Source organism: Panthera uncia (genome assembly GCF_023721935.1).
Source record: "Panthera uncia isolate 11264 chromosome A1 unlocalized genomic scaffold, Puncia_PCG_1.0 HiC_scaffold_17, whole genome shotgun sequence".
NCBI lineage: Eukaryota > Metazoa > Chordata > Mammalia > Carnivora > Felidae > Panthera > Panthera uncia.
This window is the reverse complement of record NW_026057577.1, coordinates 115,343,839-115,415,927: the sequence shown is the minus strand read 5'-3', so window position 1 is coordinate 115,415,927 and position 72,089 is coordinate 115,343,839. Positions and strand designations below refer to the sequence as shown.

Genomic DNA, 72,089 nt, shown 5'->3' with positions numbered 1-72,089 from the left:
AAAGACCAATGGTGAGCACCTAATGACACTATCCCTTGAAGAAAAAAATTAGTCATTTGGTGGCAAGTCTATTATATTTGATCCTTTCTACCACGGTAATGGGCATTGATATGCCTTGTCAGTAACTGGCGTGTATTCCAAGTGTGAGTGTGGCTTTATTGTCCGTGAGTTTTAACTAGCACCGTCCTTCAAGGGCTTAAAGAATGTCTGATACACTAACACACCATCCCCTATAACTTTTCATCAGATGTATGGGTCCACTTAACAACATAGGAGGTATGATAGTACATGATCATGAAGTCCCCTGGTCCTGTCACAAATTACACATACAGTGGCTTATGGCCTCATAGAGTATGTAATTACTTATCAAAAGCATAGCTAAGGCGACAGCTTGGAGATGCTACCCTACAAGGATGATGGTATTATCCTCCAGGACACAGTATACACAGTAAACAAATGACTATTATAGAATACAACGACCCCAATAGATAGAATACATAGGTCTGAGAACCAAATGATGAAGTAGCAGAGGCCCTGCTTGCCACTGCTTTCAGTGACCCGCTCGGAGAATGTGTGCTTCCTAAAATCTGCAACTCTGTCACCAAGGAACACAAAAAAGTCACAATGAATTTTCAACTACAGCTGTTGCCTAGACACTCCAGGTTCCTCATTCCAAGGTACCAGCAGGCAAGAAGAGAAACTGTCATCCGGGCAGGAATAATTAACTCACCTCATCAAGAACGGGTAGGGCTGCTATTACACAATATGGACTAGAGGGAATGAATATGTGTGGCACTCAGGCTGTTGTGTGGAATGCCTCATGGATATGGATAGCAGCCTCAAAAGAGCATGATAACCAGAAGCTTGGACCTCTTAGGGATGAGGGCTTGATCATCCCCACCAGATAGGCCATCCAAACCAGCAGAGTTGCTCACTAAGGATAAGGCAATCTAGAATAGACAGTAAAGGGGGGAGATGCTAAGTATCCGTTGGAGCCTCAGACCTGCTGCAGCTGCAGATCAACTTTCTCTTATCTGTTCTCGTAAGGAAGAGAGCCCCACCAGAGTCCTGAATGAGTTTCTGTGGAAACAAGTAGCTCAAGGGTTGGACTGTCATGGATGCTGTGATGTCCTTCTTAAATCCATTTTCAAAATGGAAGAAATGATTTTTCAGCTGCTATGAAGTTGACTGAAGGCTCTCGGATCTGTTCTCATCTTAGAATTACCACCAGCTTAAGAGAGCCGTGTTGCCTCTCAGAGCAGTCCATATCTAATGACTGGTAAATACAGAGTTATAAGGGCTAGGCCTCCTCACCTTAACTTGAGACAGCCGAGAAGAGCCCAGCTCCAAAGCAGCTCACGAGGTTGGCTGAGACCTTTGTTACATTTGCATCACCGCCCAACTTTCCCCTCTTCCAAACCCTGCTTCCATTCTTTTCTAAGAACAAACTTCCTGCATACTAATCTTCCACTTTAAAGTTTGCTTCCTTGGGCACGCAATCAGTGGCCTCTACTAACAGTAAGTGGATCAGATACTTTTTGTGGATTATATAAACTTCTGTTAATGTCTAGAACAAACATAACCTTCATGGTCTGTATAAAAGAAATTCCAATTCTCTCATGAGTATTTAGTAATATCATCAATGTGTTCAGTTGATGGAAAAGTATAAGCTCTCTGGACTGATTCTCATTTCTACCCAATAGGAATATAGATATATATATATATTTTTTTTTTTTAAACACCCTTAATTGTTGGGAAAATAACACTGAAGAGAACTGAAGTTGTAAAGCCTTAATGTCTATAATCCATAATCATAGACAAAGATTACATGATATATAAAGTTTAATTTTTAACAAATGTATCCCAGGTTTTAGTTTCAGGAAGACCATTCCTCAAGGAGAGCAAACTCTCTATTATCTGTCTGATCAGGAAAAGGAATGTGTTGATTAATCATATTCTCCTTAATAGAGATTCCATATGTACTATGTTTGAGCAATTTTCAAATGATTCAAATATATCAATATACATTTAATATCCAGATGACTATGAAAATAATCTAATAATACCTTTTTTAAATGAGTCAAAAGTCATTTTAGGATCCTCTTACATTACAGGTTTATGAATATAGATATTGTAATTTAGACTTGCAGGAACAATTGTTAAGAAAGACTTCCAGGGGCGCCTGGGTGGCTCAGTCGGTTAAGCGTCCGACTTCGGCTCAGGTCATGATCTCACGGTCTGTGGGTTCGAGCCCCGCGTCAGGCTCTGTGCTGACAGCTCAGAGCCTGCAGCCTGTTTCGGATTCTGTGTCTCCATCTCTCTCTGCCCCTCCCCTGTTCACCCTCTGTCTCTCTCTGTCTCAAAAATAAATAAACGTTAAAAAAATAAAATAAAATAAAAAGAAAGACTTCCAATCGATCTACTGGTGGACCCCAGAATGACTATTATACTGTCATAACGCATTTTGAACCACACATTGTAGGTGCAAAGACCACCAGAGACCAGAATGCTATCCCCTAACTGTAGCCCACAGTCGTAAAAAACATAGATGAGGGGTCTGTTTAGCTTTCAAGTTATAGTTGGTCAGTATGTGTGACTTAAGAATAAATGGGGAAAAGTGAACAGTACAAGTAAACAAATACAAAAATGTGATAGGTGGGTGTTGAGTATCATGTGTGCCTATCCCTCTGCTACATGGAAATCACTGTCAATGAGAAGCTCCTTCATTAGCATCTTTGCTCACAAAAGAATACAAGGTTGTTCTGATATATTTCCTCTGAACAACTACAACTCACTTTATGAATACATCTGACATGCACTCAGTATCATTGCAGCACTCACCCTACCTAGTTGTCAAGGAAACAGACATCACCATCACTTAGGAAGTAGTGAAAAGAAATCTGTAAAAGAACAGAAATGTATTGTATATTGAAAGGGTAAGAGTTCCTTTCTCTGAAGGAGAATTTGATGAGTTTCCCATTTTAATGAATTGAACTCAAACTCACTGCAAAGCATAAAATCTGAGCATGACAAATAAGATGCTATAAACAATGCTTACTGATGGCAGAATAATAACGAAGGTGAACTGGCTTTATATTTACAGGGAGATTTATTACAGAGTATATTCATTATACCCAACATAAGGTATGCTATGTCCATATCTGAAAATTACTAAACTGGCTTAATTTAGTGAATTCGTCATTTTTTAAAAAATATTAGCAATTACAAACCAGTATATAAATAGTTGACTAAATGCAATGAATTCACCTCAAGTTGTAAATCCATTTGCTTGGGAGATGTGTTTTTGTTAAAGTCAATATAGTGAAATGATTAAGAACTTAGCTTCTAACTCAAATATCCTTGTAATCAAACTGCAGTTAATTTACAAAAGGAGAGAAAAAGATGGCACATTCAGAGGGGTTTAAATGAAAATAATGAAGGGATTATTTACAGAGGTGTGGGAAAGTTGAAAGAAACCATAAGGGATGGTGACAAACCCCAGGACCAGCAAAAATGCAAGTCATTACTACTCCCAAGAAGTCAAGAAATGGTATTCCCAGAATTTGGTTAAGAATGAAAAGAATACCCAATAGAAACTATAGCTACATAGGAAAGCAAACCCTCTATGCAGCAAGGCAGGAGGGGAGAGGGAATGTAGAGTAATGAAAAGTAACACCATTTCTCTCTTCTTTCACTATCAAGCTTGCTGAGCTGTCCCTTTCATTGAAGCCAATCAGAAGCCAGGGGCAAAGACAGCCTGGATGATGCCCCAAAACAGAGCAGAGTGGAAAATTGATCTAGGGAAGCAAATGGAAAATGATATCCAACATATCCACTTATTAGTTCTATTACCAGAGACATATTACTTAATCTACGTATCTGTTTCATCATCTCTAAAATATAGTTAATAATAGTATCTTTCTTACAGGGATGTTGTGAAAGTAATATATGAAAATAGCTAGAAAATCATAACCCAATAAACCTTACTGATTATTATTTTTCCAAGTCAGTTTCTTTTGAATAAAAAATGTGAAAGTATTCATGCCATGAGAGATGGAGAAGGTAACTTGAGAAGTTGAAATTTAGAAGATATTCAAAACATAAAGCCCTAAATATATACAACCATGTTAACATTAAACAGAATAGTAGTTCGACATTTTCTGCATTCGTCAAAAAAGAAATACATTTCAAATTTTAAAAAGTAATTCATTATTAGTTATAAAATGTTAAATACATTTTCTAGTTTTAACCTGCCTATAGCAGAGACATCAATTTCTTTCACATTAATAGCTTGTGGGGGTCTGTGGTCTGCAGACAGAAAAAGGGCTCCTTAAAGATGTCCATGTCCGTGTCCTATCCTGTGAGTACCTTACCTTCTTTTGCAAAAGGGATTTAGCTGATAGGATTAAGTTAAGGATTTTGAAATGAAGAGATTATCCTGGATTACTCTGGTGGGCTCAATGTAACCACAAGGATCCTTAGGAGAGGGAGGCAAGAGGGTCAGAGGGAAAGAAACTGTTGAGATGATGGGAGCAGAGGCTGGAGTGATTAGAGGAAGGGATCGGGAGTCTCTAGGAATGCCCACAGACTCTAGAACTGGAAAAGGCAAGGAAACTAACTTTCCCCTAGAGCCTCCGGAAGGAATGCAGCCCTGTAGACACCTTTAGTTTAGGACTTTTGACTTTCGGAACTGTAAGATAATATATTTGTGTTATAGTAAGCCACTAAATTTGTGGTAATTTGTTACAACAGAAATTTTTAAAAAATACTAATATAGGGTCTGTACTAATTGTTTCTCTCTGGCTCCCTAGATCCATTTTCTGTCTTCTCCATCTTGATCTGTGCCACAAAAGGCTAACTTTTGCTTCTAGCTGAGATCAATGAATGGGAAGTAGTGGCTGGCAATGGGAAGCCTGGAAGAGAGAGGCCAGAGTATTTATCCCTACCTGACCAGCCAATCACTGCTGTTTTGGCCACAGGCATCCTACCTTTCAAAGCTTCCAGGATCCAAGGCTCAGGGATGATAACAACTCCCCATGTTGCTACTCCTAAATGTTTTATTACCCTGTTGGTTTCCTTAACCCTGACCACACTTCCCTAAATAGTCCCTTCATTAATAACTCTCGTTAAACCTTTTGAGTACACCATCTTTTTGCTGCCAGATGCACTGTCCGATTCAGCACAAAGTATCTGTTTCATAACTATTCATTTAAAGTTCAATTAATGGAGTATTAAATTGTCCTTGAGGTGCTCTGAAGGAATCCCAAGCATAAGAGAGTTTGGCAGGCCAATAGTCTATCAGTAATTACAATTTTAATTTGTTCATCTTTCTTTTTGAATTATAACATCTGTCTCCACTACAGAGAAACAAAATCCTCACCCATTAAAACAACAACAACAACACACATTTATAGCAGCTATTCATATTTGCATATAAAAAATAACATTTGCAAAAAATGTTACAAAAATACCTTCAAAGAGAGAAAAATGTGTTCTAGGCACTTTTAAAACTAATTAGCAAAGGCAGACAGAAGAATATAGACATTTTTCATAAGATAATACAATTCACTGCAGCATTGAAGGTCAATTAGATATAACAGATCATTACAGGAATAAATAAATGGTAAGTAGAATTTAATTTTAAAAGTGTGTGTGCCCATTAGGAGCACATTTGTTTTATTTATAGTCTATCAAACCTATTACCATGGTTGTTTTTACAAACTATATCAAGGAAATGCCAAATATCTGGACTGATCAAAAATAGTTAGTCAATCTTCTGGAGATTTGCTATAATATGGAAAATAAATATCCAAATGACTGATAACGAAAATGTACTTATCACTTTACAGCTGGCTCTTTTATACTGTGTGTATAGATAGATCAACTTAATTATGACCAAGTAAGAGCTGGGTTAAAGTTGCTAATAGAAGGAACTTTCCTCTGTATGTAAATCACATACATTCACACTTCACTGAATTAGATAAATAAGGTAAAGCAATAAAATGGAATAATTTTTAAAACCCTCCACCAGTGCCCTCAAATTGGTTAAATAACTGTACTTCATGCAAATCTTGAAGTTCTTTCTCCATCTTGCAAACAATCAAACCCTACAGAATAATTTCTGCTACAGGCAGATGATGAAAGTTTGTGGGAAATAAAGCTAAAGTTCCCCACCAAGTGGGCTTGAGATTTTTCACATCAATTAAAATTGGTTTTGGTTACCATTTTGCTATAGGTTCTACCTCTTCTCACTTTACTCATGAGTAAATGTCACAAAGCACAGAGGACTAGGGATGGCTCAATACACATTACTGCTCCTGGAAATACCACAAAGAGTCTTAGATACAGAGACACAATAGTGTCAGTTCTATATTCTCACTGAAACAAAGATACAAGAACAGGCTTCACTCTCTAGATAATGCATATTTTAAAAATGCCTCAAATCAAAGGATTATAAAAATACAAAACTAATTAAATATGCACATTAAGATTATAATTTTAGCACTTGCTTTTAGCTATAAAATAGGTTCCTTTCTCTAAAGCATATTAAGAACAGAAAAGATTTATGCTCATGTTGTATGAGTTAAACACTTGTGTGAACTACACTGAGCTGCCTTCATTAGACTTAAGGCTGCTTGTTAGTAAAATCTAATGTGCTTAAAGTACATACGTAGGTGTGAACACTTGCATTTCCAAGGTCAATTTAACATTTTTATACAGTATTGTAATAAATAATTTATACTTTGTAACAGAACTAAGATGGGACTCTAATCAAGATACATGATAATTGGTCTGTCTTTGGTATGAGGTATTAGCTTCTCTTTAAGTTGATACGTACTATATTATAATGTGTGTGCAGTCTAAGTTATAATGTTGGATTGTTATATAACACATTACATCATGGATAGTACTTACAAAATCTATGCACAGCATTAATGAATATGTGCTCATATTAGTATCTATTGGCATATTACATACATACACTTAGACAGACACATATATGTGATGTGTACATATATGCACATATATACATACATACATATATATGTACATATACATATGTATGTCTATATATCTAAAACTTGCCTGGCATTGCTAAGAAAAAATAAAGCTATATATTTCTATGTGGCTAGAAAAAATATAACTATCATCAAATTCTTAACTAGCAACTAAATTCTAAGTGTACTTCCCATTCTGAAGTTTTTTGCCATTTGAACAGAAACAGATCTACTATATCCTTCCTAATGCGACTACAATCACTACCACCATTGATAATAACTATAGTAATGATGATGATGATGATAATGCTATCACTACTGCTGTCACTATGATGCCTATAAAATCATTCTGCTTGGTATTTATGAGTTATTTTCATATCAATTATCTTATTTTATTCACATCAACCTTGTCATGTGAAAATATAGTCTTTAATGTTAGAGGCCTAGACGTATGCATTGAAGGTAGTGGAATAGGAAAATTAGATTTGCCTCATATATCTCTCGCAACTTAGACTTCCACTTTACTTTTTCTGTGAGTAGGCCTTTCATGCATGACTTTAGGAAATCTGAAGCAGGTATCTTCAAAACACTTATTCTGGGTTGGTGTTTGAAAACCAACCAAACTTCAGCTGATGTGGGGCTGCCACAACCCACCAGAGGCATCAACTGAGAGCAATGAGGGTACCTTAATGGCCAGACAGGAATAGGGAACAAACCTAGAATGGACAAACCAAGGCTAAGAGAATGTGCCTTACTGTGTGATAGTCCAGATCACCTGGTTGGGCATGTGAACTCAGAACCGGCATGGGCATCCCAATGACTCTCACAGAGTTCAGAGTTTGGCAGGATATCTTCTCAAGCATCCTGGCAACAATACCATAAGATGTGGAAGGTGCTAAGAATCACTTGCTTCATCATGGTGCCTTCTCAAGAGACAGCAATGTCCATTCCCATTCCCTCTGATTCACCAGGTGACCTGGATATGAAGCAACATTTCAGTTTACAGATTGCAGGAGGCAAGTGTATAAAATGCCTGGCAAGAACAAGGACCAAGAGGGGCACCTGGGTGGCTCAATTGGTTGAGCGTCAGCTTTGGCTCAGGTCATGATCTCACAGTTTGTGGGTTCGAGCCCCGCATCGGGCTCTGTGCTGACAGCTTAGAGCCTGGAGCCTGCTTCTGATTCTGTGTCTCCCTCTCTCTCTGCTCCTCCCCCACTCATGCTCTGTCTCTCTCTCTCTCCTTCAAAAATAAAAACATTGAAGTAAAGTAAAATAAAATAAAATAAAATAAAATAAAAAAGAACAAGGACCAAGAAACTGAGTAATGAATTTGGTGCCCTTTTGGCTGCTAGGCTGATCGATGGTAATTGCTTACTCACCTCAAGCAAGGACTTGATGTAAATGCATGTTCTATGGCGCCTTTCCAGGAGTTATGGAGAGGAAAGAGGTACCGTATTGTGCTTACATTACACCTTTTTCAACAACACTAAATGGAAAGATTTGTGAAAGATTTCATGCTTTGAATACTGAAATTCAATCCAAACACTCAGAGATAACTTTCATTTTCTGACTTTTCTCCCAAGAAACTACAAGTTATCCTAACTAATTTAGACAAGCAGCCCACATTCCCTTTCAGATAACTCTGTAATTATTTTGTAGACAAGGCTTATAACACTTACTTGAAAGACTAGAAATGTGAGAAATGCACAATTCTCCATCTGGAACTTCAGAATGAATTTGGAAAGGGCCTCTTTCTCTAATAAAAGATGAGAGACCACAGTGGTTATTCGACCAATGAGTAGAATCTCGCTTCCTCTAACTTTAGGGAGAAAATCGCCACAGACTAAATCTATTCTGGGCCAAGGACATTTTGATGAGCAGATAATAAGGGAATTTCTGTAAATGCTAGAAGAGTTCTTCATTTTGTCTCAGTTGGAAGTATTTATTTGCCCACCCAAAAAGCTTCCCAAAATATAGCTTATTGAGATTATTAAAAAAGATAAATATTTAGAAGGACACAACATACACAACATATTTTTAGAAAATGTTGTTGATATTAGCAGCAGCAGCTAGTTGTTTATTTTATGCAATTTTGAAACAAAGACCAATCATGATAAATCCTACAAGTTCTCACTAATATACTCATTCAGGATATGATAGTTAATAATGCTTTCTTTTAACAAAGTAGATATTATATATTATATACTATGTATTGTAAACATATCTATGGATATCTTTAGAATAATGCTTTCTCTTAAAAATTATATATATATAAATATATATTTATATTTATATTTACATTTATATTTATATGATACACATATAAAACATGTATCTCATATATGTAGGTATGTGTGGTATGTGTATGCATCCCACCAACATAGGCCATTTCAAACAACATTGAAATGTCTTGAAATAAAGTCTAGAATTATTAACTACACTATGTTCCTACATATATAATTATATGTGTAATGGATAGATTATGGGTGTTCTATCCCCAATTCAATGCAATACGACACAAGATTGTGTGTTAGAAAGAATGTAGACTATTTGCGCCTTGGTTTGGTGATTTGAGGGGAGGAGTCGAGGAAATGGAGGTTTGCTTACTTCGGATTCGGTGCTATCAGGAAATAGGGATAATTCTATGATTGGGTATCTTAATAAATCTTGTCCAGAAGGAGGTAATACTAGAAGGAAAATAAAGCTGTAAGGAAGCAGCAATCATTTAAATTAGCCAGGAGATGTTTGATATTTCTGTGGTTTGCACAGTGCCTTGTGCTTGGACAAAATTATCAAGCGGTCTTTCCCTTTATAGTCACAGAGAACCCTCACTTCATGATGATAATCTGTGAGATTGTTTTGGTGGGTCAAACAGGAGAAAACTGAGTCTTAGCTGGGAGGATCAGGTCAGCTCCTAACAACTAGCAAAACTGAGGCCCATCTGTAAGTGTCAGACCAAGTTCCTTAATGTCAGAGGCTACTTTTCTCTAGAGAGAAATCTCTAGAGAGATTCTATTTTTCCTTCTAGTATTCCCTCCTTCTAGACAAGATTTACTTCTAACACCATTTTACTAACACAGTCCACAGTTCTCCATGGTGTGCAGTCTCCCTTGTTGCAATGAACAATAAACCCAGCTTGTTCAACTACAGGTAAATTCCTAGTGGTCTATTGGCTGGAAGGCATTAACATACTTGAACATATTATGAAAATATCATGTAATGTGTGATTCAATTTTTATTTTACCTTTTTATGTTTATTCGTTTTTGAAAAAGGGAGAGAGAGAGAGAGAGAGAGAGAGAGAGAGAGAGAGACAAAGAATGAGCAGGGGAGGGGCAGAGAGAAAGGGAGACACAGAATCTGAAGCAGGCTCCAGGCTCTGAGCTGTCAGCACAGAGTCCGAGGTGGGGCTCGAACCCACAAACCATGAGATCATGACCTGAGCCGAAGTCAGATGCTTAACCTGACTGAGCCAACCAGGTGCCCCTGTGTGCTTCAACTTTTAAAAAAATGTTTATTTATTTATTTTGAGAGAGAGAGAGAGAGAGAGAGAGTGTGCATGCCTGCATGCCCAAGCTGGGAAGGGGCTGAGAGAAGGAGAGAGAGAGTGTGAAAGAGAGAGAATCCCAAGCAGGCTTCACTCTCAGCGCAGAGTCCGACTCGGGGCTCAATCCCATAACCATGAGATCATGACCTGAACTGAAATCAAGAGTGAGATGCTTAACTGACTGAGTCACTCAGGCTCAATTTTTAACAATTATGTATATATATATATATATATATATATATATATATACACACACACACACACACACACATATATAATCTCTCTCTATATAATTACATGTTTTATTTTATGTATATATAGAAGAGGGCTTTCACTTTTTACTCTTTTTTAACTTACATATTTATTTAACATGTTTTAGTATTATTTTGAAATTACTTATTTTTTAAGTTTATTTATTTTGAAAGAGAGAGAGAGAGAGTGGCACTAACAGTGCAGAGCTTGTGGATTCTCTCTCTCCCTCTCTCTCCCCACACTTCTCAAAATAAATAAACATTTTTTTTAAGGGGGGGATTATCCTGGGTCACCTGACTTCATCAAGCAAAGCCGTTAAAAGCGGGAATGGGCCCTTTCTGAAGAGAGAGATTCTTCTGCTGGCCTTGAAGAAGCTAACTGCCATATTGTGAACTGTGGAGATGGCCACATGGAAAAATCCTGAACTAGATGCTGAGAGTATTCCCTGAACAATAGCTAGCATGAAAATGGGGACCTCAGCCCTACAACTACAATGAAATAAACTATGCTAATATCCTGAGTGATCTTGGAAGCAGATTCTTTCTCCAGTGAATGCTCTTGATGAAAATGCTGGCTGGCTGACACCTTGATTGGAACATTGTGAGACCTTGAACAAAGGACTCAGACCCAGATTCATGACCCAAGGAAACTGAGAGATAGTAGATGGGTGTTGTTTTAAGCTGATAAACATGTGGTAATTCGTCATGCAGTGATAGACAATACAATAGTTCAGAAATGATACGATGGCTCTAGAAAATAATCAGAGATCCAGACAACTCTTCCATCTATTATTGTGCATAGCTTCCTCCTCAAGTTTATCCCAAAGACACAAGATGGCTGCTGGAGCTCTGGCCACAATGCCCAGTTTCTAATCAAGAAGAAGAGGAAAAAAATGGGTGCCTGGGTGACTCAGTCAGTCGGGCTTCTGACTCTTGACTTCAGCTCAGATCATGATCTCATGGTCACGGGATCAAGCCCCACATTGGGCTCTGTGCTGACAGTGTGTGGCCTGCTTGGAATTCTCTCTCACCCTTTCCTCTGCCTCTCCCTGGCTTATTCTCTCTCTCTCTGTCTCAGAGACAGAAAAGCTGGGAAGCCTTGAAGAAGAAGAAGAAGAAGAAGAAGAAGAAGAAGAAGGAGGAGGAGGAGGAGGAGGAGGAGGAGGAGGAGGAGGAAAAGGGGAAGGAGAAAAACTAGGAGCAAAGGAGGTACATGCTAGTTGTCTGTTACCCTTTTAAGTAGTTTTCCCAGAAGACTCACACAGAAACCTCCACTTATGTCTTACTGGCCACTCTTATCTACAAGAGAGGCTAAGAAATAGAGTGTTTTAGCTGGAAATACCTAATAAGCAGCAAACAGAAATAGAATTCTATTAGCAAGAAAGACGATGGGTGGAAGGGGCATGGAAATTTGGTGAACAAATGGCAGTCTCTTCGACAAAGAGAAAAACAAATTTCCTAACATCAGTCTTTCAGTGTCCTTTTATTCTACTTTAGAAGTTTTCTGGCAGGAGATAATTTTCCAAGCAGAATGCCTATAGAAGTACAGAAGCATATTAAAAAGTAAGCTTCTGACCAGAGCAAAAGAAAGGTTTCTAATAAACACTAATATTCTTGATCTTGCTCCATTTCTTCTGCCCCCAAATGCCTCATATCCTCTCCTGTCTTTAACAGCTATTTGTTCACCCACTGGATTCATGCCCTGTCCTGTGGAAAGACCCACAAATATGAGCCACAGGCAGAGAAACTGCCTGATCCTTTCCTTGATCAGTGATGTATAACCCCCAAATCCAAAACATGAAGAGAAATAAATCTTCTATTTAAGCACCATCACGTTTAAATCATTTCCCTTTACCTTCTCTCTGCCTCACAACAAAGCCTATGTGTTGCTGAATGATTAAAGACAGCAACAACATGACTACTTGAAGATCAGATATGAAGGTCAGCTCACGGCAATTTAAGTTTACAAGGAAGAAGGGATGAGCTGGGAACATGCTGGAGACCCATCCACAAAGGAAAGAAAGAGGAAGGTAGCTAACCTGTCTGGGAAGCCGCAGGCTGCAGCCAGGTATTGGAGGCAACGCCCAAAGGGTATGAAGAGCTCAGACATAAATAAGGCTGCCTCTAGGACCCACTGGACAACAGAACAGAGTGTTCAGGAATTTTGTTCTGGTGAACCAGCCAGCTACTGACATCTGAGGAAATTCAGCCAAAGGCAGCAGGACTCCAACAATCTGGCTGGGAGATCATTTGATAGTTCATCAAAGATTTGCAGAAAGCCAATGGTTTATAATAATGGCATAGAAATGGACTCTCTCCTTAAAAACTTAAGAGTTTTGGGGAATGGTAGAAAGCCTATACTTAAAAAAAAAAAAAACAAAAAAGACCTGCACCTAAACAAAATAGAAAGTGATATCATAAAAAATTACCCCCAAAGTGCTGGAAATTATAGAATTAATTTGACTTTGGGGAAGGCAGCATATTTGAGAAGCTTTCTTCAAAGTGTATGCTAGCATCCCTAACCCTGAAACTCCAAGAGGACAGAAAAGTGCTTAAGAATACACAAGTAGGTCACAGAAAATTCAGATTGGTGTTCTTGAGCAATTACTGACAAAACACCAGGCAGGCTAATGGTTGAGGTACGTTTCTTCTTCTTTCCCTTCAAACACCTGATTTCATCGCATACACTGCTGTGCATGTGCCCTCTGCCCTATAACCTCACTGTAAAAAGTACATAACAATGATAATAATCATAACAATAATAATAAAGATCAAGGCAATGTAATACTCAGTTTCTCCCTTTCTTGAGATCTATTTTTAATAGCGTTATTGAAGTATAATTAACATATGATAAACTGTATATATTGAAAATGTATGATTTGGTAGGTAGATAGATAATAGTTAGATATCTGTGACACTATCACTTCAGTCAAGATAATGAAACTCCAAAAGATGTATCACTTCCAAAATTTTCCTGAAGCCCCTTGGCAATCCCTCCCTGCTGCCTCTCCCTGTCACTAAACCCCCATCCGCAGGCCCCAGTGGATCTGTCACTCTATGTTAATCTGTATTTCCTAGAATTTTATATAAATGGAATAACACAGTGTTCACTTATCGGTCTTCCTTCTTTCGCTCAGCATATTTATTTTGAGTTTCAACCAGGTGATAGCACATTTCAATAGTTCATTTCTTTTCCCTGTTGAGTGGTATTTCAATGTGTGCCACTTGTTTTTAGGTCTATCATTTTTGTTTCCTTTTCAACGTCTTTCTTTTTTCCTTCTTATTGTCAGCATGCTTATTATAAAAGCTTTCATAATAGTACAAAAAGATAAAGAAACGGTAAAAAAAAATCACCTACAGAAAGCTTCAGTATTTAAGTTAAAAACCAACAAACAAAACTAAACAAAAATACCTGAAGACTAAAGAGGCTTTATGAGTGTCAAGGAAGTAAATACCAGGTAGTCGGCGAGCCTTGATGGAGCAAGGGATGCTATTTCGGTCGTGGCCCCTTGCTTAGAGCCCTGTAAACTGCACTGCTTAGGGCTACCTATTCAGTCTTCCAAAGGCTGTCATGTAGCATATTTTGCTTGCACAAAAGGTGTCGTGATGAGGACAGATTATGAAATAAGGCAAGATGCTAAATCTAGAAACACAAGGGGAATCTTTAAAAAGAAAACTCCTGGAGACCCACAGGTTAATGACAACCAATAATCCTTATAAGTGGGTAATACCCCAAAGTTCACGGCATGAGCACACAGAGAGAATGCAATTTTGGTTACCATGTGTTATCAGGAGTTTTTCTACTGTTGAACTGCAAATAATTTTTTTAACATTAAAAATCCTTAGGTGGGGCGCCTGGGTGGCGCAGTCGGTTAAGCGTCCGACTTCAGCCAGGTCACGATCTCACCGTCCGTGAGTTCGAGCCCCGCGTCAGGCTCTGGGCTGATGGCTCAGAGCCTGGAGCCTGTTTCCGATTCTGTGTCTCCCTCTCTCTCTGTCCCTCCCCCGTTCATGCTCTGTCTCTCTCTGTCCCAAAAATAAATAAAACGTTGAAAAAAAAAAAAATTAAAAAAAAAAAATCCTTAGGTGTTCCCCATTGGCCCGGATATACACTCAGCAGCTGCTTCTTTTAGCCTAGCAAAGATCAACCTGACCTTGGCCAATCGGCTCATACTTTGAAGAGTGTGCTTTGTGAAACATGTGAGTGGAGTATTCATGCTTGGCAGAATTTGCTGTCTCTTTTGCTCAGTATTTTACCATGATTAATCCCCATCCATCTCTCTCTGCTGCTGCCCCTACCAACGCTGTCAGTCTCATATTTCTTCTCTATAGCAGACGCCTTTCAAATGTTGTTGGATTCTGGCTGGGTGTGACCTTTTATGGGGCACTGCTGCCTCCTATCAGGCTTTTATGGGCCTGTTGGTTTGTGCACATGTGCAGACATTCTGACCCTGTGACCTCCAGAATAGATTCTATGAGAACAACTGTATCTGACCTTTTCAACATTTTGGACACCCAAACTCTCTCAAGTGCATGGGCGTGAAGAATGCTCCCTGGTGGTTTGGGCTTACATTCTTCTCACATCAGAAGAAACAGTCTAGGAGAACGTGAAGCCAGGTCAGAAACGCTAACCTAACAGCAAAGTTGCAGGCAGCCCTTCAAGTTGCTGGCATGAACTGGAACATAAGGCAGCTTTTATTGTGGTTTAAGCGAGCAGTTCCAAATATATGAATTACACTTTGTATATAATCCAATCTGTAGAAAAAGCAATGGCTAACAAAACTCCAGAAACCTTTGAAGCCATTTTTTTTTAATTCCTTCTTAGATCTAGTCTTTTTTCTGAGTCCTGAATCCTGTTGTTAAATAAGCCTGCCTATCTATCTATCTATCTATCTATCTATCTATCTATCTACCTATCATCTATAGATGATCTATCTATCAATCATCTATCTATCTAGGTAGGAATCAATTTTACGATATTTCTGGCACATATGGTCTGCCTTTTCTATGCTGTTAGTTTACCAACAGTGAGCTTATTTTTGTAAGCATTTTAGTATATATTTAAAGATGCAATGCAACTTAGAAAAACTGCCAATCTACTTTTCACAAAAAAAAAAAAAGAAAGAAAAAGAAAAAGAAATCTCTTAAATCAGAGTTGTGAAGCTTTAAATGCCAGATTAAAGTAACTATATGAAGTCCACTTTTTCCCAGTCTTCACCTACTCTCCCAACCTCCATCTACTACTAATAAAGATCTGGATTTTGCCCTTCAGTGCGTGCACAGTCTAGCAGGACGAACTGGGTCACCAAAGCCTGTTCCTTTCCTTTGTTTCTCTTGACATTTACCTCACTCTTCTCTTTCCTCAATAAGCTTTCTCTTTACTTTCTCAAAACTGAATACTTTTCTCATCTTGGCCTAACGCCTATTTTCATCCTCTCTTTTGATGGCTGACAATGTCATATACACTCCATTCGTTCTCTACCACCTTATTCGGAAAGAGTGATTTTCCATCCACTCACCTTTTCTTCCACTCTGAGAGCTATACTCATGTGTCTTCCTCACTGCTGGCACAATTCAAAATAATATATTTGCCCTGGCACAGCACACCAAAGTCACGTCAGCAATTCTGCAATGGCTTGGGTACAGGATTATGGAGAGGCACATCATGTGACATTCAGGACAACTAAATCAACATCTCAAGATTGGAAGGCATACACCATCAAGACCTATAAGATATGATTTTTATTTTTTCATACACCATACAAGAATCCAAAGCCAGTGAAACTATATACAGTGCTTCTCGTCACTACCACCAATGGTTTGTGTGGTTCATAAAAAGGAGAGTGTATAATAAATTCTAAGACTAGGCCAAGAAGATTAAATAGCACGTTGTACCACATTTCTGAAGTGAGATGTAAAATAATTTGGGTCCTGATATTTAAGTGAAAGTCAGCGGGATGCTAGTTATGAGTAATAATATAATTTCTGATTTAGCATTACAGTTCAATATGCAGTGATCTTTCTAGGCTGTTACATGTATCTAGGGAGTAGGGAAAGGGTTCTTAAAATATGGCAAAACATCAATTTAGCTACCTTCAAGTGAGAGCATACATCATATAATAATAGTTCAGTGTTTTTATAACTAGATTGAACTCTCTGATAGGAGAGTGGATAGCAACCTATTTATCACACATATGAATCTTATTACTATATTTTGATAACAGACCCTAAATAGCCATTATGAAAAGAAGTTTATACTCGCTCTTTTACTTTATATTAATTTCTTGTAAATTATGACATGGTGATATTATCTAGTTATACAGTTATATTACCTGTAATATATTAATATTTACACTTAAATAAAGGTGAGCACAATATTGTCAAATCAAAAAAGTTAATTATAGTAATTCCTTAAGCATTATGCAGACTTGCAGATTTTTATTTCTGGCCGATATGATGTGATCAGAGACTTTGGAACAGTTAAATGGTAAAGAAATTTTATGTGCACAAGTAAAATAAAATGAGATTGTGCAAAACAGGAAACTTATTTTCTTATATTATTAATCTGTAGCAACCTTGTTATGTACCATCATATTTGATGGGATTTCGGTTCTCGGAGTTTCAGATTTTGTTCTCTATAGAAACACCTCCAAATATCAGTTTTAAGCCTGCTAATTATTTCCTTGGACAGAGGGTGTTATGTGTATTAGAAATAGCATTTCAAACTTTCTTTTATGGTATTAACTTATGATATAAAAATGATGTTGCATTAGCATATAATTATATGTATTATACATAAAGGATGTGCTACATACACTTTTGATATATTTCATAGATGTGTATGAGGTATATATAAATGATAAACAAAGCCATTTAAAGTAGTCTGTTACCATTACTATACTTTTACTTATGTTTTTAATAGTTTTTTGGATAGAATTTTGTACAGCGGATGGAACTGCAGAAATAAGTCAACAATAGACAATTGAGAAAAGGCATCAAGGTAATTGTTATATCTTGGCTGGTGAACTCTGAAATCAACAAAGGAGCCTGTCTCTCTGCTAATCAGCCCCTGTGGGTCCCCCGCCCAACAGTTGAGCACAGAAGTGAATCTCGCTGCCGCAGGGGTTTCTCTCGTTTTCCAATTCAACGTTTCCAACACAGAGTGAATGGAATAAACTTGGGGAAAAAATGGCAACTAATACTTTGAGGTGTGTGTATTCTGGGGACGATATTAAGAATTAAGTTATTCTCTCAAATGTTGTGCACTAATAACTATACTGTCCTTTCCGGACGCTGCCATCAAAACGAATGCAGAGGGAATGTTGTCCTTACAATTTTCTGGAATGTAGGCACTCAGAGAAAGTTGAACTTCTGGCAGATGGCATGAAGAGGTGATTTGACAGAGTTTGAAGCAATTAAAATAGTACCTTGATTCTTTGATTTCCACGAGTGTATTCATTTTGGGGAAACCCGGGGTGTTGCACCAGCGGAGGAGGAAACAACCTAAAACGGAAAGTTTAACCTTCAGAGGGTTGCATCTCTGAGGCCACAGCCCGAGGTTGAACTTTTTTCCTCCACCTCGTATTTAGGAGGTTGGAAGGTCCCCCCAGCAGACAGCTCCAGGTGGTAGGCAGGCAGGGACCCCTCTTTTTTAGTGATCAGAGCTACCGGTGACCGGATTCACCTTTGCTTTCTCGTCCCCAGCTGGGCCCACCAAAGCGCGACCCAGGGCAACCCGGGCTCTGGTCCCAAACGTGGGTGGCAAGGAGATTCACACTAAGGAACCGAGTGGCCTCTCCAGGAGCTGCTCTTGCCAACCTAGCAAGGAGAGAGGTCTTCGTGACTTTGATTTTCTCCTCAAGTCTAGCATGAGTGAGGGCAGGGGATGTAGATTCAGTTCGATTTTTCCTCTTTTGTCAATGGGAAGATGGAATCGGAAAATGCCCTTGAGTGCAGAACCCTGTGGGGGTGGGGGCCCAGCTAGAAGGTTGGCAAATTGGAAATCCTGGAGGCATAAGGCCCAGGGGATCCGGAGGTGCGGTGGTGGGTGGTGGGGGTGAGGGTGGGGGGTGTCTCTTTGTTTCACGCTCTTTGATTCCGGGCCCAGGCTAGGCTAAATTTCTAGAGACAATGTGCTGGAACATGGAAGCATGGAGGTTTTTGGAAATATCAGAAACTTGATCGCAGGACTCTGAGCCCGAAAAGAACCCTAGGACAGGAGCTCCTGGGCCCTTGTTGAGAGGCCACCTGGGGTAGAGAGGTTGACCAGGGCGTCCCCGCAGCTGCGCGGGTGGGAAGGAAAGGCGTTCTTGACCCTTTCCGGAGCAAGTCATTAACTCAGTTGAGTTGATCAAATGACATTCTTTCTGTAAGAGGTCGTCTCCAGAGCCCCTTTTCTCGATATTTAGCAGGTAGAGGAGCAGGACAAATCCGCCTCTCAACGTGAAGTCTCAAAGAATTGATGAGTTTTCTTAACAATGTGGATCCGGAGGCGCAGATAATTCTAAACGCACACAAGACCCGAGCTCTATCCTCTCATTCACCTCCGCGATGTTGAAGCAGACAGCAACCTTGAAAATTGTCCCTAAAATCTCTCTCGAACTGATCTTTTTCCAAGATTTGAAGATTTTTTTTTTCTCCAGCCCCGAACCCACCTTCTCTTCCACTCACAGAATCTACTTGTGGGTGCCACCGATGATTGCCTCTCCCCTTAAAAACAGCCCCGACCCACGCAACTCTCAGCTACACTAAACAGCCCCGACACACTTTAGCCACCAGTTAAATTCATCGGAAGTAGCTATAACTGACATCACCTCCGCAACCCACCCGAGGACTCCGGTCCAGGACACCTTGCAATGAGGCTGATTTTTGAGCGCTGAATTCTGAGAGTAAGGGAAGGTTATTTGAGGCATCCTGATAGATTTCCGGGCTTCCAATTCCCTCCCCCGCTTGGCTGGTAATTTTCTGCTGCTCCTCCTTCTCCTCCTCCTCCTCCTCTTGACCTCCTCCAAGGTACCTTGGCCTCCCCTCCTCCACTCGTTCCCAGTAAACCTCCAGCGGGCGGTGGAAATCAATCCGTTGGCGCTAAATTCAGAGCTGCCCGTTGGACAAAATTGCAGTGGGGGAAAGGGTGTTATTTCTTTCAGAAAGAATGTCATTTGATCAACTAGACTGAGTTAACTTGCTCCCGGTTTCCTGAAAGCTCGGGTGGGCCCGTGGGTGTTTTGCTAGATCTAGTGCAGATATGGCAGCTTTGAGAGAATCGTCCAGGACTTGGGAGATAAAGCTTGTTCTCCTCTCCAGACTCCCAACTACCCCGGCGAGAATCCGATACATTTAATGAAAGCTTTGCAAGATGTAGGTTTCAGTGAGTCCTTGGGCCAGAACCTCTCAGCACATTGCACTCACTGGCTCCAACCTGGGCTCTAAGCCGAACTCTAGTCCAGTTAAAAATTACCTGTTCCTAGCCACTGAACAGTTCCAAAAACAAAAACACCCTCTCCCCAGGAAAGGGAAGAAAAAGATTTCACCTCACACTGCCAGCCACTTTTGTGCGATCATAGTATTTCCAGAGGCACAATTTTAAATGGTGTAAATTTCTGTCCTCGATTGGTCGAACTCCTCCTTGCAATGAACAGCGGAACCTGGCATTCTCAAGACTGATCTGAGGTTTGTGGCTTCCCCGCTGCCCGGAGCGTGGAATTCTATCCAGGCTGGGAATCGAGCAGCAGACCGCACAAGAACGCTGCCTCCTGCGCTGCCGCCTACGAACATCGGGAACACTGGTGACATAAACAGCTACCTGAACCCAGCCAGAAGCGCAGGCTAGGAAGTTCAGCCTGCAGAAGATTCTTGCTCATTCACCCAGATTGTTTCAACTGGTTAATAAAGCAATTGACACCAACAAAACCACTTTCGCAGCAGGAGTCCTCGTCAATAAAATGAGAATCACAACTGAAGGTTTGTTGTTGTTGTTAACAACTGCCTTTATTATTATCATTGCTTGTTTTTTTTGTTGTTGTTGTTGTTGTTTTAAGGAACAATTAAAGGAAAGAGAGACAATCATTTCAAACCCATGGTACAGAAAGAAGATCTCTTCCCTTTTCCTCTGAAATTAGAGTGCAGATTCTTTTGATTTCATCCTTGGTAAACCACCACCTAAAACAACTGGAAGAGGGTCAAATTGGCTCTAAGCATCCACACCCTAATTCCAGCATGGAATATAAATGGTTAACCATTATTCCCTTTAAATGCACATTTTTCTATCTGACCCTTGGATATAATTTAAGATACTGATGGTTTATATACCCTTACTCTACATGATTAAGACTACACAGAAAAAGTAAAAATGAGAAGAGGAATGGAGTGTATACATACATTCCATACCTATTTTCTAAGGTGAATAAAATGTGTTCATGTTTCATCTTGACGCTCAAATTGCAGGTTTTTTGGATATCACAAAAGATAAATCCTTCTGTCATTTATATATATATATTTATTTTTTTTCTATCTGAATACCTTACTCATAAAAACTGGCAGTCCAATTGTTATTTTACTCTTTCAAACCTGATTCTGATGTGGGCTAAAGAGAGCTTCACCTTCCTGGGAATAAGTTTCCAAACAAACCCATAGTTCAGAGAAAGCTGATCAACAATCCCTTTCCTTCCCAATCTTAGTGGAAAAGGAAAAAGCTGTTTTCCCCTTTCTGTACATAATTTCCCAAAGAACTGACTTAAAATTCACTTATATCTGTCAGAGCTTCTTGGGAAATAAATACATTCTAAATGTGTAATGCCACTTTTCAAATGCAATTAAAACCTATTTCGATTTTTGAAAAGTAGCCTGAGAACATATTTGTTCAGGACTCTGTATCTGGCACTAAGTTTGATGTGGAATGCTTAAATTTTAAACCACAGAAAGAAAGCAACAGCACACAAGACACATGGGCTTAAGATCCCACGTGTAATAGCTGTATTATGGAAAGTGCATACAAGTGCACACGGGCGGATGTCACAGACTCAAGAGAAACTTACTAAATCTCAGGATATTTTTTATATTCAAAGACACTGTGAAGTATATTGGGGTGATGGGGAAGTAATTGGGACTATACTTTGTCACTACCAATATGCTGCTGCTTCTCTCATCAGTAGAGGAGCTCACAGCAGGGGATTCACACAACTGCTGTTCTGAAAGATACATTTTTGACCTAACAGAATATGCAAAGGTCAAAATAAGTCCGTTTTTGTCAGGAGAGGGTCTAATCTCCCCTTTGAACACAAGAGGTCGCTCCTGTGATCAAGTACTGGGGGGAAAATATTGCTAATCATAGTTTGTTATATTCTATAAAAACATTACAAATATTTTTTTACAGATATATTTGATATATTAAATGCACAGTTAGCAATCAGCTAAGGAAACAGGAGAATGATCACTGGTCACGTATGAACTTTAAAGTGAAGTGAAAAAAAATAATGGCTGCTCTCCTAACTTCTGTTTTAACAAAAATACATTAGCAATAAACATAGAACTCGAGAGCACGTCCATCAGGGAACAACCTATTAGTGGGTTTCTTCAAATTTCTCCCTTTAACAAGGAGTATCTTCTGCAAGGTTTTTACCTCTATCAGCTTTGGAACTTATTAAGAAAATACTTGTTTATAATAACAGCGTGGGCTGAAAAAAAAGAAAAAAGAAAACGTGTTTTCACCATTATGATGAAATTTCCCATTTGTAAAGGCTTTCCTCCAAGCCTTGGAATTGCTATCATCATCAGTAATAATTCTTTGGAATAGGTTATTAGTTTAGGGAGCTAAAATATCACACTGTGTGTGTGACTGGTTTGAAGAGGGATGGATAGTGAAGGCGCTTTGTGGATCTCAAATATGTCATCAGGCTTCTGGTAGCTTCTGCTGTTTCATTCCATGTTATAAAGGCAGCATGATGGAATACGATTGGTTAAAATCCCCTATTTACTTTCTGGCATTATAGTGGTATCTTTTTTTCTCTCTCTCTCTCTCTCTTTTTTTTTGTAACTAGAGTCAGCTTGGTTATCTATAAGGGAAACATGCCCTTATATCGGGAAGACTTGCTGGTGTTTTGATTACCAGCATCAGTTTTGCAAAAGCGGCCTGACAAAAGGCTCCATGCACATAATACCAGAGATTAGAAACTTTAAACAAAACAGATTTTTAAACAAAAACCTGATAAATTTATCAACCTATGTCTATTCCAACTTTCAATTTCACACACATGCTCTGATAGAACTTTAAAACTTACAATAAAAATAGAAGGCATGAGATCCAGTTAAAACTCTTCCTTGAGAGAAAACAAAACGAAACAGATTATGTGTTCTTGGTAAAACCCAGCTAGGTCAGGAGAAAACTCAAACATGTTAGCTTCCATCTGTGCCCTGGAAACGCATAACCGTGCAAACCAAGCCATCGAGGCCAGTTGAGAGCTCACAGCTCTTATCAAGGGTTAAATCTGGCGAAAAGTACAAAGAAAGGAGTTTCCTCACAAACTGGGTTTTCTCCCACCAGCAAGACACTGAAATTAAGCCTTTTACTGTTTGGATTTGTGGACCTTTTAAGAGAAAACTGGCGGTCACATTAGATAAGGAATCGCTATTTAGAAGCTTTGGGAGACTTGTGGGTGTGGGGGTGTTCTTCGTGGCCTTTCCTGTGACTTTGCTTTTGGAAGACTGTAAAGGGTGATGAGAACATGTCAGAAATTATTGAAAAAGGTTACCGGCGAGCCAACATTCTTCTCTCTCCAGGTTGTTTCCCCGAGAGAAAAGTATTAGATAAACAAACCCGGTGAAGTGAAATAGGTATTTCACCGCTCTTCAGTATTCGATCCCTCCCTATTCACGCCCTTAGACTGACACATTTTTTTTTTTTAATCTCTAAAGACATGGAGACCTGTCCTTATAATTACCGAAACACCACCAACAAAACTGCACACGTCTGCTTAAAAACAAAGGGCAGGAGACCAGCAGGGAGAGGACCTGGACAGAATATATATAACCGCTTTACAAACTTCCAACTACTGGAAGATCATTTCACTCTTTGACTTCGGGTTAGTGCGCTTCCAAATGTTAGAGTTAAACTGCAAAAGTAGATAGACCTCCAGGGTCGGAAGAAGAGAGAGGAGTCCGCGGAGTCAACTTGGTTTTACCTGCGTACTCCCAACCTGATTCTCCGCTAAGGCAACAAACGCTCTTTTCCTCCCACCCCAGCTCTTTGGAGATCTGAGGTCGGTGGTTAACGGGGTTTGGGGTAGCAGTAGAAAACAATTCCGGTGTGTCTAGTCATCCGATTCCCGGTTCTTCTCCCACTAGGCAGCTCCCAGCGCGCCAGGCGCAGCGGGTCCGGGAACTCACCCTCCCCAGCAGCAAAGCCGGGCCGGGCCCGGAGCTGCGCGCCACAGCGCCAGACGAAACCGAGCCAAACGGCCTATTCCAAGACGCCCCTTTTCCTAGAGTTCTGGAAGGACCTCGTCATCAGGAAGACCTACCCACCAGCCACTCGCCACCGGCGGCAGAAAAGTGCCCCGCGCGCAGCACGGCCAGCCGGATTGCGGGGACCCCAGGAGCGCAGGGCGGAGGAGCAGCGCGACAGGAGGCGAGGGCGCTGGCGGCACGGCCGGGAAGGAGCGAGGGAGGGGGACAGGAGGAGGAGCAGGAGAAGGAGAGGCAGGCCAGAAGCCAGAGCAGCCGGGCAGCCCGAGCTTCGGGGGAGAGAGCGGCCTGAGCCCGGAGCAAGTTGCCTCGGGAGCCCTAATCCTCTCCCGCGGGCTCGCCGAGCGGTCAGTGGCGCACGGCGGCGGCGAGGCTGAAATATGATAATCAGAACAGCTGCGCCGCGCGCCCCGCAGCCAATGGGCGCGGCGCTCGCCTGACGTCCCCGCGCGCTGCGTCAGACCAATGGCGATGGAGCTGAGTTGGAGCAGAGAAGTTTGAGTAAGAGATAAGGAAGAGAGGTGCCCGAGCCGCGTCGAGTCCGCCGCCGCCGCAGCGCCTCTGCTCCGCCAACTCCGCCGGCTTAAACTGGACTCCCAGCTCCGCGAGGGCGCGGCGCAGCCGGGCAGCGGCTCTCTCAGCCTTGGCAACCCCAGGGGCCACTATTTCCCACTTAGCCACAGCTCCAGCATCCTCTCTGAGGGCTGTTCACCAACTGTACAACCACCATTTCACTGTGGACATTACTCCCTCTTACAGATATGGGAGACATGGGCGATCCACCAAAAAGTAAGAGGCTATTTTACCTTGTGGGGCTCGGTGTGCTGTTCTTGTGCGCGGGTCTCTCTCAGGCACGGGTGCCAAGAGCTCTTCAGAGTTGGAGTCATTGCCTGGAGAGAGAGAAAAGGTGGCGCATTTTATTTTTTTTTTTTTTTTTTTTCCTTGTTGCCGCCACGCCTGCATGCTTGCTGTCGGTTCTGATCTTCGGGAGACTGATCGTACCTTGTGTCTGAATTCGCCTGTATGCCCTCCAAAACCCTAGCCTTCTGGTGCTAAGCGGTGGTTTCCTCCTCGGGAGTCTTGAGCTCCCCGAGAAGGTTATTCTGTTGCAAAGGTCTGCCTGTGCATACAATACCCGGAGATGTGAATTAGCATTAGACTTGCAAAAGAGAACGAGTGACAACTGTATTGATGCCTGCTCTTGCTAACAATATCCAGTCCTATGTGCTATTTAAGAGCGTGCTTCATGAAAAATATAAGCGTTCACTTAACGCTTCTAGTCAAAACCTTTTCTTTGACTTGACTTATCCATAATCTTTCCCGATGATTATGGCAGAGAGGGAGGAGGGAGGAAAAAGAAATACAAAATGAACGGGTTTGATTGCGTGCTAGGCTTACAAATGTAGACTATTCAAATCTGCATTTTACATATATTCCACCTCCTTTTTAAAAATGAGTCAAGGTTTTGATGGCACACTTCAATTACCATCCCAAAGTGCAATACTCTTGAAAAGAAAAAAAAAGAGAAGAAGAAGAAGAAGAAAGAAAGGGGGGGGGGAAACTCCCAGAGTACGCCCTATAAGAGAACGACACTAAAAGTGTGTTTATCTCTGTAGGAAGTAAACGGTTAGTCAATCATGTATTTATTTTCATTTCAGAAAAACGTCTGATTTCCCTATGTGTTGGTTGCGGCAATCAAATTCACGATCAGTATATTCTGAGGGTTTCTCCGGATTTGGAATGGCATGCGGCATGTTTGAAATGTGCAGAGTGTAATCAGTATTTGGACGAGAGCTGTACCTGCTTTGTTAGAGATGGGAAAACCTACTGTAAAAGGGATTATATCAGGTACGCCATTTATATTGCTTCCTTAATTTTGTGAGATTTCCCTGTCTCTCTCTGCTCCTTTTTTATTATTGGACGTGGCTTTGTCTTTTTGCGAAGTTTGCCTTAGTGGGAGCCAGTGTGGAAAAGTTACCCTTTAAATGTGTTACATAAATTGCACTATTCTGTTTCTTTCACTGTTTGGGGGGGGAACCCCACAACTCAGTATTGGTTTTTATAAGTTGCGGTAGTGAAGCTGGTTTAATGGCTCTTGGAATTTGTCATGGTCAAATTGTGTTCTTCTTTTACCCTCCCCCTTCCAAAACAAACAAACAGAAATTTAAAGATGGATAACTTCGGGTTTCTAAACTCTCTTTTTTAAAAGGTTGGTTTTTATTGTATCATGCGGTGTTTTTCCCTATTCGTTTATTTTTTATAGTTCAGTATTTTAGTAACTTACAAATTCTGTGGAAATGTCAATGCAATATGCAAAATAAAAGTTTGAACTAAGGATGTTTAGAAGTGCACTTTGAAAGTGCAGATAGAAATATTGCCCCTTTTACTCTTAGGGCAAGAGTCCCTTCTTGGAAAATTTCAAAACCAACCCAAATATTCCCTGCAAAAAGACCGGATATTTAATCTTTTTAAATATTAACCCTTTGGTGACATCTGACTATCTTTTCTTTCTTATCTTATCTGAGCTGATGAATTAGACAGAGCAGATCAAATTGCTCATCATCTGTCTACGAACAATTGGTATATTTAGATAATTGAACAGCTTCCTTTCCCACATTAAAATCTGGTAACTGATAAAATGAGCGAATTGCCCATACTGACAAGACTAAAACCACATTGGGAACTTTCTGAGTTTTCCTTTTTTTTCTCTCTCTCTTTCAGTTTATTTTGTGCCTTAACTTCATGTTCACAAATCTCAAATTTTCTCTAACCTGTGTATATATATGTCAGAAATTTCATTTTCTGCCTTAGGAAGCAAGTAGAATTCCTAAAGAAAATTTTATTGTTTTAATAACAAACGGAAGAGATAACATCTTCACTATTATGTTAAATAATATCAAAGTATTATGTATATATTTTTTAAAAAACTCTCCAGTATCTATTAACAAGTAATTAGCTTTTGTAAGTTATAGAATTTCCGGAGCCGAGAACTTATATTAAAGTTTAGTCAAGATTTAAGTATGCAGTCACAATTTTTCCCTGTCCACTTAGTGTCCAACGCTTTTTCTTATTGCAAAATCATGAAATAGTATAATCTTGATAGGTAAAACTGAGCAGTTGGGGGGTTATTAATATTTTGCAGGGAGAGAGCGGGAGGAAATAGGGGATGTGGGGAACTAGAGGAAGGGGGAGGGATTTTCCAAATTGTTTGGTCACAGGCAAGGTAAAGTCCTCATCCTATGAAATGGAAGATCTCACAGAGTAGGCGGAGGGAGGAAAAACTTTTGAATCTACCTTCTAACCTCTGACAAATGAGCCGTTTTCATTGTTTACTTGACTAGTGTGTGAGCTTAAGATTCTGGAGAGGGAGAGCTCACTTTGCACCTCGAGAGGACTATCTTTCCTCCTATGGAGATAGGGTTTTGCTCAACTGCATACAGACCTTCCTGTATCTAATTCTGCATACACATTTATAAAAGCAGCCAATCGCTTTTACCTTTTCCCCTTCTCTCTCCCCCTCTCCCTCTCCCTCCTCTCTCTCTCTCTCTCTCTCTCTCTCTCAGTTATGTGAGTGTGTGTGTGTGTGTGTGTGTGTGTGTGTCCCTTTGAACTCCTGTCCTTTTAAAAGCAGAACAGGGGGACTATTTAGGTTTGTCTCCTGGAGGGGGGAGTGAGGTGCCCTCCCCCCACTTTGTATGGATCTTTACCTCTGGTCCATTCTGTTTGTAGAAATGTTCCCGCTTCTGTTTTTACTGAGCTGGAGAGGGGGCCAGGGCAGTGCCCCCTAGGTGGAACCTACAAGGATTGTCCCTTGTAGGGTAAGATCAGCGAGGAAGACCTTAGAAGTGGGTCTTTTCATTTTTCTCTCTGGCCATGGTTCTCAAGCAAACTGAAATAGAAGTAGATGCTTCAACAACTTGAGAAAGATTGAGGGAGCAGGAGCAAATTTCAAAGATAATAAAAGAAAGAATGGAGAGGAAAACTTTGTGTTAACATTGTTGCCGGAGGAAAAATCCTTAGGGAAAAACTGCAACGTGGTTATTGTGCAGAAGGGGATCTGGAAACCCTCAGAGGTTTCATTTTGCTACTCTGCTTGTGCATTTGTGCATATTTACAGACCGAGTGCGTTGATAATCTCATCCCCTAACCTCTTATTATCTTGGAAGGACTTTTTGTAGCAGTTTTGGAGACATTTCTAGCAGCAGAAATTGGGGGATAGGAAGGCGAAAGTGTAGGGCCAGTGGCTACTAGAGTCACCCGGACTCTTTTCTGCCAAGAGCTATAAGGGTTACCCTGGGACTGATGGCTGGAACAGAGGCCCAGGTTTCAAACACATCAAACATTTTTATTTTGCGGCTGTTCTGAGCTAGTAGGTACGGACGGACAGAGACATGGAGGTTCATAGGAAAGGAAAGGGGGGTAAAAGAAAGGGAGAAGAAGAGAGAAAACCATTTCTATCCTCCCATTCTCAGCTAGTCGGGGGATGCTGACTTCCGTGACGCAGGGCGTTGTGGCTGGGGTCATCTGCAGTCTTGGGCCCGGGCCATGCCGGCTTGAAGTGATCCCTCTCTCTGTGTTTCTCTCCTCGCCTCCGCCGGCCCCCCGCGCAGGTTGTACGGGATCAAATGCGCCAAGTGCAGCATCGGCTTCAGCAAGAACGACTTCGTGATGCGCGCCCGCTCCAAGGTGTACCACATCGAGTGTTTCCGCTGCGTGGCTTGCAGCCGTCAGCTCATCCCTGGGGATGAGTTCGCGCTTCGGGAGGACGGGCTTTTCTGCCGTGCAGACCACGACGTGGTGGAGAGGGCCAGCCTGGGCGCCGGTGATCCGCTCAGCCCTCTGCACCCGGCGCGGCCGCTGCAAATGGCAGGTACTCCTTGCCCGGAGGGAGGCCGGCTGGTTCTGGGCTAGGCCAGCGCCGCCCCCAGCCAGCGCGGCGGCTACCGACCTCAGCGACCCTGGCAGCCACAGGGCAGTCCCTGCGCAGCGGCAGGCAGTTTAAGGAAGTGTTCTGGGAGCAGTTTGCACAGCGCTTTGCTCTTTTGCGCAAGGTTCAGTGCTTTCACTGTGTCCCCTGGCTCACCGCACCTCCCCCCCCCCCGCCCCGTCCAGCACACCTACGCGGCTGTGTGTGTATATATGGGTACACATAAATGTACACCACTTGCGCTTACATGTACACACGCGTCCAAACACTACTTCCAGTTCACCTTGGCCTCCAAACCGCGGCTTACTGAAAATGGGCGTCAGCTCTCAGCCAGGTATTCTTCCTGCCGCTGCCTAATTAAAGGGGTGGAGCTCTGGGCCCTGGAGCTTCTTCCTTTAACCCAATGAAGGAAGCTCAGGTAGCCGTAAGTCATTTAGCCCCTCAAATCCTTTTTCCTTGCAACTGGCCCACACTCTAAAACGTTTTTAAAATGTGTGTACTTTTGTGAAAGAATGGATGTGAAAAGATACAGTCCAATAACTGCAGGCCATTGCACAGAGCTGTGATTTAAAACTGTCAACAAGCTAACCCGGAGTAATTGACTTTTAAAAGGAGCCTGCCTCTTTAAACCACTCATTCTATGTGATTTGGTGAGGATTTCATCCTCAGGCTTGTCGCTGTAACACTAAATTGACCCAGTAGGTTTTGACCTGACCCTAGGGGTCCTGGAAGGTGCAGGATTTGTGCCATACATTTCAGAGAGCCCTTCCCCAAGAAGGAGAGTTGGAGTAAAGCAAGGTTGGCCAGTACAAGGCCTTCCCTAAGAAGGCAGATGACGTTTCCCAACCTTGCTTCCCCTCATGAGTAGAACTACCTGGCGCATTTTTAAAGTATCAATTCTCATGAAACACTGATGTTGAGGAAACCCGGGTCTTCCCACTCTGCTTTTTCAGAGGCTCTAAGACTTCTGTTCTAGGGGGATATGTGACTAGCTTGCACATGGGCAAAGCCAGAGTGGTGATTTCTGTCCTGTGCAACCTGTGCTGTGCTTGTGGGGAGACAGAGGAGAGGCAGAAATACTGGGAGGAAGTCAGGAGACAGAACACTTCCCAGCTGTCATTTATCTGCAGCTCTGCAGTTTCGGTTTTCCTTTGCATGGAGTCAGCCCATCTCAGGAACGGCCAGGTAGATTTAGTAGTAGGAAAGATCGAGGACTGGAGTTATGGTCGAAATACTGAATTTCTTTAGCCCCTTGACACGATTGCCCCCTCTGGACTGAAGTTCAAGGCTTTCTGGCAGAATTCTCTTCGGCCTTTGCATTAGAGACCTCTTGGCTGGTGTAGTGTCTCTGGCTGATGCTGGGGTATACTGCATTTCCTTTCCTAGCACCTTCTGTGGCCTTTGCCCAAGAGTCTAGATGTGGGGGTTCTCCAGTAACCTGGGCCCAGTCTGGGTATGAAGAAAGGCGAGGAGGAAAGAGAAACAATGCTGAAAGATGCTACCCCTCAGACGGCCACCCCTTTCCTGAGGCTATGTTGACCAGAGCAAGGGTGGAGGCTGTGTTCTGGGCCTAAACTAGTCAGCATTGACCTCTCAGACTAGAAAGTCAGATTTCATTCTTCCTTTTGCTTCCCTGGTCCCTACCTCTGCCTCCCCTGCTTTGTCTGTGGAGGCTGCAAAGCAAGCCATTGTCCCTGCGGCACGGCACGGGAGGGTGAGCAGCCCGGCCTGGCCCGCACTCACCTCAGTGCCCCTTGCCTCGCAGCCGAGCCCATCTCTGCCCGGCAGCCGGCCCTGCGGCCCCACGTCCACAAGCAGCCCGAGAAGACCACCCGCGTTCGGACTGTGCTGAACGAGAAGCAGCTGCACACCTTGCGGACCTGCTATGCCGCCAACCCCCGGCCAGACGCGCTCATGAAGGAGCAACTGGTGGAGATGACAGGCCTCAGTCCCCGCGTGATCCGGGTCTGGTTTCAAAACAAGCGGTGCAAGGACAAGAAGCGGAGCATCATGATGAAGCAGCTCCAGCAGCAGCAGCCCAATGACAAAACTGTGAGTGGCCCTGGAGCCGGGTAGGGGACTTGCGGGGGGAGGGGGGGCCGGGGGGGGGGTCGGGAGCAGAGCAAGAGTGTGGGGTGCTTGGCGGCTACCCAGGTTGGCCTGCACGTGGGTTCCATCCTGCTCCAGGGCAGGAGCCAGCAGCCTCTTACCTCCACCTGTGCCCAGGGGGAGAAAGCACCGGCCACTTGCCCAGTGGGGTGCCCTTCAACCATACCCCTAGGCTGGAACCAGAAGGATGCGGTCACCCCTTCATGGGCAGGCGGCAGCAAGGCCTGGCTCCATTTTACCAGCTTTCAGGTTGTCAGTTCCCCAGGCACCGGAGAGAGGGACAATTCCTTGGTTCCCTATCTAATTCAGAGGTTTGATGGGTAGGTCACCCAGGCAACCCTCTGGGTGTGCCCCCAGCGCCCTCAGGTCAGCGAGGTCCCCCAAGGTGACCTGTGAAAACAGGACACCCTCTGCTCTAGGTCTAGCCCAGGCTTCCAGAGATATTATTATCTACTGTCATCCCAGGCCCATGCCAGCACCCACTCCACAGGCTTCCTGATTGAGTTAAACTAAAGAACTTTTTTTTTTCTTTTTACCGCTTCAGCCCTATTTTTAAATGCCATAAAACCCCTGCTGTCATTAAACTTGGCAGGCCAGCCAAGCCTGGTCTAGGGCACTTTTCAGGTTGGTGAGTGCGTCATAGCACAATAGCCGCCAGACCTAAACCCTTGGGGGTGGGGGCTGGCGCTGTGAAGAGAACTGCCTGTAGAAAATGTAACTGAAAATCTAACTAACTGAAACTGCCCAGAAAACCACCATGTCTGGAGGCTGCCGGGAGGCCTCTTTTGCCTCAGCTTTCTGCTTCTGTGATGCTATGGCCTGTGAAGGCAGATGTGGGGAATTGGGATATGCTGTGAATGTAAAAGGAAAGGAGAGGAGAAAATCAGAATAGAACTCAGTTTAATAAGATCCAAGCAGACCTACTAGTCCCGCCCACAGAAGCAGAAAAACAAAATACAATAAAACAAAACTGGACTCTGGCTAATATCCATACATGCAGCAGATTAACTGAGTCAATAATAGTCACTATATAGATAAGATAATGCCAGGGTTTATTTGCTTAGCTTGTGCAGACAATGGAGGGAGGGAGTTTGGTCATTAACATGTTGGGATTGGGGGGCGCCTATTCACAGAATATCCAGGGGATGACAGGAACTCCCATGGTGGCTGCCAGTCCAGAGAGACACGATGGTGGCTTACAGGCAAACCCAGTGGAGGTGCAAAGTTACCAGCCGCCTTGGAAAGTACTGAGTGACTTCGCCTTGCAGAGTGACATAGATCAGCCTGCTTTTCAGCAACTGGTAAGTCTCAGCTCTTGGAATCAGGAGGCTGAATCCCCGACAAAAAGAAGATTCTGGTTTAACTGTCACACGAGGAAGGATTCAGTGGGGAGGGTGCCTCCCTGGCCCCAGGGTCGGGAAGAGAGGAAGGAGGCTTGGTGGAGAGGAGGCACGCACTCAAGGAAAACAAACCTCTTGTGAGTCTTTTCCGTGAGTTCATAACTTGACCATATAGGTTGAATTTCCTATCAGCCGGGCCTTCTTTGAGGTGTAACTTCAAGGTATCAGACTAACTAGACATGTGTGGGAAGGCGTGCAGGGTTGCACAATCATACATCTCAGACTTTTAGAGCTGGAAGGGACTTTAGAGATCACCTTGACATTTTGATCAGCAAGTAGTAAATTTATTCTCTCCTCAGCTCCTAGAGAATGGCATATTTAAAGACCTAAATCTAGCTGTTTGTAATAATAACTGATGTAAGACACAATCAACGTTATTATCAATGGGCAGCAGGCACTTGGCTGGGTATAATTTTCAAATATATCAGTAAAGAGTTCAGTTATTTAAGGGTATGATTGATACTTTGTTGCTATTATTCCTTTCTGGTACTATCTTAATCTAAAATGTAGGACTGCTTTAACATTTTAAGTGTATGAGTTCAGACGTTATACACAATCACATACTCTGGGGGATGTACAGCAAAAGAAGCAAGAGTTCTACCAATCACAGAGACAGCACATGAAAACCTGTTTTAGCATTAATATGTTTTACACATCCAGAGAAGGGAAAATTAACTTACCTTATGCCTACAAAAGGCTTGAGGAGCAAGATAAATAATTATTAAATATGTGTACTTTGTGATATGGCATATATACACATAATTTTCTTTTTATTTAAGAGTTAACAGCCCTATAGAATCTTGTTCTGTAAAACAAGATCTATTCTAAAAACTTTGTTCCTTTCTTTGAAAATAAAACTTGAGTTGAGTTTAGCTTTTCACCCTCGCATTTACCTGGAGAGCATTTTCTTTCTCTGTGGCAACAGTTAGGTAAGAGACCAGAGGCAGTGGTTACAAGGACTTGGCCCAGCTTTACATTTGTAAGTGGGCCAGGCTAGAAGCTAGATAAATTGGAGAAGCCCCTTAACCTCACCATGGGAAAGTTTAATAGGATAGAAAGGAAGGTAGACTCTGGAATTAGGAAAAAGAACTTAGTTTAAAGTGAGGTTAATCTTATGTGTTATTTAAGCAAAACCCGGGTCATAGAAGGCAGGTAAGAGGAGGGTTCAGGGCAGCGAAGTGTTTGTACCTTCTAAAACTTTAGTGTTAGATGAGAGCAGTGGGAGGGAAGCCAAGACAGGAGGGCGGAGGGTTGGGGACAGAGTGGAGAAGGAGGTTTCCAACAGCAACACAATACTTTCGGTTTAAAAGAAGGAGGCAGATATTTATAATGCGATGACGTTATAATATATGGGGCTCCTCTTGGAAGGAAGAGCCTGATTTAAAGAGAGAGAGAGAAAGAGAAAGAAAGGCCAGAAGGCATCAGGACCAGCAACAAGGAAGAAAGCCCACGCTGTGAACCCTCTGAGGAGTTAATCATTGTTCTGTGGAGCCTCCTCTGAATCTCCTGTCACACGATCTGAGCAATCTGAGCGTGTGTTATGGATTTTCCAACTCAAGAAGAGAGGCTTTGATGCCTAGAGACTGCGAAGTCGCCTGCTCCCAGGGCAACATGTAGCCAGCAGGATAATTTTATTTTGAGCATGCATGGTAGAGTTGCGATGCCATTTTACAGTGGGAAACACATTTGTTCTTAAATAATTTAATGCAACATAATGTTGGGAATTCAGTTTTAGTTAAAACAGAGATCTCTTGAAAGATGGGAAAGCGAGAGGTTTTCTTCTCAAGTTCTTTTCTTTGAGGGCTTTCTTTAAGCCTGTTGAAACTCAATGATCTCTGTGGATATCTTTATCTACGTATCCATCTATACACACAAACACTTGTCCATGCATAGACACATAAGACAAGCTTATAATCCTTTTAGGAATACAGTCGCAGCCTCCTTTATTCATTTCTCAACCTTCTGTGCAGGTGAATTTTTCAGAAGGAGGACCGGGCTCTAATTCCACTGGCAGTGAAGTGGCGTCGATGTCCTCTCAGCTCCCAGATACACCTAACAGCATGGTAGCCAGTCCTATTGAGGCATGAGGAACATTCATTCAGATGTATTTTTTTCCCTGTTGGAGAAAGTGGGAAAGTATAATGTTGAACTCCGAAACAAAAGTATTTAACGACCCAGTCAATGAAAACTGAATCGAGAAATGAATGCTCCATGAAATGCACGAAGTCTGTTTTAATGACAAGGTGATATGGTAGCAACACTGTGAAGACAATCATGGGATTTTACTAGAATTAAACAACAAACAAAACCCAAACCCAACATACGCTATCCAATGACCTTAGGAGTACTGAAAAAAAAAAAAAAAAAAAGACGTTTTTAAAACGTAGAGGATTTATATTCAAGGATCTCAAAAAAAGCATTTTCATTTCACTGCACAGCTAGAGAAAAGCAGAAATAGAGATTTTCTAGTCCATCCTATTCTGAATGGTGCTGTTTCTATATTGGTCATTGCCTTGCCAAACAGGAGCTCCGGCAAGTGAGCAGGAAGAGAAAACTGGCCTCCTTGGCTGAAAGTCCTTTCAGGAAGGTGGAGCTGCGTTGGTTTGCGATGTTTTTCGTTGACTTTAACAAGGGGTTAATTGAAATCCTGGGTCTCTTAGCATGTCCTGTAGCTGGTTTCTTTTTTACTTTTGCCCCTCCCCCTTCTTCTTCTTCTTCTTCTTCTTCTTCTTCTTCTTCTTCTTCTTCTTCTTTTTTTTTGAGATCCATCCTCTATCAAGAAGTCAGAAGCGACTTTAAAGGTTTTTGAATTCAAATTTAAAAACCAACTTATAAAGCATTGCAACAAGGTTACCTCTATTTTGCCACAAGCGTCTCGGGATTGTGTTTGACTTGTGTCTGTCCAAGAACTTTTCCCCCAAAGATGTGTATAGTTATTGGTTAAAATGACTGTTTTCTCTCTCTCTGGAAATAAAGAGGAAAAAAAAAAAGGAAACTTTTTTTTTGTTTGCTCTTGCATTGCAAAAATTATAAAGTAATTTATTATTTATTGTCGAAAGACTTGCCACTTTTCATGTCATTTGACATTTTTTGTTTGCTGAAGTAAAAAAAAAAAAAGATAAAGGTTATACCGTGGTCTTTGAATTATATGTCTAATTCTATGTGTTTTGTCTTTTTTCTTAAATATTATGTGAAATCAAAGCGCCATATGTAGAATTATATCTTCAGGACTATTTCACTAATAAACGTTTGGCATAGATAAATAAATAAATGCAATGATCCAGGGTCCCTCTTTTATATGTTTACAAGTAAGCCATTAAAATGTCTGCAATTAAGGACTGCATGTGAACGGGGTAGACTGACATACAATAGGTGTGATGTTTTATTGCAAATAGTTAAGGTCGAACTTGCCAGTTTGCATTTTAATAGTTGAATCAAAACTGGTTGGAAGCCTTTAGTTCTCAGCTGTGATAATGTTACTAACTGCTTTTTTGAAAATGAGATGCTGTCCTCCGTTCTACCCCCCACCTCTCCTCCCCTTTCTTGCCCGACCCACTCCACCCCACTCCACCCCACCCCACCCCACCCCACCCCAAATAGGAAAAAGGTCCTGCTTGAAATGCGTTTTGATTCTGAGTCTCTATTTTATTTTCTTGGAGTAAGTGCTTTATACCAAAGTCTCCTGCTTAGGATTGTTGAAATGACCCATATTTCAAGTATAAGCTCTTGCTAAAAGAGAGCCTTTCTGCCTGGTCAGTGAGGTATGACCATTATTTACCGGTGGCGGCTGTCAGCCGATTGAGAAATGCTGCTTTCTTTGCGCAGGAAGAGCAGGCCGAGAGAGTTTTCTCAGCAATTCCCAGAGCAGTCAGCGTACGTCTTTTCTGGTCTCTCTTCCCCACCCCCAACTTGTTTCCTCCTCCCCTCCCCCTTCCCCTTTCTCCCCCAACTCCCAACTCCCCAACCCTCGGAAGGCTGTCTGGCCGGTGCCGAGAACCGCGGCCGAGGCTCCGTCGGGGAACCGCCTTCTGCGGGCTGGGGCCGCGGCGCGTGCTGTGCAGGCCCTCGCGGCGCTCGGAGCCACGGGCACGAGCGCTCCCACGCTCCCCGGGCATTTAGCGGGGGTTCCCGTGTGGGAGCCAGAACCCAGGGATAGATAAAGGGCCCTGCCCGAAATCAGGCTTCTTGGTGCTTCTTCGATTGCGGGGGTCGAGCTGGGATTTGGGGCTCCACCCTGTCCCCCTTCCTTCCTCCACCCCAGGATGATACTTGGACTCTTTAGAAAATGGATGCGTTTGTATGCGCGAGTGTCATGGCGTTTTAAATATCTGACAATTCTTAATAAATACGAGAGCTAACATACCCTAATCGTGTGTCTTGTGGCGCGTGCCCCTTCGGACCCCTGACCGGGAGCAGCTCGGAGGCCCGGCTGGAGGCCGGGTGAGCCCCGCGGCTCCCGGGCTCTCACGTCGCTTTCACCCTCTCCAAACCTGCCGCAAGTCGGGAAACGAGCCTCAATTAGGCTTTTGTTTGGCATCGTTCTACATAACGGGTTAATTACAGGCTCTAACGTGGGGGCAGAGAGAAAACAAACTTTGCATTGAAAATGTTACAGTGCATTAGACATGCCCGTTGATTACTTTGATTGTTGTGTCTAATTCTTCACAGAGGGGTAATAATTTGGCCGGCGGTAATAATGGCTTGTGGTCTTCTGTTGAGAAAAACAGGAGTTATGTCTTATCTCACACAGATCTTCTCCTGAAAAGATCCCTCTCTCTCTCTCTGTCTCTCTCTCTGTCTCTCTCTCTCTCTCTCTGTCTCTCTCTCTCTCTTATCTCTCTCTAATCTCTGGCATCAGACTTGACTCTTTTACCTTCCCGCTCATCATTTCTATTTGCCTGCCTTTTCAGTTTTCCTTTTTCCTCCCCATCATATTTGGGAATTCTAAATAATAAGTGCAAAGATAAGTAGGTCCAACCTGAATATTGGTGTCTGCAAAGTTACTCATCTCCCAAGCCCTCGTTTGGAGACCATTAAATTCCTTTTTCCAGCCATAGCCTCTGGTGGACTCTGTAGAGGTTAGATGGGGGGAAAAACCCACAAACCTTATTTAGGGTTTGAATGCAATGGAGGGACTTAAATGAGGCACACATCTTTGTGATGCTTTCTCATCCTGACATTTATTCCCAAGATTAGGGGTGGGGAGGTGGTGAAGGAGGTGATGTTTTACGTATATATATCAGACTATTCTGAGGTCCACAGCTTGAATTTAAGTACAGTAATTTGGGAGGGGAGTGATGAACAATTTGGTTTCACTTGCTAGATTCAAGATATTTGTTGCCTGATGGCTGAGAATGGATTGATGGGTCGATTGCATTCTAGTTCTTGTATTATTCATATGAAAGGTGTGTTCCCTTCTAGACTCCTCAGCATGTGCTCTAAAATGTGTAGCTGAAATGTCTCCTTGTTTGCAAACCATCTCTCTCACATACTCTCCTCTTCCCTGTACACCTCTGGAGACCTAGCTTTGAGCTGTGCTCTTCTAATGAAATTCCTCCTGTTTGCTATTATCTTTGATCCTCCCTCCCCTTATTACTCTGAATTCTTCCTTCTGGATATTATGACTCATTTCCTCCAGCTTCTGCAAGCTAAAACGTAATGCAACTAAAAACATCCAGGATGCTCTCCTTAAATCAGGGAATCCACATCAACATCTATACTCAGAGAGGATCCCTGCCCCCCATTGTTTCAGAGCAATAACATCTTCTATTTGAGTTTACTGTCTCTCTTTCCCTTTCATTATATGGACCTGGCTTTCCTTACCATTCAAAAAGTTCTTTTCTAAGTCAAAACCATATTTGAAGAGACTTTTTTTCTTCGTTGAAATAACATTTCTGGTTATTTGACATTCTTCGTGGGTGTGTGTACCCACTTACCAATTCACAAGGGTTTTTTTTTTTTTTTTTTGGAATTCCAGATTAAATATATGACTCTGTGATGCTCTGCTGCTATTCATCCTAACCAGCTTGTTAGACTCTTTGCATTGACCTCTTTTTTTGGTCTATCTTATTCTTTTGACTAGTAGCCAAAAGACAATGTGCTTTTAAGGTACCTAGAAGTAGTTGGCATTTCCCTAGCACCTTGAACTTTTAAGCCATAAGATCGTTTTCATTGATATATCTCTTGTAAGCCCCATGTGGATTTACTTAGTCTTTTCCATTTTCTTAAAAAAAATGAGAAAAAAAGTTAAAATTTTGTCTAAACCATGAGAAGAGCTATGTGTGGATGGAATTCAACCAATTTGGGTTTTTAATCCCACCCCTACTACAAGTAAACTAAGCAGAACTACTTATTTTCTTATTTGTAAAGTTTAGTCAGTTTTTGTAAGAGAAATTTATAATCCAAATTATGCTTGATTTCTGTTCTATTTACTTCCTTTCTGCTAATCAACAATTAAAGATTAGTCACAACAAGGCAAGTCAAATTTTCTTTGGAGGTTCAGGGAGAAAAGGGGAAATGATATTCTGTGTGTACCTTTATTTTAAAAATGTTACTTCAAAACTGGCCCCAAATCTTGAATTCTTGCTAACTATTTGAAATAAAAATAATTAACTTGTACAGTGTGGGTTAATGTTTTTAAGCTAAAATGCAAGTAGTTAATTCAGGGCGCTGGCAGCTGATTCTGTTTACTGATCTTTTCTGATTGTTGTTTTCTTGATAACTGAGCAAGCCACTGAATGGCTGTTTGAGCCCAGGCGCCACAAACATAAACTTCACAGCTTACAATGTCCCAAGTCATGATGGAGGATCTCTCCACACCTCCCGGAGACTTCTGAAGTGTAGACAGAGAAGTTGGTTCACAGAGAGAGGTAGGAGGGGGAGGGGCGGGAGGGAACGCTGCGAGTGTTTGCTGTGAGCGTTGTTACTATCACATCCTTTAATTTTTATGGCGCTTACGCTGTTGGCTCTGAGAAGCCAGTTTCTGCCTTGGGGAAGCCAGTCTCTCCCCAGAGCCGCACTTAAGACTGCTTGACCTTTTTTATTTTTTAAAATTTATTTTTCAACTCTTTATGCTTAATTATCTTTTGGAAAAGCGCTCGGCAATGGTAACCAAAGAGGTCTAAAAAGAAACCCCCACCCCCACCCCAAAGGGGACACCTAGATTTGGAGGAAAAAAATGTGGGGTAAGATTGCTTTCCGCCAGGTAGGGGAAAGGCACTTTACGACAGTCCTGTGGGAGATTCCACTGCGTCTTCTCCTTGCCTGGGATCCCCTTTCCATTCCATTGATTGAAAGTTCGCGTTTATTTCGAGGTGGTGTTATTTGTGGATTTGATTGAGGTGGCTGGGTACTTATTTTTGCCGGTCTTCCTAGGGGTGCTTCCCTCGGGTGCATTTCCCGCGGGGTGGCTGGGCGCTAAGAAGTGGGGACCCGACACTGGTCTAACCAGCCCCGCGACTCCTGCAGGCACGTCAGCCCTTGATCCCTTAAAGTAGGGACAATCGTGGTCCGGGAGAGGAAAAAAGGGTGTTGGTGGGCCCTTCTCTTTCAGGAGTTGATCAGGTTGGCAGATCTGGAGGGCTAATCCAAACAAGGCGCTTGACTTGTGAGGTCGCGAGTCTAGACAGAGCTGGTGGCTCGGCGGCTCCTTATCTTTCCCTGGAATCAGCCGAAGAGGCGCTCCCCCGGCCCACTGCGCTGCGCTCACCCTTGCCGGAGCCACTGCTCCGCACAGACGGCACAACAAACACAGCACCTGAGGCTTTACAGCTCGCTTTATTGTTTGGTGGGAATGCTGCAAAACGGTCATTTGTTTTTCGGAACCCGCGCCCTGGCCGCTTCGCGTTCTGGCCACCGACTCCGGGTGGGGGTGTCGCCAGCGCCCGGCTGTCCGCTCCGGCCCCGCTCGCTAGAGCGCTTTCGGCAACTCTGTCCGGCTTCCTCCCCTTCTATCCAGCGCCACCCGCCCCCCTCCGCGAGGGCCTACGGGAAACCCTCCCCAGACCTTTTCTTTTTTTCCGAACCTTGGGAGGCGAGGGGGGTGGAGGGACTGTGCGAGGAAGCCTAGGGCGAGGTGTCTTGGACTAATCCGGTATCTCTTCTTGCTGCCTGGAAATGACAGTTCTGCGCTATAGCCATTTATGGTTTGCGGGGTCAGTGAGCTCTGACTCAAGGGCGATCAATAAAAACATTTAGTTCAGTAATAAGCTGCCTCCCCCCCCACCTCAATGTACCGAGAAGGATGCGTCACCATCTTGGACAGGGTGTCCCTGAGCAGCAGAGCGCCCTTTCTTTCCCCATGAGCACAAAGAAGTGACGTGACTTTCCAGTGTGTTCACGACCACTTCGCTGGGCAAACCGTGGAAGTCTTCCTTGATCCTCAGCTGGCTTCCCCCACAAAGAGGCTGGCACTGCCATCCACTTGGGAGCAGGGGGACCTTTGGGACAGAGCTTGGTTGCAAATGCCAACTTTGGAAGGACAGATAGCCAAGCTTGGGGATTTACAATCAAGGATTTGTGGCTTGCCACTTTAGATTAATTGAGGTTAAATTAATTATAATTTTGATCCTTCCCTATGGGATTTTTCTCTTGTTTCAAAAGGGAGGCAGGGTTTCTAGTTACATCTTGTTATTTACTATTCTTGTAGTTTGCAAACAGCATTCTGTGTATGTGTATGTAATTGGTGTGGAATAGATAATACTGCCTCTGTTTGAAAACTAACCATAAATGTGGATGAGAGTCATTTGGTTATGTGCTTAATGTGGTAGTGATACAAACACCATCATCTCCCAGCTTTGGAGGCACCACAAATCCATATCATGCTTTTCCCTGCCTGGGCTCAGCCTCACAACCGTGTGCTAGATGAAAAAAGATAAAACTCAAGTTTCACAAAATCAAGGAATTTCAGTAGGGAGGTTAAAAAAAAAATTCTGTCTCCAGAAAATAATTCTTAACTGTACTCAGGCACTGACTTGTCTTGTTCTCATGGGTAAGGGTTGCTGTTTATTTTGACCTGTCACAAATACAATGTGTTGTTTGAAACTTGTTAAACTTAGCAGGTATATGGAGATAGTACTAGACAGGCCACTGAATATGATAAAGTAAAATATGGTGGGAATGAATTTTAAGGGCTATGAAAGATTTTCCTTTTTCCCACTAGTTTTTTAATGAATATTTCTTTGATCTTTTTTCTCATGGTTATGCAATATCTATCTGTAGATTAGTAGTCTAGAGTATATAGTAAGGTGTGATTGGCAAAGTGTTACTTATTCAGGTTCTATCCTGCAGTCATTTTGATAACATAAATTGCCTATATATTCTAAGTCAGTTTTCTTTTCCTTCATTAAAAAATGCCCACACCTAGGTAAAAACATTTCCTGTCTCAAAATTTTCAATAATTACTTATGAGAACAACTATTAATTTGTTGTTGTTGTTATATACAGGAGGTTTACTTTCAAAAATAGCTTTAGCAAAGGAAAAAGTGTATTTGGTTTTGGGAGAGGACTAGCAGGAAACAAAAAAAAAATGAGATAGATTTGCGAATAAAGCATATATACTTTGAAACAGTATATTTTAAGCGACAAAGGGAAAAATATTTATGGACCAAATAGTGAAAAATCTTATTTTAAACTCACAAAGTATACCTGATAGTTATTTAAAGTTTTATATCAGTAGTCAGAAACTTTTGTTGTGGGATATCAGTTCTCAAGAAAAAAAAATACATGAAATTAACACAGACTGTCAACCAAAATGCATTTAGGATCTAATTCATAAAACAAGATGAGTGACTTTATTTGTAAAATACAGTAATTTGTTTCCACTAACAATGAATTCTGATGTCTAAAATGATTAAATGTGGAAAAATAGATGACCAGTTTCTGGAGAATGAAAATGCTTAGTAAATTCTGAAATTATTCACTTTTTGCAGTAATACATGGAAATATTTTTAGAGCTCACTACTTAGAATTCTGTATTTGTATCAAAGTACATTTCATACTTTTAAAACTATGTTGTATCCTTGAAATCTTTACAACTTTAGAGACACTAGCCACTCTTTCATTTTATGCATGGCCAAATTTCTACCTATTTATGAGACGTTAAACACTGGGATGAAGGATGGGTATATCACCAATAAAACCTCACCTTTTAGTTCTATTATCCCATCAATGGATTCATAGGTCTCATTAATGTTAATGGAAAATGTACTTATGTGTCGTGTGCAAAACAGGGCTTGGAGATTTTTCACCCAGTAAAGTCTTTATCGCAAGTATGCTAGGGCCAAGATGACCTAAAAAAGTAGTTTTGATCACATCAAAGCCCAGATAGTGTTAGTCTTGCAGGTGCAAATGAGCATATGAAATGTTAGGATTAGAATTGACTTTAAAAACAAATATATTATTTGTTTTAACCGCCTGAAAATATTCCCCCCCACCTTTTAGAATTTTTGGAGTAACCCTTAGCTAACTGGTAGTTCAGAAAGATTCCTGTCAGGAAAATCCAATAGCTTCTCTACCACTGAGAGACTTAGGACCAAAGCTGGTTATATACTGCTTACTCAACATATAGGAAGTTGTTTTCATTGAATTATTTACTGGAATTTGAGCGATGCTTTGTTTATTTGTTTTCATTTTGTAGTGGTGACTGACTCTATGAAATCATTCTTGTGAATAAATGTATGCATTTGTAATGTGTATTATGGCAGCCTTTGGCCGAGGTATAGAGTTTTCTCTAGGGCAAAGCTAAGTGGCTAGCATTAGAATAGAATCTGTAACATTACAGAATTGAGTGATGGACCAACAGTATAAATGATGAATGTTATTTATCATGAACATTGTTTTGGTTATTCAAGTTGAAATCTTCCAGAATCACTATACAGACTAAGAAGACTTAAAATATTCTTTATAAGGAATATCAAGAAAGGAGGCAGTTTCTCCTAGGGCAAAAGATGCAATGTGGTTGTTTCTGCCATGACATGACACTTTTCTATCTGTAAAGCACTTTACAGTCATTAGTTATGCATGAGAGTCCACAGAGCCCGTTTTCCTAATGACCTCTGTACCTGTTTCTCAGCACAATTCTCAATTCCCTCTTCTTTCCTTCATGTGTTTAAGAGCAGAACATCAAAGAAGCCATACTCTGTCCTTGATGACTTCAGTGAGGACCGCATTAGATCAGAGAATGGAAACTATTTTATAGACATTTTCAGTGATGCCACTCTCCTTGCTTCCAGGAATCGAGGGGAGATGCTGAATGTTGACATGGGTGAAGACAGTGAGTTAGCAAAACTGTAATTTATCTCCTTAAAGCAGTGACTCTCAGACTTTTTGATTTCATGACCCCATTACACTCTTCAAAATTATTGAGATCTCCAAAAGCTTTTGTTTATGTGAGTTATATCTATTCGTATTTACTGTATAATAAGTTAGAATGAGGATTTTGAAATATTTAATATTCGTTTAAAATAATATGTTACCATAAATAACTTTTTTTTTTCCAACGTTTTTTTTTTTTTTTTTTTTTTTTTGGGACAGAGAGAGACAGAGCATGAACGGGGGAGGGGCAGAGAGAGAGGGAGACACAGAATCGGAAACAGGCTCCAGGCTCCGAGCCATCGGCCCAGAGCCTGACGCGGGGCTCGAACTCACGGACCGCGAGATCGTGACCTGGCTGAAGTCGGAGGCTTAACCGACTGCGCCACCCAGGCGCCCCCATAAATAACTTTTTAATGAAAAATAAGTATAGGTCACAAAACCAAAAATTTAGTAAACGGAGTGGCATAGTTTTCTAGTTTTACAAATCTTTTAAGTATCTGGCTTAATCGAAGAGAGCTTAATTCTCATATCTGCTTTGTCATTCAATCTGTGGCACTATCTCCCATCATGTAGCCTCTGGAAAACTCTATGTTCACTTGTGAGAGAAAGAATGTAAAAAGGTAAATAATGTTTTAGCATTATTATGAAAAGAGTTTTGACCTCCTAAACCTCCCCAAAAGTTTCCCTTCAGGGGTCCCCAGAACACGTGGCGAGTACTTCTGCCTTAAAAATGAGCTTTTACAAGGGCCCCTGGGTGGCTCAGTCGGTTAAGCGTCCGACTTTGGCTCAGGTCATGATCTCGCGGTCCGTGAGTTCGAGCCCTGCGTCGGGCTCTGTGCTGACTGCTCAGAGCCTGGAGCCTGTTTCAGATTCTGTGTCTCCCTCTCTCTCTGACCCTCCCCTGTTCATGCTCTGTTTCTCTCGGTCTCAAAAATAAATAAATGTTAAAAAAAATTTAAAAAAAATATCTAAAAAATGAGCTTTTACAGAAGGCTTGTAGAGAAACTATTGTATGAGGGAATTGAATTGTTTGTATTAATGCTCTAGTGATACAGGTTTGCTTTTAACCCAAGTCCAGGTCACAGTTTTATTCTGTGACTTTCAAGTTCCATCATCAAATACTGATCTGAAAGTCATTTATACCCAGGGCCTTGAAGAAAAAAAAAAAAACAAAAAACAAAAAAACTTGTGATGTTATATAACTGAAAATTTAAGTCTCCTTTCTAAAAAAAACCAATCTCTAGGAAAGACAGAACTATGAATGTGGTCTAGTATATGTAGTACGTGCTGGACCCCTTTATCTTCTTATCCTTTATCCTTGTGAAGTTGTGGAGGATGATGAGCAGTGAAATCCATAATAAATAATTCAGACTTGATGTAGGTGGGAATTCCTGGCCACAGCATTCTGAGACAAGGAATTCCAAATAGTTATGCTTTGAAAAAATAAAAAATAAAAATAGTTATAATTTGGAAAAGTCATTTGGTTGTTAGAATGAGATAGGCTTGTGAGATGAAAGACTGGAGGCTAGAAAAAAAGCAAGTCAAGGATCATAGTGGTTCAGGCAGGGATGGACCTTTTTATAGATAGCATGAAGAGAAAGGAAAGCATTGGTTTGAGAGAGATTCTGAGAAATTGACTGATGTGGAGGAGAATGGCTGTTGTCCATCGGCATTTGTTTTCCTTTTCTTCATAAGCATATGGAATGGCCATGTATCCCAAGTTCTCTTACAGGTTGGGGCGGGAGGCAGGTGGTGAGCACACATGACCGCATCCTTGCCAATGGAATCTAGGCAGAAATAACATAGGTTATTCTAGCCTTGGGGATGTGCTTCCTTTACGTTCTCTTTTGCCTTCCAACTAGCTGGAACTCATGAAAACCCAGGTTTCGTTGGCAGATGATGAAAGTGCCCTATGGTACAGTGGAATAGCACGATGGAACTAACTAATGTTCTAAATAACTTTGGTGAGTGAAACTGCCCACTCACCTGAAGCGTTCAGCTCAAACTGTAATTGAGAAACAAGTGTTTATCTTCTTTAAGATACTGAATTATTATTGGGCCCATTTACTACATCAGCTCGGCCTTACCCTCGTACAAAAGAATATAGACTAGGGCTTTGAGATAGTGAAAAATCAAGGATAACTCTAAGGTTCTGAATACAACATGCATGTGTTCACTTCCTTGCTCACTTATTCATTAACCCACGCAAGTATTTATCTAGTGCTTATTATGTGCCATGTAGTGTTCTATGTGCTGGCTATATAGCAGTGGACAAAGCAAAAAGTTCTTGCCCTCAGGAAGCCTATATTTTTGTGCATTCAAATGACATACATATAAATGCTGATGAGAGTAGTGATAGCTACTATCAGGAAAAACCAAGCAGATAAAGGGCATAGGGAAGATTGATCAAGTAAGACTTCTCTGAAGAAGTAACTTTTGAAGAAGTTGTGGGCATTTGAAAAAGTGAAAATGATATACGTATATACTGCATTGATGCTATACTGAAACTGCATATTTGAGTTTTGTTGTTCCCTTGATGTATCTGGCTCTGTACAGAAAGAAATGGATCAATGTTAGAGGATATCTGTAAGTTATTCACCTTTATAACTTAGTGAAAACAAAGGAATCTGTGTAGAATAAAAAAAAAGCAAGAGGATATAAGGAATATAGTAATTATCAAAGATCTGTTGGAAGAAAAGTGACTGGGGAGGTATATGAAAAAAAGACATATAAATGTGAGAAATAGGTGAAGAGATCAGAAAAGTAAAAGACAATAGAAATGTCTCAGGAACTGAAGCCAGAAGTCTTCAAAGGGGCAGGTATGAAAAGCTGTGCCCCATACATCAGAAAGATCAAGGAAGATAAGGACAGAGAAAATGCCTTTGAACTTGGCTGAATTGAGATCATTGGATACCATAAAGAGGCAAAGATGGAAGCCAGATTTAGGAGAGGAATTAGGGGCGAAAATACTTTAAATATAGTTCATCTAACTCCTCACCATTGTTATTGGACATTTATTGAGTGCAGTGATTCTATAGAGCTCTACTCTGATAGCCGAAGTATTCACTGAGTCCAGTTACCACTTTGTGAAGAATAACTGAAGATCAAGTACCAGCGTCTGGTACCTCTGTTAACCCTTTTAGAAAGGCTCTGGAGGACAGAATTACAAAATGTTTTCAACCCCTCTGGCCACCTGACTTTTCTGAATTCAGGAAGACTCAAGAATCCACAGTCTAAGCAGACAAACCAATTAGATGTTAAAATCCCAGAGGCTACAACTAAGCTGTCGAAAGAAAGTGAGTATGGAGACGTAATTATCCAGCAATTATAAGAAACTAGGCAAAAGTCTAAGAGAAAAAAGGTCTATTGGCATGTTGTAAAACTGTTTGAAAGGTTAACAATTTGCTTAATTTTGTTGACATTAGGCTAAAATCTGTGTTTCATCAAAAGGTGATATTCCTTGGGTTCTATATTACCATACTATTAAAAACTCAGCTAAAAAGACTGATAAAAGGCAACATGTTTGAAAATGGCGGGAGGTAAAGAAAAAAAAAATCAGAAATTCAGGTAGCAAGAAGCAAAATCCTCCTGCATTTTGTATTGTGATCCATCATCCAGCTGATGCTTTGTCAATCTGAAAACACTGGGGAATCAGATGATATACAGTTTTGCATCTCCAAGGCGCCCATGGCAAGAAAAAATCAGTGATAAAATTTGGCATAATTTGCCTTTCCCGAAATGGATTCTTACCAATAACTTATAGCTTTTCTTAGTTTTACTTTGCTCTGTGCAAAATAATAGGGCATATACAACTGTAGGTTTGTGTGTACTACAACCGCATTGGGGATAAAGACTCTATCTGGCAACACACACAAACACATTAGGTTAGTTACTGTTTGTAGTTCAAAATAATTTTACAAGATTGATTATGCCCTACCCAATACTTTGGATTGTACGCAAGAGGATAAAATACAAAATCTTTGGTAAAGGTAGCCATGCATAAAGGAAGAAAAAAAAATACTTACTTGATTTGAGGGCCAACATAAAAGAAATAGAAAGGACACACTCACCTGATGGGTAAATGCCAAGGTAGAGTATGGAAAAGTGCATGTCGACACAGCAAAAGACTTCAGTGAGAATAGTTGAAATACTTAGTTTTAAAAATGTTTACCTATGGTGATTTCTTTAATGCTATTTTTCCTTCAGAATGATAAGGATTCCATTTTTTCCCCCCGAGCTCTAATTTGGGGATTATGTTAAAGTACTTAAGGCAATAAGTGAAGACACCCCTGTAACTCTAGAGGTTCTTAGTTATTCTATTCTTTGTGGAATCCAGAAATTTCTTCTGATTTAATCTTTAATTTTTTTTTTCTGAAAAGATTAGCATTTCTGTTCACCCTATGTAGTTTCTTTTTTTTTTTTTTAATTTTTTAACGTTTATTTATTATTGAGAGACAGAGAGAGATAGAGCATGAGAATGTGAGGGGCAGAGAGAGGGAGACACAGAATCCGAAGGAGGCTCCAGGCTCTGAGCTGTTAAGCACAGAGCGTGATGCAGGACTTGAACTCATGAACTGCGAGATCATGATGTGAGCTGTAGTTGGATGCTTAAGCGACTGAGCTACCCGGGCACCCCACCCTATGTAGTTTCTAATTTACCTCTTATAACTGGATTAATTTGACATCACCCAACACTAGGTGTCTTTTTTCTTTTTTCTTTTTTAATTTTTTTTTTAACGTTTATTTATTTTTGAGACAGAGAGAGACAGAGCATGAACGGGGGAAGGGCAAAGAGAGAGGGAGACACAGAATCAGAAGCAGGCTTCAGGCTCTGAGCCATCAGCCCAGAGCCCGACGCAGGGCTCGAACCCACGGACCGCGAGATTGTGACCCGAGCTGAAGTCGGACGCTTAACCGACTGAGCCACCCAGGCGCCCCTAGGTGTCTTTTTTCAAAGACAAAGTCTTGATTGTCTTTATGAGAAAAAATGCCACAATACCCCAAACTACATTTGTTTTCAGAAAATTGTTTTTCTTCTAGAGAGAAAAAAAAAACATTTTCTTTAAAATTAATAATGATAAATCTATTTTTATACTTGAGTTTTAATGAGAATAAGTTTCTTCCCCACCAACCACTAAATCAGAATGGCATCCTGAAATCATTCACTATTGCTTAGCAGGAATATGTAAGCAACACGTTTTGGAAAGTTGTAGAGTTAAGTGAAAGTGTTGGTTTTGTAAGACATAATGCATTTAACTATTGAAAAAAAACAAAGAGAGAGAGAGGAGAAAAAGAAAGAAAGAAAGAAAGAAAGAAAGAAAGAAAGAAAGAAAAAGAAAGAAAGGAAATAAGGAAGGAAGAAAGAAAACAAGGAAGGAAGGAAGGAAGAAAGAAAGAAAGAAAGAAAGAAGACAAGGAAGGAAGGAAAAACCAAGGATAAATGCATGAAGTTAGGTATTCTACAAGAGTCCCTAACCCTCTTGGCATTGAACTAATTACTGCGGTAGTAAGTCACACATAAGCCAGATGGGTGGCTAGATGACAGAGGCAGTAAATGAGATCTTTTGCAACACCTTCTTCTTAGTTTAGGAATGTCCTAATTGTCCCCAGAGGCTGTATCCTGAATGGATCAAGGCTTCTGTTGTGACCTGTAGCCGCTGATCCATAGCACATATTCTTATATCAAACATGAATGAATGGGAAATAAGGGAAAGACAGGAAGGTTTTCGAATCATTAACCTAGCTGAAGTTTGCTCTTAGTGAAATAATCTTATATTTGAACAACCAGTCAAGATTGGGAGCCACGTGTGAGGCCCATGAGAAAACAGCACTTCCTTATTGTCACTAAAATGAGACTTATGGGTATTTGACTTTCTAAACTCTACTACAGCTACCATTTAGTGGTTGTCTTCTATGTACCAGGCACCAGACTAGGTACTAGCCTTATATTGTTTCTCTTTCTCATCTACAAACATGTAAGATGAGTATATCCCATTTTGCAGAAGAGGAAAGTGACCTCCAGTCAAGAGAATTGCCCGATGTCTCAGAATTTGTGGATAGAGACGATTATATTTAAATTAATTGTATTTTTAATTTGCATAACAACACTTAATTTTGTTGTGTTTATTCATAAAGCCATTTTTATTGTTGACATGCAATCAAGGAAAACCTTAAAAGTTTTAAGTGTTGCTTTCTGACATCGTAAATAATCTTTTTCTTGAAAAGCAAACGCTTAGGTCTTCAAAAAGCAAGACTCTTGTAGGTATAGCAATGTGTTTGTGGCTATGATTACACTCCAAGTCCAGATGTATGGGTCACTTTCTGTTTCTGGAATGTACCATATTTGTTTTGTCTTGTTTTTGTCTTCTTTTGATTCTTCCCCCTTGGCCCTCTACAAGGATTATTTCCTATGATGCACCATTCATCTGCCTAAGCCCAACTCAGCCTTCAGGTTCTCAGTTCAGATGTCAGTTCCTCAAGAAGCCGAGGTCATGTGCCCCAGCTGTGTGCTTCCATAACAGACTGGATTTGCCTGCTTGCATGCTTGTATCCCCCACTTGCCTGTGGGTGCCCAGAGTCTATTTTTTTCAGCTTTGTAGCCCCAGAACCAGCACAATGCAGAGCAGACACTCTGTTTATTTACTGTATGTACATTAAAGTATGAGTGAATATCAGACCTGCCAAAGTCAGATGAGAACTGCAATGCTTTATTAAGGGCTAAGGGCAAGGAAGAAACAGAAAATAGAACTATTTCGGAATGAAGACTGGAATTTAATAAAATGATGAGAGAGAGACAGACAGAGACAAAGAGGCAGACATAGGGTGGGGGGAGAGAGAGAGCAAGCATGCTGTAATTTATTGGTTAAGGACATGGAGTCAGGCAGTCTTGGATATGAATACTTACTTTTTGACCTTGGGCATGTTACTTAACTTCTCTGAACCACTTTTTCATGTGTTTAATTAAGAAAGACTTGGACTAGTTTGATGTGTGCTATGTAATAAACCTTACATGTGTTATTATTATTATTATTATTATTATTAAGAAGGGTATGAGAAAAGTATTATTCTCTTGAATGAATGTACTTGGTTCTGTGCATCTTTTTCTTTGTTCCCTGTTGACATGGATGCTGAGTCTTTATGCTTTTTCTTGATTTTAGGTAGGGTAGAGGACGCTTTGTATTTTTATATCTGTTTTCCTTTATGTTGTTCCTATTTCTTTCATGACACTGTTTGTATACATATACTCCTAAGGCTTCTTTTAACTGATGAGAATATGCAACATTAAAGGGATTTAACAAATAATTAAAAGACAATTAAAAAAAATCATACCACCTTCGCACAACGCATTTCTTTTTTGCACATAACTTGCCAGAAGTACAGATTCTTACCTAGTTATGATTATTATGTGTATATATGTTGCATATATAATATATATATAAACATAAATTGTATTTATGCTTTTTTGCTTAATATCTCATAATAAGTATTATCCATGTGCACTTCCAGAATAAAAAAAAAAAAACATCTTGGGAAAAAGGCTTTGTTACATCAATTGGTCCCTTCAGCCCTTCTCATTGGTTACCATTGTACAGTCTAAATGCAATAGTCCATCTAACATTATTGTGTATGTTCTATTATTTCATCGCATTTCTTGTGGCATAGATTCGTAACCTTTTAATTATGGCAAAATATTCAAAAGGTTAGTGAAACAACCCCCAAAGGAGCTTCTAGTACACTGTAGTAGCCGAGGCTTATTGTCCCTGGCTTAAAACTGATTATGTGAAAGAACAGTGTGCACCTCTAGAAAGGCTAGCAATTCTGCCATCAGATAAATGATTGCAGCCTTCAGCGGGCTGGCTCCCTTTATTTTAGCTACCGGTTGTAGAGCTGTGAGACAGAAGCCTGCATGGAGAATGAGGGCCCAGACTTTTTTTTTTTTTAAACTGAAATGTCAAGCTATGTGACTATGCCCGGCTGAAGACGACCCCCTGCGAGATGTGATAAGCCCCAGGCCCTCTCCACACACTGCTCTGAAAATGCCGTGGGAGGGCTTCCCAGGCTGATGGAACTAATGACAGTAATAGCTCTGGGTAATTTGTCTTTTTCCTTACTGTGCACGTTCTCTCCATGTGGTGCACTTTATACCTACCACCAGGCTCACATCTGGAATGCTACGACCCTCTCGGTCCTGATTCAGATAGGTCGAATTCTCCTGTAAAGTAAATCTGACCTCTAATTTTCTTAATAATTCAGGATTATGCTAATGCTACTCAGCAACCAGTGTAGAATGGTAGAGGAGCCCTGAGGAAAGCTTAATCCCTTGTATCGGAAGCATGACCAAGTTTTCCTTGCATATTCGGCTATAATTTGTCTTCCCTATCGTTGTAATAGAGAAAATAAAAATTTTGGAAAATGGGTGATTTACATTATTTACGCTTTGTTTCTGGTTGTAGGGCATCCTCTGCTTAAGAAGAAATTTTCTGTTTCTTTTCCTTGGTAAACAGATTTTCTACTAAGGATTTATAAGAATACTAATGATAGGTTTGGGTTTTTAATTCTAACTGTAAAAAATACTTAGATAGTTAAAAAGACTGACAAAATAATTTCAGGGATAGATAAAACAGACTTCACAACAGCCTGATCTCATAAATGCAGTGTGCTTTCAGGAAGATTTTAACAATAAAAATCTTTTTTTAGTGCTGGCTCCACAACAAGATTATACTTTTAATATTGTATTTATGTCTTATACTTTTTGTATTTGTGTTAAAAATGGCCATATTATTAAAAGTGTAAACATCTGAGCATATCTCTTAGAAATACATAAATGATCTTAAGTCTTAAGAAATGTTTGTACTACATTAAAAGGGCAGCCTTCTCAATTTTAGCTCTCTGTGAATAAAGGGAGAATAAATTAGTATGTGAAATATTCCCCCAGAGAGCAAGAGATTTTCAGCCATTGTAGAGGTGTGAGAACCACACTATTTTCCAGAAAAACTATGTATACTCATTAGTATGGGTATCTGTATCATTCTGTCAAAATATTTATAAAGTTATTTCTCAATTATAGACACTTAATTTTATTACTTTCTTCTTCAATTGAGGTATAAGAAGGTGCTATGTTTGTTTTGAGGACTCAAGATTGTACACAAATTATGAGTTGTTCATATTGGTTAGTAATTTATGTTTCTCACAAGCAATGTAGAGATTATAAACATTTTTCTATTAATAATATCTGTGACTATAATTGGTCAATGAAAAGATAATTCATCAGTGGTGTTCAATCTGTCTCAGTACCCTTCACTATTATCTCAATTGCTCAACCTTCACACCGGTTTGAAGGCAGAAGAATTCGCATCGCTAAGTATTGGGTCCCCTCAGAATTTAACCATGGACTCAGACCCACTCCATAAAATTCCTTATTTACCTTCTGGGTGGATGGTACAAACACATTCCAGAAAATAAATTTTTTTCTAACTTGGACATCCTGAGAGGTCAACACCCATCTATTGGTTCAGGATAAAGCCAATCTAATTAAGGAGGGAGAAACAGGGAAAAATGTCATTGTACGTGTCCCAGTGTCCTCCCCAGACCATTCCCTTCTGCTAGGTCTGAGCCTTTTAGGAAAGCTTGCTCTAGGAAAAAATAATGATCATTAATTATCCCTGGGTAAAGCAAAACAAGCTGCAGAAAGGCTACGGTGGCTAATTGTGACAGGTGTACTGTATTGACCCTTCCAGGGCCTCATCCCTGTGGGCAAGATTTGTGCACAGAGTGGAGCCTTCTGCTTATATGACAGATCATGGGAGGTAAAATAGTTGAGAGCAGCTTAGCTGATGAGTTTGGGATTCAACAAAAAATCTGCAGCATTTTAAATATTACACTCTTCATTTGTATATATGATGCTTTAAGGTATTTGACAAGAAAACTCCATGAAGAACAGCAGCGAATTAGATAGTATCCATGAGATTTCAGCGGAATCTGTCTAGTGTGGAAAATCAGTCAGTTCGTTTCACTAAATTAGCTGATGACCCAGTAACGCGAAATCAACAAGGACACCCTGTTCAAATGAGACCAAAGTTGACCACACCAGTTGTTTTTTGCCAATACTTTCTATTCATTGAGCTCGGATTCTCATTCAATCACCTGACATAGTCCTCATAACAGCTCCAAATGGTCCGCGTTATTACAAGAGACGAAGCTGAAGATCAGAGAGCTTCAGTACAGGGAAGGTAGTAAGATGTGAACCTAGAGTTGTTTGATGGCAAAGCCTCCATCTTGTTTCTCATCCTCTAATCCACCCTCCCTCCTCTTCCCTACTCTGTTTCCCCAGCCATGTGTGGTTTTCCTCTCAAAAGACAGTAAAGATCTAAGAAAACAAAGATCTGTAGCAAGAAAGAGTCAAACACATGGGGGTTTGAATCCTCTTTCTGCCAGTTAAGTGACCCTGGGCAGCTACCCTACGAGGTCTCACTGTTCTCCTTGACAAACTGTGGATAATCCTAACTCACAGAAGACAGAGTGAGAGAATCAGATAAGTGGCTGAGCACAGTAGACACTCAATGAGTGCCATACATTAATTTATAATGGTAAACTTCCCAAAGTTTGAGAGTTTTTTTTCAGGAACTTGAGGTAGAGGTCTTTATAAAAACATACCCTTTTTCTTTAGAAGACTCATAAAACTGAAGCACATTTATACGTAAAGGCGTATTTATTTACATTTTTATAAAACATGGCCTCTTAGGGTATTCATCACTTTTTGGACATGGTTGCTATATGTAAAATAGTACTTTGGAATATTTTTCTTTAAGCCAATTTCGTTAGCTTGTAAAACTGGTAAGCATGGCATTTTGATTTAGATAGTAGTTAAGATTTCATAGCTTATTTGGCTGATTCTTGAGAAATGCTGATAGTCATTTATCTTGAACTGCCTTCCTTCCAGTACCGCCTTTCCTAGAGAAGTGTTTCTTTGCATGTTGAAGGTGAATGGGGAAGTTAACCAGTCCTTAAGAGCCTACTGGGTGAGTATTCTGGACATGATCAACTGTTATGTTTTCATTGCTTTATTGATTTAGCCGAGGTTTATTGAACTCTTGACTATGTCTAAATTCTGCAAAATTACAAAGATAGGGAAAAAAGGCCTTTTGACGTAAGGCAGCTTATTGTTGAGTAAGGGAGCTGAAATATTATATATAAATAGATATAAACTTGTGAAAAGGCAAAAAAATTCGTTCCAGGAGGAAGAGTCCTTTTAGCTGAAGGGATTAGGCTTCACAGGTGATTTTTGAACTTGGTTTTTGAGCAGGTATGATTGGATGAAGATAAGGGGAAGGCATTTCAGGTGGAAGAAGGAAGGAATAAAATAAGCAAAAACATGGCTGATAGAGTGAGGGCTGTGTACAGGGAACAATAAGTCCTCCTGTGGGTGCATTTTCACTGTGAGTTTACAGCAGAATCACATATTCTCAAGTCCCACCTTAATCTCCCCAAAGTCCCTCTGGGATGAGGCCCAGGAGTCAGCCTATTTGCCATGGATCCCAGTGGATTCTGATAGAACCACTGAGAAACACAGACATGGATGAGTAACTGGAAGTAATGGAATGGCTGGAAGGTAGACAAATGGCTCTTAGCCCAGACTGTGCACACATTAGAATCACACAGACAGGTGGCTCTTCCTCCCTCCCTCCCTCTCTCCCATCCTTCTTTCCTTCTTTCCTCTTCTCTTCTTCCTGCCCCTCCTCCTTCCTCTCAGTCTTTCACTTTCTTTCATACCTAAGTCCCATACCAATTAAACAAGAATCTCTGTATTTTTTACTTTTTATTATGGAATTAAAAAAATTGAAGTATAATTAACATACAGTGTTATATTCGTTTACAATATAGTGATACATACAATATCATACATACAATATCAATACATACAAGGCATACAATATAGTGATTCAACAATTCTATACAGTGTTCATCACAATAGGTGGACCCTTCATCCCCTTTATCTATTTTAACCCCCCCCCCCCCCACCACCACCACTCCCCTCTGGAAAACACCAGTTTGTTTTCTGTATGTAAGAGTCCATTTTTTGGTTTGTCTCTTTTTTTTTCTTTGTTTTATTTCTTAAATTCGACATATGAGTGAAATCATATGATTATATTTGTCTTTCTCTGACTTATTTCACTTAGCGTTATACCTTCTAGGTCCATCCATGTTGTTGCATATGGCAGGATCTCATTCTTTCTTATGGCTGAGTAATATCCCATTGTATTATTATGGAAAATTTAGGATATATACAAAGTAAGCAGAACAGTACAGTGGACACCCATGCACCCACTACCCAATTTCAACAACCGGAAACTTGTGGCCAGTTGTACTTCATTTGTACCTCTACCACCTTTCTCACCTTCTGTATTATTTTGAAGCAAATCTTGGATGTTATAAAATTTCATCTGTAATTTCAGTGTGTATCTCTAAGTAAGTTGTAGAAGTGCCATAATACTGTTATAACACTGAAAAAATACTTTTTTTTTCTAATGTTTATTTATTTTTGAGAGAGAGAGAGAGACAGAGTGCAAGCATGGGAGGGGCAGAGAGAGAGGGAGACGCAGAATCTGAAGCAGGCTCCAGGCTCTGAGCTGTCAGCACAGAGCCTGATGCGGAGCTTGAACTCACCAACTGTGAGATCATGACCTGACCTGAAGTTGGACACTTAACTGACTGAGCCACCCAGGTGCCCCAAAAAATACTTTTTTAATAATCACAAAATACCCAGTTGCGTTCTGATTTTTAACCCTTTCATAAATGTAAGTGTGTTTGTGTACTATTTTTTACAGATTGTTTGAATCAGGGTTTTGACTAGGTTCATGCATTATGATTGGTTGATATGTCTCCTTCAATCTATGTGTTGCCTCTCCATTTCTCTCTTTTGGTTTAGTTTTGTTCAAGAAAATATACTGTCCTACAGTTTCCCTTCCCCTGCATTATACTGATTGCATTTCCGTGGTGTAATGCAACATATTTTCTAATCATCTATAGATATTTGGATCTAGAGCTTTGATAAGATTTAGGTTCCAGTTTTTGTTTTTGTTTTTTGCAAGACCATTTTCTAGGTAGTGATGTGTTCTTCCGTTAGGAGCATATAATATCCACGTGTCTTTCTTATTGAGGTATTAGCAACCACTGATGATCAATGCCTAGAGCCATTTATTTAATATAAATTGTAAAATAATGATATTCTATCTTCATTTACTTGCTGGAATGCTTTTGCAAAGAGACATTTTCTTTCATCTACTAGTTGCTTAAAATGTGGAACAGTTTAAATAGAAAAGGCAAGGGAGACTGGGTGGCTCAGTCAGTTGAACATCTGAGTTTTGATTTCTGCTCAGGTCATGATCCCAGGGTCATGGTTGCTTGCCATTTCCTTATTTTTTTTGAAATTAATTTCTAACTTTTTTCACTGTTAAATGAAGAAAAGTATTGCCCCTTTTGAAATACAAATATATTGAGTATGTAATTGAAAAAACATTTTTTTCCCTCTGTCAGTCATTGTCTTATATGCTTAGCATAGATATCCAGCTTAATAGTGTATGATATGGTCTTCCTAGAACACAGCTGAAGACCTGGTAAATCGAGGAAATGTGAGGGGTGGTGCTAGAAGACAGACGTCTGTGGAATGATGCACATCCTCTTTCAAGTTGGGAGGGTGGAGACCTGCTTCATGCTTCATGCTGGGGGTGGGGTGGGGTGGGGAGAGCATTTAACAACATGGGCACCACTCAAGGGAATCCCTTTATTTCTCTTTTGCATATGAGGACCCTAGAGTAGCTAGTTGAGGCTCTCTAGTTAAATAAAAAAATCAGGTAGTCTTATGAAGACTTTTCATCAGTATGTGCTAGTAGGGATTTTATCTGCTTATTTTGGCTGCAATTTCCAATTTTTAAAAATGCCCCTCTCCCCAAATCCTAACTCTTGTAGATTCATTAACGTTGAACCAAATCTGGCTAAATTCAGCAGACTGCTTATTTTTAAGTATTTTGTAATTGTGTTTTTTGAATTATTGTGCATGTACAATAAGCAAGACATATACAATACCCTTGCTAAGGCATGTGTATGGCTGAAGAGGGGTCTTTCAGTGGTTCAGTAGTGAAAACAAAACAAGCAACAAAGATTGTGATGGTTCAGAGCGTGTCGTTGGAAGACTTCTTAATTTCTGCTAGCAAAAGGTTATGTTGGGGGAATCTCAAGGAGAGCTGGTGATGTTTGTGTGAGGCAGAAAAATAAATATAAAAGCTAAGACGGAAGGTAGAAGAGAGGAGAGAAAATAGTGCCAGGCTAGGACAGCAGTATCAACTTATATCTTCTGATTCTGGTTTAGCTTTCTATGGCCGGAGAAGAGGACTCAGGAGTTCTTAGAACAGGAAGGAATAAAGAAACTCTTTCCTTCTTATCGTCTCTGGATATTTCAGAGAAGAGTGAAGGCCAAGGGAGAGAACGAGATTGGGCGGGTGTGATTCTTGGTTCTGGAGGACAAAAAGAAGGAGAGGTGAAATGGGATTAGTGCAAAAGCCTCTTCTCTTAAGCTGGTAGTGATCCTTGGTTGAAGAGATCTGTACTATGGATGAATTAAATTAAAATTAAAGCTATGTATGAGGTCTGGCTGTAATAGGTTATTTGTGAAGAACTTGATCACTAGGGAGAAAGATGATTGGGTATGATAAATTGTAATATTTGTGTGTGTGTGTGTGTGTGTGTGTGTGTGTGTGTGTGTGTAATGAGAGATCCATATAAAATTTTTGTCTTGTTTGTCTGGAGAATGTCAACCTAGACTAAAGTGAATCTCAAAAGTCTTCATTGATATACAAAGGAGTTAACATGGGTGGCTTAGTTGGTTAAGCGTCTCTTTTGTGTGTGTGTGTGTGTGTGTGTGTGTGTAATTTTATTTACTTATTTTTGAGAAAGAGAGAGAACAAGTGAGTGAGTAGGAGAGGGGCACAGAGAGCGGCAGAGAATACCAAGCAGACTCCACACTATCAGTGCAGAGACCAGAGACCCATGCAGGGCTTGAACCCACAAACCCTCTGAGATCATGACCTGAACTGAAACCAAGAGTGGGACACTCAATCAATTGAGCCACCCAGGCACCCTGGTTAAGTGTCTGTCTCTTGATTTTGGCTCAGGTCATGATCTCGTAGTTCATGAGATTGAGCCCCGTGTTGGGCTCCTCGCTCACAGCATGGAGCCTCTTGGGATTCTCTCTCTCTCTCTCTCTCTCTCTCTCTCTCTCTCTCTCTCCTCCCCTGCTTGAGTGTGCTCTATCTCTAAATAAATAAATAAACTTTATTTAAAAAAAACCCATATAGGGGCGCCTGGGTGGCTTGGTCGGTTAAGCGTACGACTTTGGGACTTCGGCTCAGGTCATGATCTCACGGTCCGTGAGTTCGAGCCCCGCGTCGGGCTCTGTGCTGACCGCTCAGAGCCTGCAGCCTGTTTCAGATTCTGTGTCTCCCTCTGTCTCTGCCCCTCCCCTGTTCATGCTCTGTCTCTCTCTGTCTCAAAAACAAATAAACGTTGAAAAAAAAATTTTTTTTTAAAATAAGTAAAAAAACCCATATATACATGGAAAGACTTGAGGCTTAGCAAAATGCAAAGCAATTCATCAATGAGAGCTATATTAGTATCCAGAAATCTAATGGCTGCTGTCACTGTTAATAATTGTTGGAGACTGCTTGTCAACAAATTGGATTGTTTGTCATAGACACTGACAAATTATGGTATAAGGATCTAGAACTTTTGTGTACATTTAAAATATTTATGTGAATATACATATCCATATGTATATTTGTAATGAGAGTGTTTTCCTGCATTATAGGAATGTTGTCCTGCATATACATTCCTAGATTTGTCCAATAGGGCTTGAAATCTTTTTACTAAATGCTGGAACTTATCATGACATTTATATACTCTGACATGCAATCATCTTGGTTTTAATGAAAATATTTTCCTTAAATATTTTGAAAGTAAAGCATCTTCACTGAATCAAAACTGACATTTTAATTTGAACTCTCCATTCAGGAAGGAGTTTGCAGTCAGAATTTGTCATTAAAAAAACTCAATGAAATGAAAAATAATGATATGCTGGCTTGATCCTACAGGCATCTGGAATAGAAGTGCAAAAGATTCTATATTTTAATGCACAGTTGGCTTCTTTTACTGCCAGGCAGGGATTAAGTGGGAGGCAGCTCTTGGTACCATAGAAAGGGCCATGGCCTTCAACTCAGAAGAACTGCATTTAAGACAGAGCCGTGTCGCTTATCAGTGGGATGCCTTTGTTCAAGTAACAGTTTCTTCATTCTTAAAATTGGGATGATGATAGGTATGTCACAGAGTCTTAAGGCAAAAATGCACGGAAGAGTGTTACAAGCAAAATCTTATGCAAGTGTAAGATTATTGAAGATATTCCTTATATATTTTCTAATAAATGGTATTGTTTACATTCAAGTTCTATAAAAATCAATACATATTTGTTTCAATTTTTTCAATTACCTTATTGCAAAAGCAATACATAGTAAAGGTAAAATTTAAAAAGCAGAAAATTTTAAAAAAGCAAAAAGAGGAACTGAGAATTGCCCATAATCATTCTAAACAATCATTATCACGTTTATGTCATTTTCATTGAAACTTTTACTTCTGTATAGTTTTTAAAAGCATACACTATTATTGCAATGCACAATATACAGTATGTTGTTTGTACCTTTTCCCTTAACATTATATTATGATTATGTTGTTATGACAACACATGTACTTTATAGGATTGTATAAGTTAACATATACTCCTTTATGTGAATGAACCATAAATTATGATTTACTGAACTATTTCCATATTAGTTGAACAAAGACTTTAGGATTTTCCAATCTTTCAAAGACATGAATATTCTTTTCTATTACTCCTTGCATATGTTCACTAGTATTTCTGGATGAAAGAGTAAACAGCACTTGAAGCCTTTTAATATAAATTGCCAACTTCTAGGCTGACTGCCAGTTTCTATTCTTCCTTGTAGTGTGTAAAGATGCCTGTTTCCCCACATTTTAATCAATGTTGGGCATTATAATAACTTAAAAAATCTTTGTCAAGGTCATAGGTGCAAATATTATCTCACCGTTTTTACTTAGCATTTAAATCAATATATATAGTCCAGTTGTAGTTCTTTTTTAACTTGTTAATGATGTTGGTCCAACTTTTTCTCATTAATTTTTATGAGATCTTTACACATTAAGGTTGCTAATCCCTTCTTCTATATGTTGTGAATATGTTTTCCCACTTTCTCATTGCCTTTACATTATGTTTATGATGCTATTTAAAAGTGATGTACGCAAGGGCACCTGGATGGCTTGGTCGGTTAAGCATCCAACTCTTGGTGTCTGCTTAGGTCATGATCTCATGGTTCGTGGGTTCGAGCCCCAAATCAGGTTCTGCACTGACAGCACGGAGCCTGCTTGGGATTCTCTCTCTCCCTCTGTCTCTGCCCCTCCCCTGCTGACTCTCTCTGTTTCTCTTTCAAAATAAATAAATAAACTTTTAAAAATGATGTATGCATTTTTAATTCACGGTAGTAGTGCTTTATTTATCTGTCATTGTTAAAGAATGAGCAATTCTACCTAAATAACGTTTCCAACTAATTGAGGCTTTTATATAAATGCAGAACTTAAAATAAAGACAATTTTTAAATGAAAAAAATGTTTAAATGACAAATCATTCTAAATTGTGTAATCTACCTCCTTGCCTCTTTGTACAAGATGTACTGCACAAATTTATAAAGATATATATACATATACATAAAAAATTTGGTCTTCAAAACAACCTTGCAAAATTATTATTATCTCCTTTTATAGCTGTGCCACTGAGGTTACAGAGACAATAGGTAACAAACACAGCTTATAAGGGGTAGAACTATGATTTGAATCTAAGCTGGGACCCACCGCTTTTGATGTATACTCAACACACTTCTATTGTGTATCAATGTTCTGAGCCCCATCAGTCTGTATGAATGTCCAGGGCTATCTTTGCGTGATATCTGTTCTTTGGATTTGTGGGTATTTCTTCTGAACTAGTTTTTTATATGTGCTTCCTCAATGTCAGCAAGGTAACTCGAAATGTACCCTGCCTTCAGTTTACTGGCTTCTGACGCAGCCAACAATAACAGATAAATACAGATGATCAGTGTGTGTCAGCCGCTTAACAGTTCCTTGGCCTTCTGCCTACCAGTGTTTTCATTTGCTACTCTTACTCTGTTGTAGGGTGGAGAGGGATAACCACGTTTGTAAAAACTATGTGCAAGCAATGAGTAAAAATTTTTTTGAGCAAAGTCTGAAAGGCTTTTCTATAAGTAAAAACCCTGAGTTTGTTTTGCCTCAATCTGACTCTCAAATTTATTGATGTTCGCAGCACCATATGTAATAAACACTTTAGTAACTTTATCCCATTTAGTCCTTAATACGACACTGCAGATTAGAATAATTATCCATTTTCACCTTACAATCGAGGAAACTGGAATGTAAAGAAAATAACTAACTTGCCCGAGATTGTATTACCTTGAGGTTGTGGCTTCTGTTTGGAACTCTTTATTTGCTGATCTTAGGCTGGGGGGCAAGACAAACAGTCTTAAAATAACTAAAGAGTTACTGTATCTCAGTATTCGGTGGCAGAGATCTGACTGGAAAATGTGAAAGGTAGCCAGTGGTCAAAATTTTTGTTTAGGAGAGTTAAGCTCTGAAGAAAATCTATGCATTTTAGGGTAAGATTGAATTTAATACTACAACGTGATATCTAGTTTGAAAGCGTACTTACCTGGCCAAAAGACAAACATCTAGTCCTTTGCTAAAGATATTTGCAGTGTACTACAAAATAAGATTCTTGTTATGATGAGAATATTTATATAGAATAAATTATACACAATTATAATTTGAATTTGATAGTGATGATTTAGTTCAATATGTATATGTTGAATGTTTACTGTTACATCTGGCACCATGCTATATGATAGAGGTGGGTGGGTGGGAGTATAATTGGGTATAGAGTAATAAAATACTGAATAAGTATACATTACAGAATAATATTAGCATGTACATCTGTATTTACAAAGTGCTGTCATATCAGATTTATTCCCAGGTGGGTTCCAAACTGAAAAAGATCAATGGAAGTCAAAGAAAGACTTACTTTGGGTAGCAAATGGTGGTAAGATTTTGGTAGAGAATGAGAGATAAGTCTCTTAGCTAAATAAGGAATAAATTGCACTGTTTGTTGGCTTTTGGTGACAAATAACAAAATTGACTCGATAACCAGAACCAAAATCACAAAAAGAGATTTTGTGAGGCCGCCAAAACAAAAAGCAGAGTTTAAAAAAATCAGTATCTTAAAGGAAGGGAACCAGGGCAGCTTCGAGGGCCCAGAAAGCAGGAATTACACTCACCAATGGATAATTCAACTTCAACTGTCTGTGATCTTTGTTTCTTTCTGCCAAACTAAAAAATACCTGGATGTGCTAAAATCATTGTGAGGTGATTGACTAGACCTTATTTGTATCTTCTCCAGTTAAGAGCTCAATTTATCAAAGAGTTTGGTTTAGTTTAGTTTAGTTTAGTTTAGTTTAGTTTAGTTTTTAAATTACAATCAGTATCTGTGACCAGAAAATCGTCCAAAATGCCCTGGAATCAAACATCTGAACTGCAATATAGTTGGTTTATTCTGTAGCTTGATTGACTTGCTGACCGTCTACTCTGATCACCCTGGTAATCTGTCCAGTCTGAGACCATGTGTACCTTCCTCTGTGCCACACTGGTTTTTACAGGTCACTGGTCTAGACCTGTGGGGAGGTCTCAGGTCTTTTAGATCTTGACTGCCAAGCGAATTCCATCATTTTTTTTAGTTGGCCCCAATTTGCCAGACAATGCCGAATATTGATCTGACCCCCAGTTTGGGTTTAAGCTGATTATTCACTACAGATATAATACTGTTTGCAGTCCTCACCCATCCTCTCCCTCCAGATCAAACCCAAACGAATCAAACCAAAAGCCCACATACTACTTACATGTTTTGTTGTTTTAATTTTTTTTTATATGTTCTGATCAGTAAAAATGGAAGATAGTGTAATGCTGTAGGTAAGAGATGGAATATGGAACTAATCTGCCTGGTTCAAATCTTGGGTCCACCCCCTACTGTTTGACATTGGGAAAGACACTTAACGTCTATAATTTTATCATCTATAAAACAGGGACCACAATAGTGCCTAACATTTAGAATTGCTATAAGGATTGAGAGGAGGGGGTGTGGGATGGGTTAAATAGGTAATGGGGATTAAGGAATGGACTTGTGATGAGCACCAGATGATGTATGGAAGTGTTAAATCACTATATTGTACACCTGAAACTAATATTACATTGTATGTTAGCTAATTGAAATTTTAATAAAAACTTTTAAAAAAAGAATTGCTATGAGGATTCGGAGAGTTCAAATATTTGAAGGTCTTATGTCAGTACATGGTGCATAATTAATTCTAAATGTGGATTAACTGTCAGTGTTAAGGAAAAATCCAGATGGGTCTCACTCCATATCAGAGTATCTTTTAGACTAAAAAATAAATGGATCATTTTTCTGAGATAAGATATCTGATCCTTTAAAACAACTGAAAATATCTTTTTTAAAAGATTTTTTTTAATTTTTAAGTAATCTCTGCACCCATCGTGGGACTTGAACTCACAACCCCAAGATCAGGAGTCACATGCTCCACTGACTGAGCCAGCCAGGTGCCCCTAAAACACCTGAAAATATCTTAATAGAAATAAATTCCAATCAAAATTCTTTTTTTTAATTTTTAAAATTTTCATTTAGTTTTGAGAGACAGAGAGAGGCAGAGCACAAGTGGGGAAGGAGCAGAGAGAGAGGGAGACAAAGAATCTGAAGCAGGCTCCAGGCTCTGAGCTGTCAGCACAGAGCCCAACGCGGGGCTCGAACTCACAAACTGTGAGATCATGACCTGCACAGAAGTCAGACGCTCAACTGACTGAGCCACCCAGGTGCCCCTCCAATCAAAATTCTTAAATACAAAATCTAAAAAGTACTATTTATTTTTTTATTTATTCGAGTTCATCAAAGTTACTAAATACCTTTCATTAAAATATAATATTGACTCTAAATACTCCATAAATGTTCTGAACACTAAAGGATTTCTGCCTCTACATCATTAGATAGTTATAGTCACTCCTTATAAAACTAGTGAATATTTAATTCATACACATTTTCAAATTGTAATTCCATGAAGTCATAAGCATGGTAGGAAAAATGGGTTACTGATGTGGTGAAAAGAGGCCCAACTTTCTCTTTTCACCAAGTAAGACCAACCATTCCATGTTAGGTTTAGATGGTCAACATCTAGTTTTTTCCAATAAAAAGAGAAACATATTTTAAACTTCAGCTGTGCACTAATGTATTAAAGGTGCTGGGTGGTCTACTTCACATGGTATAACTCCTTCCATCTTGATTTGAGATATGGTACTCTAAGGGTTAATTCTTTGTGTGAACTTAGCTGGGCCATGGATTACCCAGATACTTGATCAAACATTATTCTGGATGTTTCTGTATTGATGTTTTGTTTTGTTCTGTTTTTCATGCCCTTTTTTGTTTTTTAATCTCCAAATTATTTATTTATTTTATTTATTTTAAATGTTTACTTATTTATTTTAGAAAGAGAGAGAGAGTGTGAGTAGGGGAGAAGGGCAGAGTGACAGAGAGAATCTTAAGCAGGATCCACACTGAGCGTGGAGCCCAATGAGAGGCTTAACACAGGCCTGACGCAGGGCTCGATCCTATGACCACGAGACCATGACCTGAGCTGATATCAAGAGTCAGATGTTCAACCAACTGAGTCACCCAAGCACCTTTCTCCAAATTTTTACTTAAATTCCAGTTAGTTAAGAGGCAGTGTAATATTTCTGGTGTGGAATTTATAGGATTAATGATTTATCACTTACATACAACACCCAGTGCTCATCTGTGATGTTGTTTTTGAATGAGATTTACATTTAATGGTGGACTATGGTGGACTTTGAGTAAAGTGCATTGCCTTCCAAGAAGTGGCTGGGCCTCATCCAATCAATTGAAGACCTGAAGAGAACAAAAGCAGACCTCTCTGGAGTAAGAAAGACTTCTTTAGCACACTGCCTTTGGATTTTATCTGCAACATTAGCCCTTTCTGGTTCTACAGCTGATGGTCTTTAGACTTGAACTAGGATACTGGTTCTCCTGAGTCTCCAGCCTGCTGGCCCACCCTGCAAATTTTGGATTTGCCAGTCTCCATAAACATATAGCCAATTCATTATAATAATTTTTTTCCTATATATTTGCACATGCTATTGGTTCTGTTTATCTGGAGAACCTTGACTAATGCAGGTATGGCATAACACCTTTGTGTAAAGGTTTTCAAAAGTACCCTATTACCTACAGGATCGAAAAGCCTCCTTTGGTCCTTTGTGATCTAGTCTCTTGGAATTATAAAATACTTGGAATTCTCAAAAGGGAATTCCTTGTTCATGCTGACCCTTTTACCTCATATGCCTTTTGCTGCTTGTTTGAAAAAGTCTTATCCTTTATTTCTCAATTCAGATATCATTATTAGTTCAGGGAATATTGCCAGATACCCCGTTAAAGCTAAATGCTATGATTTGGAAACACCTGTTCATCTTCTTACACCATTCATCTCATTGCTAGATTTATTTGTTCATATGTCTGTCCTCTCCCTCAACTTCACGAGGTAAGTGATCTCATCAATGTTCATGTTTATAGTATTTAGTAAAGCTCCTGGCAGCATTTATAAGCCCATACTGGTATAATATTCTTCCAATCAAAAACCTCAGTCATTCTGTTGTGTGTGCTTCTGGCCACACACTAATTAGCCTTCTTGAAAATATTAATGGCTGTTTGAGTCTGAATTTCTGTGGATGTTCATTACCATTGAATTTCTAACATATACCTCAATAGTTGTGAATAATATAACAAAAGTTAAATAGATAGCCTTTGTTTGTCTAGAATAATATAGATTGTGGAGTATCTTTAAAGATGATCTTTGAGGCCCTAGTGGCTCACCTATAGGTTTTCAGAAGATTCGTTGTGATATGTTGAAAACCCAGATAAATATGAAAAGGTTTTCTTTCTTTCTTTTCTTTTTAATTTCTTTTTCTTTTAATTCTTTAATGTTTATTTATTTATTTATTTATTTACTTTTAACATTTATTTATTTTTGAGAGACAGAGCACAAGTGGGGGAGGGCCAGAGAGAGAGGGAGACATAGAACCCAAAGCAGGCTCTGGGTTATCAGCACAGAGCCTGACAAGGGGCTTGAACCCACAGACTGAGAGATCATGACCTGAGCCGAAGTCAGACTCTTAACTGACTGAGACACCCAGGTGCCCCTTTATGTTTATTTATTTTTGAGAGAGAGAGAGAGAGAGAGAGAGAGAGAGAGAGAGAGAGAGAAACTCTCATGAGCGTGGGAGGGGTAGAGAGAGAGAGGGAGACACAGAATCTGAAGCAGGCTCCAGGCAATGAGCTATCAGCACTTAGCCCCACACGGGGCTTGAGCTCATAAACCATGAGATCATGACCTGAGTCAAAGTCAGGCGCTTTACCAACTGAGCCACCCAGGCACCCGAAGAGGGCTTTCTTTATATCACAAAAGATTGTACATTTTCCTAGGGCATATTTAATTATAATACCTCCTTGTGTATTTATTTATTTAAAGTTAGTTTTTACCTCCTTGTTAGAGTGATTGGCTGCTGAGAAATAAAAAATTCCAGTTCATGAACCCCTGTAGTAAAGATCAATCTGAAATAACAATGAGAAAAATATACTGACATTGACAAAAATTATATTTACACATGTATCTCAGAGCACATATTTATCACATGAAGTTTGTCTTATCTGAAGTGCCTAGTGGAGGAGAAAAGGTCAAAAGAGTTGCAGACGCCACTACCTGGAGCAACCCGCGCTGCTGAGCCATGGTCAACCGCACTATGTTCTTTGACATTACCATGGATGGCGGATCCTTGGGCTGCGTCTCCTTCAAGGTGTTTGCAGACAAATTTCCAAAGACAGCAGAAAATTTTCATGCTCTGAGCACTGGTGAGAAAGGATTTGGTTATAAAGGTTCTTGCTTTCATAGGATTATTTGGGGATTTCTGTGCCAGGATGGTGACTTCACATGCCACAATGGCACCAGTGGCAAGTCAATCTGTGGGGAGAAATTGGATAAGAGGAATTTCATCCTGAAGCACATGGGTCCTGGCATCTTGTCTATGGCAAATGCTGGACCCAACACCAACGGTTCCCACTTTTTCATCTGCACTGCCAAGACTGAGTGGTTGGATGGCAAGTATGTGGTCTTTGACAAGATGAAAGAGGGCAAGAATATTGTGGAAGCCATGGAGCACTTTGGGGCCAAGAATGGCAAGACCAGCAAGATCACCATTGCTGACTGTGAACAAATCTAATAAATTTAGCAATGTTTATCTTAATTACCAGACCATTCCTTCTGTAGCTCAGGACAGCACCCCTTCCCCCCCATCTGCTCAAAATATCCTATAATCTTTGTGTTCTTGCTGCAGTTTGGTGTGTTCTATATTTCCTTACACCCTCCAAGTCTAGCTGGATTGCAGAGTAAGCTTATGATTATGAAATAAAAACTCAACAACAACAACAATAAGAAAAAGTTATAGAGAGATTCTGGATAACTGTAAGTCATCATATGTTCTTTCCAAGTGAGATTTTTTTTTAATGTGATTCCTTCATGAGAAAAACTTCTGGGGGTTTCCAGCCTCTTCTGATATGTCAATTTTGTCTGCCACCCCACCACCAAATCATCAAATAGAACTACAGAACCATGATTCTTAATCCCATCCTTAGCTCACATAAACTGTTATTTCACCAATGTTTCAAATCTATTAAATACACAAAAATAAAATTCTGTATACACACACATGTATATATATGTATGGATATGAGTATCACTTCACGATTCTTATTATTATTCATTACACTCTATCCTGTTCTGTCATCTTAGGCTAGACTCATTTATTCCCAACATTACTTCTGAGAATGAAATTTCTAACAATAGAACATGTTCCTGAGGTACACTCTTCCCATGAATGAAGCCTTAATGGTTCTTCTCAATAGAGCCTGACACTGAGCTCTGTCACTAGGTCTTCTGGAAAGTAGAAAGTTCTTACTCTGTTCCTGCCCTAAATCCTCAAAGTCAATAAGAACTTTGCACAGTTACCAAAGAAATTGCCCTATTGTTCCTGTAGACAAAACTCAATATAAGAATACCAAGCAAATACTTTTCTGCTTGCAATGTTGTCTAGTGGGCATGGTGTGCCCAGAACTCTATTAGGAACTGGCCTGGTCAGGGTGAGGGTAATACTCAGTTGCAGCAGCTTTAAGCATGCTGACTGTTTTTTCCCTACTTTGGTGGATAGATTTTCATAATTTTTAATAATTACACAGTATTCCACACACAGATTAGTCATCATATGACTTACTTCTAGGGGCATCTGGGTGGCTCAGTTGGTTAAGTATCTGACTTGAGCTCAGGTCATGATCTCACAGTCCGTGAGTTTGAGCCCTGCGTCAGGCTCTGTGCTGACAGCTCAGAGCCTGGAGCCTGCTTCAGATTCTGTGTCTCCATCTCTGTCTGCCCCTTCCCTGTTTGCACTCTGTCTCTGTCTCTCAAAAATAAAATAAAAACATAAAAAAAATTATATGGCTTGCATCTTATTGTTGGGACATCTCTATGCATATACTACTTTGAGTGGTTTCTGCAAACTATCTTATTATTTCCTTGGACCCTTTTTCAGACTTGTAGTTGCTGAATCAAAGAACATGTTTCGTTGTAAAATCTTTGATTTAGATTCTAAAATTGACTTCTAGAAATGTATCAATTTACAGTTGTGCTAGTCATGTATGATCAGCCAGTATCCTGTATCTTCTCCTAAAACAGGCATTAGTTTTAACAGATGCACACTTAACACTTCACAGAGGACATTATTTAGGCATTGGTTAATATGAAAAATTGTCTCTGGGTTCAATAAAGCAGCCTTTAAAATTCTTTTGCCAATATTTTTTCCAATGCATGTTTATTATTAAAAATTCAGGGGCGCCTGGGTGGTTCAGTCGGTTGGGCGCCCGGCTTCAGCTCAGGTCACGATCTCGCAGTCCGGGAGTTCGAGCCCCGCGTCAGGTTCTGGGCTGATGGCTTGGAGCCTGGAGCCTGCTTCGGATTCTGTGTTTCCCTCTCTCCCTGCCCCTCCCCTGTTCATGCTCTGTCTCTCTCTGTCTCAAAAATAAACATTAAAAAAAAAATTCAGATTTTAGGAATAATGATTCATTTAATGTACCAAATAGTGAACGTGACCAAGGGGATTGCAGAGTAATTTCTCTGTTGTATAATGGTTGATTGAATTATATGCTAGAAAATCTTTCATAATATTGGTAACTTTAATACACTAACAGAAACTTTTACTAAACTTTGCTTTTAACATTTAATGAAAGACCTCACAACCACTTGGTAAAGATTATGTCACCAAATCTTTCCTTATTTGAATTATTAATTCAAGTGTTTTTAAACTTTGACAAGAAAAAAAAATCCAAAAATTTATAGTAGACTTAATATGAAAACAAATTTAAACATCTACTAATTTTTGAAAAAGCAATGTGCTCTGATTTCAGAAGTGAGAAAGACAGCAGAATACAGAAGAAACTGGGGACATTCTCTTGTTTTCAATATTAGTTTCAGTTTCTCTATGATAGATGTCTCATTTTTAAAGTTTTTATTTAAATTCCAGTTAGTTAACATACAGTGTAATATTAGTATCATGTTTACAATATAGTAATTCAACACTTCCATACATCACCGGGTGCTCATCACAGCAAGTGCACTCCTTAATCCCCATCACCTATTTTACCCATCTCCCCACTCACCTCCCCTCTGGTAACCAACAGTTTGTTCTCTGTAGTTAAGTCTGTTTCTTGGTTTGCTTTTCTCTCTCTTTTTCCCTTTCCTCATTTGTTTTGTTCCTTAGATTCCACCTATGAGTGAAATCATATGGTATTTTCCTTTCTCTGGTTCATTTCACTTAAAATTATACTTTCTAGCTTCATCCATGTCCTTGCAAATGGCAAGATTTCATTCCTTTTTATGGCTGGATAATATTCCATTATATATATATATATATGTATATATATATATATGTGTGTGTGTGTATGTATATATATATACATACACATATATATACATATATACATGTATATACACACACACACACACACATACACACACACACACACACACATCTTATTTATCCATTCATCAGTCATTGGACACTGGGCTGTTTCTATAATATGGCTATTGTAAATACTGCTGCTATAAACCTTGGGATGCGTGTATCCCCTTGAATTAGTATTTTTGTATTTTTTTGGTAAATACCCAGTAGTGTGATTGCCGGATTGTAGGCTATTTCTATTTTTAACTTTTTGAGGAATCTCAATACTCTCTACACCAGTTTGCATTCCCACCAAAAATGCAAGAGGGTTCCCCTTTCTCCACATCCCTCACCAATACCTGTCGTTTCTTGTGTTGGTGATTTTCTTTCATCAGTGTCTTATAGTTTGCAGAGTATAGGTCTTTCACCTCTTTGGTTAGATTTATTCCTAGGTATCCCATTGGTTTTGGTGCATTTGTAAATGGGATTGGTTCATTAATTTCTTATTATTGGTATATAGAAATGCAAGATTTCTGTACATTGAGTTTGTACCTGTGACTTTCCTGAATTCAGTTGTCAGTTTTTTGGTGGAATCCTTCAAGTTTTCTATATATAGTATCATGTCATCTGCAAGTAGTAAAAGTTTGACTTCTTTCTTGCTGATTTGGATTCCTTTTCTTTCTTTTCTTTCTTTCTTTCTTTCTTTCTTTCTTTCTTTCTTTCTTTTCTTCTTTCATTGTTGTGGCTAGGACTTCCAGTACTATGTTGAATAAAAGTGGTGAGAGTGGGCATCG

General features: G+C 40.1%; 2 protein-coding genes and 1 long non-coding RNA gene across 3 annotated transcripts; 2 read left to right on the top strand and 1 right to left on the bottom strand.

Annotated features, from left to right (window-relative positions):
* The first annotated feature begins 24,680 nt into the window (after window positions 1-24,680).
* Window positions 24,681-35,070, top strand: ISL1 (ISL LIM homeobox 1). Its single transcript, XM_049648094.1, has 6 exons — window positions 24,681-25,041; window positions 25,911-26,100; window positions 28,863-29,122; window positions 30,945-31,231; window positions 32,422-32,589; window positions 34,659-35,070. The coding sequence occupies exons 1-6, from the start codon at window positions 25,014-25,016 to the stop codon at window positions 34,773-34,775; spliced, it is 1,050 nt and encodes a 349-aa protein (XP_049504051.1). The 5' UTR covers window positions 24,681-25,013; the 3' UTR covers window positions 34,776-35,070.
* On the bottom strand, window positions 34,706-36,591 carry LOC125934603 (uncharacterized). Its single transcript, XR_007461471.1, has 3 exons — window positions 36,467-36,591; window positions 35,543-35,652; window positions 34,706-34,804 (listed from the first exon to the last, which is right to left on the bottom strand). It is a non-coding gene; the product is annotated as an uncharacterized LOC125934603 (long non-coding RNA).
* Window positions 36,592-67,950: 31,359 nt separating this feature from the next.
* LOC125935170 (peptidyl-prolyl cis-trans isomerase A-like) lies at window positions 67,951-68,567 on the top strand. Its single transcript, XM_049648856.1, has one exon. It carries the CDS (start codon window positions 68,038-68,040, stop codon window positions 68,527-68,529), a length of 492 nt encoding a protein of 163 aa, XP_049504813.1. The 5' UTR covers window positions 67,951-68,037; the 3' UTR covers window positions 68,530-68,567.
* Window positions 68,568-72,089: the final 3,522 nt, after the last annotated feature.

Excerpts from the sequence above, each read along its gene's own strand:
- ISL1 (XM_049648094.1), top strand. The coding sequence starts at position 25,014 with ATGGGAGACATGGGCGATCCACCAAAAA. Across the intron at positions 25,042-25,910 it reads CATGGGCGATCCACCAAAAA|AAAAACGTCTGATTTCCCTA; the intron begins GTAAGAGGCTAT and ends TTTTCATTTCAG. Across the intron at positions 26,101-28,862 it reads TGTAAAAGGGATTATATCAG|GTTGTACGGGATCAAATGCG; the intron begins GTACGCCATTTA and ends CCCCCCGCGCAG.
- LOC125935170 (XM_049648856.1), top strand. The coding sequence starts at position 68,038 with ATGGTCAACCGCACTATGTTCTTTGACATTACCATGGATGGCGGATCC.